Source organism: Falco peregrinus, chromosome 1 (assembly GCF_023634155.1).
Source record: "Falco peregrinus isolate bFalPer1 chromosome 1, bFalPer1.pri, whole genome shotgun sequence".
In the NCBI taxonomy this organism is placed as follows: domain Eukaryota; kingdom Metazoa; phylum Chordata; class Aves; order Falconiformes; family Falconidae; genus Falco; species Falco peregrinus.
Window position 1 is genome coordinate 97376973 of NC_073721.1, and position 71485 is coordinate 97448457.

Below are 71485 nucleotides of genomic sequence, written 5' to 3' on the forward strand. Positions count from 1 at the left end.
ACTCCCGCTCTGCCTGGGATTTTCAATAAAGCTTGAGCTAAATAGCATTGAAACTGAGTCAGCCACGGGTGTCTGATTCCCCTAAATACATGTAAAAACGTGTCGTCTGCTCTTTTTCTGGCTCTGTAATCCAGGAAGCTGAGGATGCAGGGCAGACACATCTAAAACAGCTTTGTGGGAGGTTGTGCAGGTTTGAGACAGTGATGCAGGACATGTTTCATCCATCCCAAGCTGCTCAAGCCCTGTGCTGTCCTGGATAATTGAGAACTGACTCCAGATCTAGTTATTCTGGATGCCTCGACTTGAAAAATTAGAGGATAAGATTTCCAGCTGAAGGAAAGGAAAGTCACTGTGATGGGAATTGCATTTGTTACTCCTGGAGTCCCTGCCCTGTGGCAATTAGCTGATTTGAAGATGTTTTACCCCCTGATAGTTTTAGAGACACCAGTTGCTTACGAAAGCAACCTAGGGAGACATGCAGGAGGCACAAGGAAGAGTGAATGCCCTTTGCCAGCTCTGCAACTGCAAACAGAAGCAAAATTGACTCTGGGAACCAGGCAGATCTTTTTGTCATGGCCAGGGCTGGTGGTGGGCTCTCTCCCTCCCTTGTATAGCGCTGGGGCCCTGCATATCCAGTTTGTCACATTGAAATCACTACGTGATGTGTAACTGTAATCTCGGTTTATATATGTGCTTGAATGACTTAATGTGTTCCAGAAAGCTGATGATTTACTGCAGTGGCCTTTACAGACCTATGAAGACAACCAGATAGGAGACAGCACAGGGTGAAGTTCCCTTTCAGATAACAAATGACTTTATAAGGAAAAGCAGATAATTTTATGAAAAAATACAGTTTAGGAGAGATGGAAACTGCAAGAATCTCTTTGATAGATCTGATACCCTTCATATAACCATCTTTTCCAATATACATGGAAATGTCTGATTGCAATGGGGCAGCTTGTTCAAACTCTGGGTGGACACAGGAGCCTTGACCAGCACCACCGGGGTAGCGTCTGCAGGAATCGCTGGGGATCCCTCAGTTTCTACCCTTCACTTTGCAGCACTGAACCCTGAACAGAGAAAACAAGTGACCAAAAGCCAGCTTTTTCAGAAGACTATCTACTATCTATAGAACGGGAGGTTAGAAGCAAAGAAAGTACATGTACTTCTGTATCTAGGGCAGGGGATGAGAGGAGATAAAAAAAAAAAAAAAAAAAAAATTAAAAAAGTTAAAAATGGAATTTTAGAAATGCCAGAGTATTTATTTTAAAGACTTCCTAAATGAATGTTTTTACCTTATATTTTGAACTGGGGGTTTGTGGTTTAGAAAAGGATATAAGGTTAAAAAGTCAAACAGAAAGGTTGAGTAACCCAAAGGCAAGCAAAACGTTTCATTTCAGTGGGAACTTCGTATTTGGGGTTAACCCAGAATTTTTTCCAGCTTCTGCTTGGGTTTTTTTTGCCAGCCTCCTCCTCCTCCCTCTGTCCCCACTTCACTGTTGCTCAGTCCAAGCTCCTTTTTCCCTCAGATCAGTCCAAACTGCTTTTCCCCTCAGATATTTTGATTCAGCCACATGACCCAGACAGTCATTATTTACTCCACATCAGTGGTCTCCTCATTTCCAGCTGTCTTTTCCACTGGCCCATACTCCCAGAAATGCCGCTTACAGCAAACATTGTGTCTCCACCCTCGGTCCACCCATCTGGGAGGTTTTCAGCCCCACCAGAGCTGCTGGGACATATTTCTTCAGCACATCTCTCTTGCCCCAAGCCATGCCACTAGAAATCCCTGTCAAAGAAGTCATCAAAGAGAGAAATTCTCTCTGTCTTGGTTCTCACAAGCATAGGTTTGCGGTGAATCTTCTCTTCCCTTTCCCAGTCCTCAGACCCTGTGCTGGAGGTGTCCCAGAACAGATCCTTCATCTGCGGCTCCCTGCAGAACCACAGGTCAACCTTCCTGCTCCTGCCTGGAGAGCGTTCGGCCCCGTCATGCTGCCTGGAGAGTCTTCCACCCCACGTATTCCCTTGAGGAGAGGAAAAAAAGAAAAAAAAGTCATAATTTTGCAGAGCTGCATGCCCAGTCCCCTAGAGTTTGGCTGGAAATGGCTATGGGCAGCTGGAGGCGTGCAAAGAAGATCCTGAGAGATCCCTCTAAGACTAGACTCATGCCCGGGGCTGGGCAGGGTAAGGTATAATATAAAGGTTTAATATACTCAGGATTATATTTGGTGAAATTATAGTCTGGCAAGAGGCAATATTGTTTTATCCCCAAGCAGAAGAGAGCTGAGGTGAAGAAACACAAGGGAATAGGAGCAGCCAAGTCTGTTCCCCTTTCTCCTGGTGAAAGTTCACTGCCAGACAAGTTTTTCACCGATTTAAGCGTTTTTACCCTCAGTGATACATTTCCAGCCTCTGCCGAAGGTTGTCACGTGCAAGCAACGCAGAACAGGGCTTGTGCCTCGGGGATGTCAGCACAAAGTGGCAGCTGAGATTTGCTTTGATTTCCCCTTCATTAGGGACAGTGAGGTCACCTTACGTGCCTTAGCACCTTCAACCCCCCCGGCTGCTCCCCCAGCCTGCATCAACCAGCGCAAGCACGAAGGATGGTAGGTCAGCACTCCAGATTCACGCTACCCCTGTTCCTGCTGCTCGCCTGTCCTCAGGGCCGGCGGGGGAAGGAAAAGCCCCTGCTCAGTGTTTGCTGGCATCACCGTCGCGCTGACCATGCCATGCTCCCTCCTGTGATGGACCACGTGCCCAAGAGAGCCTGAGATCTGTCACTGTTAAATGAATTGTACCTGATGCGTTTTCACATCAGATGTTGAAGTAACACGGAGCCATGGCTGGAAATCATCTAACCGGGAGCATCTCACCTTAATTACATATCACCCAGAGGGATGCAAATCTGCAATGGAAATTGCCTGGCCCTGGGCTGTGTGAAATGGTTTCCAAATAAAACTAAACCTGAAACGTGAGTAACCTCAGTGACTGTGAACATTTACCCCATGGTCATTTAAGAATGGCAGATGTCCAGAGGCTACATCATGCATGTGAATGCAACACATCGGTGGACCACGCAATGCTGAAGCCAGGAGCAAATCTCTGGCAGCTGTTGCTCGAGCAGTCCATTCTCCACTTTTTTCCCTCTGCTGAACCCAGTTCCAGCTTCCCAATGTGCCCAAGGGTCTGCCAGAGAAGATTTACTGCAAGGTGTTGAACATTTTTTTTTGCGGTGTTGTGTGGGTACCCTCTTTCAGTCCTTCATGCATGTCAAAGGGGAGAGGCAAGGCTGACTGTTCTGCCAAAAAACAGTCTCAAAAGATCCCTGAAAATACCCAGCGATCTGTAATCATCCAGGTTTCCTTTTTGCTGCAAGGGATACATCACACATTTTTTCAGAGCAGAAAATTTTGGTATGTGACCAGCCTGGTGCAGTAGAAGAGATCTTCTGAAGCCTGCCCTGCTGGACCCCAGCTGAAGAGGTGAGCTGGCTGTTTGCACCCTGTGCACCACGTCTGCCAGGGAACAGCACAGTTGCGTACCCATGGGTGCCTGCAGCTGCCCCAGTTCAGCCCTGCACTCCCTCCAGGAAGGGACCAGCTCTGTGCCCGCATGGGCCAGCGTGGGGCTGGGCTTGGCTTCAGCTCCCCAGCTGAGGATGGATGCGTGTTGTGGTGGAGACTGTGCCAGAGTAACTCATGTCTTGTGCTTGAAGGAAAGCTGTCAGGGCACATTTTAATCAGAGACTGCCAATGCTGCCAGAGTCACCACTGTGATGTTGTCACAGCCTGTGTCCACCTGAGCACACCCCAGGCTCAGGCAGGAGGTGTCCCATGCTGGGGCAGAGGGCAGGGGGCAAAACCTGGTAAAAGGGTTGGTCTTCAGGCAGTCATTTTCCTTTTTCTTTTTCTCCTTCATCCCTTTGGCCATTACGTTGGTGGAGCTTCAGAGGTTCCCCCCAGCCTGTGTATGCTCACCTTTGCAGCATCCTGTATGTTCACCACCTGGGACAGTTTTGCCTGATGGACTCCCTGACTCTCCACGGACGTGGGACCCCAGGGACACCCTCTGTCCTCATGCTTAGTTTGCTGTGTAGGGGACATGTGGGACAAGCTAAGACTTTCCTGTCAGTGAGAACTTGCTGCCGCAGGGGCCTGGCCCTAAGGACTTTGGTTTTACGCCCCTATGGCCAGTCCATGGCGCTTAACTCGCATCTGCTTGGGTCCGTTTGGGTGCTGTCAGAGAACCAGACCAGAGACCTGCATCCTGTTCTGAGGCATCCCAACGCTTTGTCTTATGAACACATCTCTCCGCCTTCCCCCCACCAGTCTTTTGAACTTGCACTGTGCCACTGCAGGAGATGGAGCAGTGCAAGCAGCTTCCATGGGGAAACTTCTCTGATGACATTTAAGAGACTAGCGAGTTCTACATTGCCTTGGAAATTTATTCTACTTACCACGATCGTCTCCGTGAAAACACTGATTGTGCTCAGCAGGGACGAGGTCTTGGCTTTCGGTGCTGTTGCCTCTCTGGAAAGTGTCAAGAACTTTCTTTGGGCTGAATTCCTTGATTTTTTGTTTATTGATTTTTGCCTCCCTGTGATTTCGCTTCAGCTCTGCCTGGGTTTGCAAATGAGTCGTCAACACAAGCACCAGAGGAGCAAACACATTTTAACAGCTCAATGCAGCATATCATTAGGGGGTTAGCGTTGAAAATAATTACACAGCTGAGTAGTTGAACCCAAGCAAATAGTATTTGCCAAACTGGGTATGTGATAGAGCATGAGCCGGCCAGAGATTTTTGGTTTCTCCATGAGCCGCAGCTAAGTGAGGGCAAAATGTTGGAAAATCCACAAATATACAGGGGCCCTGGGGAAGCTCCCCACCTCTCCTCTGCCTGAGCCATAGGAATGTTTCGTTTGACCTTCCCAGCAAGAGGCTTCAAGCATCCCAGTCCGTGGGAGAGGCACTGGGGATGGGCAGACCCCCATACGAGTGTATACCCAGCCTCTCCCCAAATCCATCTCAGCATTACCTCTCGGCGCTTGCGGGTCAAGTCCAGCATCTGCAGCTTGTGCAAGTGCTGACGTCTGCCAGGGAGGTGTCTCGGGCTTTGCCCCCTCTTCTCCAGAGCCTACGAGGTATTAAAAAATGTAAATAAATACACCTGCAGGTGTTGAAAGAGAACGGAACAGCCGCCAGCTTGCAAACCCACACCCAGCCCCTCAGGGCCTCCCCAGATAAAGGCAGCCAGCATCTCCCTGTGCAGCCAACTTGCAGAAATTTATCACAGATTTCCACTGTGCTTGCAGTTTATCTCACAGCTCTGGGGCATGATGGAAAAAAAAAATCGTCATTAAAACAATGTACACATGCTTCTTCCCCCCAAGGTGTTACTACTTTGAGCCGGCTGTCCAAGAAAATTTCATCATCCAAAGGAAGGAAACACTTTTGCACGTTTGGGACTGCCAGCAGTGGTTACAGCACACAGCGCTTGCGGTCTTCTCCCTGCCAGCTGCAAGTGACGGGTTCGAGTTGCTCAGGTTTAAAGAGTGGTCCTCAAACCTTTAGCCTCAAAAATATTTAAGGTCCTGGCTCAGCAGGTCCTCATTCAGGCAACTGTCACGCTGGAGATTCAGAAGCTTTCCCCTTGTTTCCTTTCACCCACACACCAGTGTTTCAGCAAGTTCCCAGGCTCAGCCAGGGACAGTAGTGCAGCCAGTGCAAACCAGAACTCCTTGGGATGCCCAAACTGTGAGGGAAAGGAGCCTGCAGCCAGCAATGACTCACACACAGGGCTTGACCTGTGTGCTTACCTTCATTCTGGGGACTGGAGACACTTCTTGCTGACTCCAGGGCTTTGCAGGAGCAATTGCTTGCACAGGACCAGCAGGTTCAAGCCTCTGCAAGTCCAATATTTATAATATTCAGCGTTGGTTGTTCCATACAATCATAAAAACTGATATGAAACTACCTTGACGTTTTTCCAGCTCCAATTCTGGCCCAGCTGCTTAGAATAGAGGGAAGAGATTGACATCTCTAGTGGATGCTCAGCGAGATGAACACTTTGGTCCTTCAGGAGAAGACAAAACTGGGGGGATCTCCTGCATTACAGTCAAAGCAGCAAAAACCCAGTTTGACACTAGTTTCATGCCTGTAGGTATTTCTCTTTGAGTCTCAACAGTGCCCAAGACCAGGGTGAAGACATACCCCAGCTGGGATTGCTTCATGTCAAAGCTGAAGCATGGACACATATCATAATTTAATAGAAAGTCTCCTAGCAGGTCATCCAAGGGTAGATCCCAGTTACTTGAGACCCAGAGCACCGTCCCCAGTGTCTAACCAATCTCTTTTACATTAACCTAAGACCTTTCCCTGCAGAACTGTGCGTGGTACAAAGTGCCTTTCCTGGAGGCTAATGGAAGTGGGCAGAGACTTGCTTTACAGACTGCTCTGAGCATGGATTGTTATCTTAAGGAGCTAAGTTACCTCCTTAGATGATGCCAAACTACTAGATGATACTGGGTCATTTCATGGCTTGATATTGCTGGTGTCCCCTTCTAGGGTGGCAGCTCAGTACGGCTTCCGTAAAAATTAAAGGGAGCATCAAGGACTTCATCGGTAAGACCTGACTTACACTTTATGAGGGACATCATTAACTCCTTGAATATGAACTAGTGTCCAATAAATGGTGACATGTCTCTGCGTGCACTGAACTGCTGCCAAAGCCTGAGCTATAATTTTGAAGCATCCTCTAAATCAGTGCAAAAATGCAGGAGAAAAGAAGTCAGCAGCATCATGTAAAGGGGGAATTTCCCGTTAGCCAACACCAAGTTCACCTGTCTCTCAGCATCAAAAAAACCCCCCCACAAAACTGAATATGAAACTTAAAAAAATGGCACTAGATGGCAGCATGTGACACCACAAACTGTGGTCCGGGCTGTGCATCACTCCCGAGGTGCCATCAAGGCAGCCAGCGGCAGGTCACTGAAGGCACAGAAACTCCCACATCTATCTGCCCATCTCGCTGTGCCTGGCAGGGAAGCCAGTTTTTAGGCTTTCGGATAAAGTTCTGTCACAGGCTGGAAAACTGACTCTTTTCTTTCATCTCTGTGAACCTCACAGGATTTTTCTCTGCAAATACGCTCTGACCGAAATCCTCTAAAAGTCCTTGAGAAGGACACGTCATCCTGCTCTGCTGTCTTTGAAAATATTCCCATAGGAAAAAAGCCTTTTGCTGGAGCTGTTTACAGTCCCTAACAGCAACGGCAGAAGTATGGGGTAGGATTAACAGTGTCTTCATCCTGCAGTGAGTATTATCAGTGTTTAAATAATACATTAATACAGCCATAATGGAATTAAGATCAATGACAAAAAATTACGTGCAGTTAGGAGATTTCTAAAGGTGGCTGTGATTCCACGTGACAGTTCACATGGCGTAGCTGGGCTCCTTCCAGGTGCTGCCGCCTCATCCTCCCACCAAATCCAGGGACATGTTATTCAATAGTTGGTGGCCACCCATGCTCTCTGAAGCGACCAGTCATGGCCAGAGCCACAGCCCTAAGTGGAGCGGGTTTAACTGACCCTGTCTGGTGGCAATTCTGTCCTTTATTATAGTAAAAAGACCTTAATCACCGCAAGGAAGGCTTGAGCAAAGCACCCCAGCTTCAGCAGGTGTGCTGTTGGGCAACATATGGAGCGGGTTTGTCACCAAATTTTGGGAGAGCGGAGATGTTCTCAGGGAGAAACAGGAGTGTCTCAAAGCAGTGCAGGGAGGCAAGATGTTTGCCTAAGGATTTTAATTGCAAGGGGTAATAGAGGTGGCTGGGAAGGAGGATTACCAGTGTGGGCAGCTCTTTGCTGCTGTAACGCACAGCAGTGCCGGGGCTGCTCGAAGCTGCAGGACCCACGGGAGTGCTACAGAGGCACACAGCCAGGTGGGACACGTACATCTCTTCCAGAGATTAAACAGCCAGGAACTGTGTTTGGCCCCATTTATCCCCCAACCCCGAGGACTCCCTCCAGCTGCCTAGTTAGGCTGCTGATACGTCCCATTACAGCTGGGCTCTTTTAGAGTGGTCTCAGCAGCAGGTACAACATTGGTCTTTAATTTCTAATTGAAAGTCCTGCCTACATGAGAGCAGGGGTGGGGGTGTGTGGTTATTTCCAGCAGCTGAGTGGTTTCCCAAGTAAAACACCCTGCTGCACCTGTGCTTGGAGGGGTTTGGACAAGTGGTTCTTTTTCCCTGCCTGATTTTATCCCTCTGAGACCTCTTTGCTCTCAGTTTTGAAGCCCCTGGACCTGGGTCAAGCAGCAGGGAAGAAACACAGCTAAAAGCCTCAAGCAGGAGTTCTGAAAGAGAAAGTTCTGAGGAGTAAAGTGGAAGAGCTGTAGCTCTGGGGCAATCCAGAGCAGGGCTGAACCTGGTGTTTACAATGACCTTCTGTGGGCACATAGGGAAGAGGGGAGAACTGAGTCTGAGTCAAACTCTGGCAGCTTTGCATCCTCAGTGATGAGCAGGTAAGAGATTGAATGTTGGAAGGTGTGCTGGCGGGTATGGGAGGGTGTGGAGAAGCAATGAAAAGTCAGGTGGAGCACAGAAAGCAGTGTGATTCTCGGACTTTGGGTTTTAAATAACCGGATTTATGGCAAGAGTTGTATGATCCTGGTAATACAGCTCCAGCTTGGCCCTGCGAGCACATGGTGGGGGGTCTCCAAGGCCTGAGCCCCACCCCAGTTTTGTATTGTATGTAAGCATCAGTGCAGAAAAATAACAGCACAGAAAACGCATGTGGAGGGCTTCTTGTCACTGTTGTTTTTTAGTTTTCTTTTAATGAAATAGCAACTTTAGTCTTTGTGCAGCATGGTATGTTAGCTGTGTCTCCTTTCCTCCTCTGCAGTAAATTATATGGATATAAATATATCTCTAGAGTGCTAGTTATGTTATGGTGACTCCTGGGGGGGAAAGCCCAATTGCCAGGTCAGGCAGAGTCATGGGTTTCAGGGCTGGGAGGGGAAGGGATCTGGGAAGTGTAAAAAGGGGAAAGGAAGGAATTCAAGGAGGAATGAACAAATTTTTTGGGGGGGATTTTTTTTTATGCCTCTAGATATACAGGGGTGTGTATGCATATGTATATACCATGCTGTTGAGAGGAGAAGGTAAAGGTATGTGTGGGTACATAGCGTGCATAGCAAATATGGAATCCTAAAATATTTGCTCTGTATTTTCACCGACCACATTGCAAAGTGCGTCTGTCTGCTGGTACCAGACACTGGTGGGATATTTGGCCTGAAGAGGCAAACCCAGCCCCACATGATGCAAGTTGGACCCCTTCTGCCAAGGGCTTAGTCTTGGCCACATCAGCCGCATGGGAGCACTAAAATTTGGCTGGGGCATGTGTCTGCACTGGGTGCCTCCATAGCATGTGAGGGCTGGCCAGCGAGGAGTCGGGCAGGTGGGCAAAGTCCAGGGCCTGGCTGCACTGGCCCCTCTTTGGCTGTTTTAGAAGATGTAGCCTTTGTCTTGTGCTAATGAACCAAAAATAACTTCTCTGTGGTCAGTATATCTGCTCTGGCCCAGATAACAAACTTGGGTGGTGATAAAGCTCATCTAGGGAGGATCATCTAAAGGCAGGACCTCCTGCTTGCGTTACTGTATGGTATTTGTTTTCCCCTCTGTGGTGCTGTGACTTGTGCCCATGTCCCCGAGAAAGCCCACGTCAACAGGTCGATAAGAGCAACTCATAGGGAGCTTTTCAAACTCGCCTTACTTGAGGTCTTCGAGGTGGGTGCTGCTTAATGATGCTGGCTTCTCCCTTTTCTGGCACGGTGTTGAAAGAAAGGGGCCCTTAAAGATGAAAGAAAAAGTGGATGAAGTAACTATTGGGTGATCATCAGCTGCTAGGCTGTACTCAGCAATGTTTTTCTGCTCTATTTTTTAGTTGACATGTCCTACTAAAGTGTCTCTTGGCGTACTCCAGGAACATGTGGTATAAAAATTATTCTATTAGCTGCAGAAATAAAGTGAGGATGTACGTGTGCCTGAGGCATCTAAAAAATGTCTGCTACATACCTTTCCTACTTCCCTCTACAACCTCTCATTCATCTTGTATGTGACAATAACCATCCTCTGCAACTCCTGTGGCCTCCTCAACTCCCTGGGTCCCACGTGCGACCAAGGGTCCTTTTCTCTTGCCACAACCTGTGACCGTCAGCTGGCCAAGAAACCTCTGAGCTTTGCCCCTTTCTCACTGCCTGCCCTTTTGAAGCAGGGAACAGGCAGCAGTTTGAGTCTTTTCTTTGCTGCTCAGTGCCTGAGACTTTATAACTGTTACTTCTTAGTTCCACCAAAAAAATATCTCTGATGCTTTTACCAACCACAGCAGAACTGGGATGCAGCCAGCCAGTGCGCTCAGAATTTAGTGGGTTACAGTCGGACAAGTGGTACAATCACAGAACCTCATCTTTGGAAATCAGCCTGAAATAAGGTGCTACACCCCCAGCACTCGCCTGTTAGTTATTAAAGCAGTGCTTTTGCTGAGGCCTGAATGTGACCTGAGCTCAGGTCTGTCCTGCACTGATGCTCTCAGCTGGTTGCCTTTCCCTCCCACCCCTTGCGCAAATAAATACTTGCATGCGCAGTAAGTATTTGGCTTACAAAAGAGTTTTTCTATTCCATCTGCTCTCCAAAAAAACTGTCCTGGGTCATTGAAATGCCATTTTATATGGTGGAGTCAAGTGAGTTGTTGCTGAGCAGCTTCTGTTCCTGTGTGGTGGGAGCCCCAAGGTGGCCACAGGGGAGGAGACTTGGGGATAAGGTGCAGGAATTACATTATAGCTGATGCTAAATGTAATAGTTATATTAAAAAGAATAATTTGGAGGTGACCTTATGGGGACTTCAGTGGTCCCTTTAAATGAGCCCGATGGAAGATTGCCAAGGCAGGGCACTTGGACAAGACAGAGGAGGTGAAGGAGCATGTTGGGGTATGGGAAGAGATGGTGACTCCATCAGATAAATGTTTGCTGGGCTCTGCAGAGCACCAGCAATGATTAACCACTGAGCAAAGCTGCGGCTGCTCCACACATGCAGGAATGTGTCCCTGAAGTGAAAATTTCCAGTGCAGGAGGCTTCTCCATAGACAATCTTCAGCTGCTGAGGAACATGTACTGAAACAGCAGCTTGTAATAGCAAGAGGAGGGTGATTAAATTATTGCTTCTCAATCTGCAGAAAAAATTGGTGCATAGGGAATTTCTAATGGGGAAGAACAATGTAAGGAGGTGGCTTGTGGTGCTGGGAACATGGCACAGGCAAGGGGCTGGGACTCGGGAGAAGGTTGTTCTGGTGAGAGGTATGGCTTTGGGGAATTTCTCCCTTGTGAGATTTGATGGTTTGTTTTGTGTGTGTTTGGTTTGGCGTTTTTTGTTTGTTTGTTTTAAATTATTTCCACTCATTCTATCCATGCTTATGTCTTGTATGAGACTTGCCCTTATCCTCTGTAGATACAGAACTGGGGGCCAAGTACTTGCTGTCCCCGAACCTGCTTGTTCCTGGTGCAGGGATGGTCCCTGGCACACCTGCATGATGCCAGCAATAGAGACCATCGCCTCACTGTACCGTGCTGCCAGTGCCAAGCCCGAGCTGAAGGCGTTCTCATGGCTTTTATTTTTCACCCTTGCACTCCAGTAGCAGCAGATTCTCCCCACTGGAGGAAGTGGGATTTAACACAAGTCAGGATGAACCATCATAAACCAAACAAAACTTATTCTCTTGGAGGCTTTGCTTATTTAGACAGCAGCTCAAGCTAATACGTCGCTCAAGTACTCTTGAGCATACTCTTTTTATTTCTGAAAATGAAAAGTAATAGAAAATGACATTTATTGAGGAATTTTAAAACTTTTTATAAAAATATATGGTTCTTTACAAGCACTTGTTAAATGCCCAGTGATGGTAGTTTTCCAGAACAGGAATATTTGGTCGTACTTGCTGTCATGAAGTACTTGAAGCCCTGCTGTACAGCCAGACCTGATCTGTATTCTCTCCAAGACCTCCAGCTCTGGGAACGTCACTCTATTGTGCCAGAGGTATATTTGCTTTCACCGTTTACCTGATGCCTCTTGGTGAATGACCCTGAAGGAAATATCTACCCCCCGGTGAAGCAGCACTGCTTAATGCTGCTCAGTGTGTGTCAGAAATCCGTTTTGGAAATGGAAAAGCAGGGAGGAGGGTGCTAGGGCTGCTGATCCTGCGTCCTCTGCGCTGCCCTTTCTCAAACCACTCCGGCGTTCGTGGGCATTTCTCCCTACGCCCAGCTAACATGGCTGGGGAGGCCGTTCGTCACCATCCCACTCGTTGTACAGAGCTACACATCCACTTTCAGATGGGTCCAAACCTCCTTCCTCACCTCCAGGAAGGGCTTGGGTATGGATGGAATTTAAACCCTGCTCTGAAAGGCTGCAGGAGAGGCTGCACGGCGCCACTTGTAGAAAAACACACACAGCTATATAGTGTCTGCCTTCCTCTGCCTCTTGGCTTATGAAATTAGCCCTGTGCAAGACATGGCTATGATTTTTTTTGATGCTGAGTTTTACCCTGCTGAGCACATTACCCAGAATCGAATTCTAATTAAGCTAATGATTTTATATACCCAGCAGCTGCAGGTGAGCAGGATGCATATATGGCCAAGAGTTATGGGGCTGCTGTGCAAGGGCTTGCTCAGACTCAGGCTGGGGTCATTGCGTGCCAGGACGATGCTGGGGAGTGGGGCCATGCCCAGAGGGATGACTGATGGAGTAAGGATCCTGAAATCTGGTGACCCAGATGCTTTCTGAAACAGGTCTGGGGGAATGAGTTTTCCCAAAGCTAAAATGTCCTGGAAATGGCAAAAAGCTGCTGATGCAGAATGGCATGTGCACGCCCCTGCACCCAGCCCATGCTGCAGCAAGCAAACCAACAGCCCCAGCTGAGCCCCCTTGGTTCTCTGCCCTGCGCTTTGCAATATTTCAGTGATGACCTCCTTACCTGTAGAAGCTCTCCCATACCAGGTTTCCCGGAGAGGTGGAAGTTCCTGGTGAAAGGTGGGTTTTCCCCACTTTGCTGCAGCTGGCGGGTGCAGGCTGGGCTGTCCCAGCACACCAGGGAGCTGGTACGGGGTGGCAAGAGCAGGCATGTCCTCCCCAGCACCCATTGGTGCCACCTTGGTCACCTTGGGGTGCGCCTTGGAAGAGCTCAGGCCCATTCTGCAGGGTGGTGGCTTTGAAAGGAGAAGGAAAATCCGCTCACACACTGTCCTCCCTGAACATGGAGGGACCTTTGTGAGCAGCTTTGGAGCCGGAGGAGCTCCCTGCCAAGGCTGGGGCTGGCTCCAGTGGACATGCTCACACGTCCTTCCCAGGTCGGTTAAACATTGACCCATCCCTGGCCATTCCCCCGCAGGGACGAGAGGAAGCTGCTGCTAACAGAGAAGTGGAAAGCAGCTCAAGGAGCCAGCACCAAGCTCCAGGGAAGCTGTGTTTTTTCACCTGCAAGTGGTTTTCAACCAGGAGCACCACCTTAGCTGACTGTTGGGTGAGCTGCAGGTATTTCTACAAGCAGCTCTCTTGCTAAATCTTCAGGGTTTGGAAGGGAAATTCGATCCTTGAAGAACAAGAAGGGTCAAACTGTCTCCCACCCCCCCATGGGAGAAGCGGTCTAGGGACAGGGGCTGGCCAGGGAGCATCACCCACCCTTGCTCCTGCCAGAAAAAATGCAGCTTCAGCACAAACCCACCTGAAAATCCAGGCCAAAGTGAGTCATATTTTCAAATGAAAATACAAAATCAACACCCTGCTTTTCTCCTGAGTTTCTCAGTGCTTAATGTCTATTTTTCCTTCCCCCTCCCCTGCTGAGAACAGGTAATTCCTGTTAAGCAGCTTGTGAAAACTGTGAATTAAATGCAATGATGGATGTGTCGGAGCAGTGGAAAACCTACGTGGATGTTAAAGCTAGTGTCTGTTGTGCTGTATTTGGGTGTTTCACCTTGGGTGCAATGCTGTGGCCTTGGCCCTGCCAAAGTCCTCGGAGGGTTCCCCTGCTCCACATGCCACCGAAGCCCCCCTCTTGGCCAGGTTTCTTTCCAAGCCATATGGGTTTTGCCACCTGCCACGCAGGATGGCACCACAGCCTGTTGCACAGTGATTTAGGGAAGGGAATTGCAAAGGGACGGATATACCTGGGGTTGATACTGCTCCAAGCACTTAATCTCTGAGCGAAGAGATGCTCCTTGCAGTTAAAGGTGATGCAGTTCCTTCTGGCTGGATCATGAGTGCCAGGTCCCACCCCCCTTGCTGCAGTACAGCTCTGTGCCTCAAGGATGTTAGCCTGACAGCACTGCACAACACCTTAATGCTGCATCAGTTAATGACCGGTATCACCCAGCAAATCCCTAAACAGGCACACGCTGCAACACGGGGAGTTCCACCTGAATGTGAGGAAAAACGTCTTTACCGTGAGGGTGCCGGAGCGCTGGGCCGGGCCGCCCAGAGAGGCGGTGGGGTCTCCTTCTCTGGAGACATCCAAACCTGCCTGGGCTGTGCAGCCCGCTCTAGGAGCCCTGCTCTAGGAGACCAGGCTGGGGTCCTGTGATTTTCCCATGGAGGGGCAGAGTTTTTTACTCACCTGCACATGGAGCAAAGGTGAACCAGGGGGAGGATTCAGCACAGGGCACCAGTCTCACATCCAACTGCAAGAGCAGATTGCCTCTGCCTTAAAACTACTCCTTAAAATGAGTTTTAAATTACAAAAGACACAGGCACAGGAGGAGATGGAAGCTGGGTGGCATGGATTTTTGCCAAAATAACACCTGGACTTTATGCAAATCTTCAGTGAAATTGTAACAATGAAATAATCCAGCACTGTTTCACTGGCTGGAATGCGTACTGTTGTGGCTAATAGATCCCATTATTATGCATCTGTAACGCTAAGAAATATGGCTTGTTCCTCTCTCTGCTGCTTGTCGCTTGCATTAACAAGGGATGTTCATCTTATCCCAGCCAAGGCTGAGGATACCGGTGGTGCTGATGTAACGCTGCCTGCAGTGCCTGGTCGCGGAGCCCTGTGGCGCGGGTGCGTGCAGGCAGCGATGCTCAAGGCAGGTTATCACAGCACGTTTTGCTTTTCTTCCAGACAGCCAGGCCCTGGCGTGAAGGAGAGTCTGATAGTGCAGCTGCCAGATCGAAACCGGCGTTTTCCATGGGGTGGAAATGAGACAGCGCAACTGAAATGAAACCTTCACGTTGCTGGGGATGATAGAAGGGCTCGTCAAAGATGCCCACAGTGGCAACAGCAGCCACATCTGATTGGTCACTTGACAGCAGTGATTATCGGTTTACATTCCTCTAATGGATAACGCATCACACAAAACAGCCTCTGTTTATTGTCTGATTTCTTGCGTTTAATACATTTTCTCTAGCTGAAAGGCTGAGCTGCACTCTAAGGAAAACAATTACCTTCCTCACTTAATAAGGATGATAAACTGGGGGTTGGGCAGCAGATGAATGACAGGACTTTAAGGAATTGGTGAGTGAGATGCACATCCCTGGAGAGCTCATAAAAGCTGGGCTGCAGGAAAAACCATGGGCTCAGTACTGGGGTCACTTTGCAGACAGCACCAAGCTGGGAGCGGGAGTGTTGATCTGCCAGAGGGCAGGAGGCTCTGCAGAGGGGTCTGGGCAGGCTGGGTCAATGGGGCAAGGCCGGCGGTGTGAGGTTCAACCAGGCTCAGTGCTGGGTCCTGCCCATGGGTCACAGCAACCTCACGCAATGCTACGGGCTTGGGAAGGAGCAGCTGGGAGCTGCCTGGTGGAGAAGGACCTAGGGGTGCTGGTCGACAGCCGGCTGGACATGAGCCAACAGTGTGCCCAGGTGGCCAAGGAAGCCAGCAGCATCCTGGCTAGTGTCTGAAACAGTGTGGCCAGCAGGACTAGGACAGTGATGGCCCCCCTCTGCGCGGCAGTGGTGAGGCTGCACCTTGAATAGCACGTTCAGTTTTGGGCCCCTCACTTCAAGAGGGATGCAGAGGTGCTCGAGCGTGTCCAGAGAAGGGCAATGGGGCTGGGGAAGGGTCCGGAGCACAGCTCTGACGAGGAGCCCCTGAGGGAACAGGGGGGGTTCAGCCCAGACAAAAGGAGGCTGAGGGGAGACCTTGCCGCTCTCTCCAGCTGCCTGACAGGAGGGTGTAGGCAGGTGGGGGTCGGTCTCTGCTGCCAGAGGACAAGAGGAAACGGCCTCAAGTTGTGCCAGGGGAGGTGTAGATTGGGGATCAGGAATAACTTCTTCACTGAAAGGGTGGTGAAGCACTGGAACAGGCTGCCCTGGGAGGTGGCGGAATCACCATCCCTGGAGGTGTTTTTGAAATGTGTAGATGTGGTGCTTGGGGACAGGGTTTAGTGGTGGGCTTGGTGGTGCTGGGTTAACGGTTGGACTTGATCTCAAAGGTGTTTTCCAACATGAATGATTCCATGAAAGCATCTGGGTACAATGCAACCAAGGGATTAGATACCTGCTTGCCCCTGGGGATCAGGGGCACTCATGGCTGCTGTGGTGGTCACTGCCTGGAGCTAGTGGTGGGGTCGGGTTGCAGGAGCAAATCCCCTGACCACCCACAGCAGGGTCTGGGGGGAGCGTGGTGGTGGCAGAGAGGGGAAAGCCTTCCGCAGCCCTGGTTCAACCCTCAGCTTTGTGCACTGTGCAGGCAGCAGCGTGGGGGATGCTCGCCCCTAGCAGAAAGCCTGGGTTGGGTTAGGCGATGTCTGCTAAGCCTGATGTGAGGCAGAAAGTGGCTGCTGGGCTCGGCTCTTCTCCCTGGAGAAATGCAAGGCTGATCGCTAGTCTCTGGAGATGGGACGTGCACAGGGCCTGCTTGTAGAGAGTGACAGGCTGGCAGAGTAACACACTGTGCCCCTGGCCATGGAGTGTCTCGAGTAGGGGAAAACTGACTCAGACACAGGGATTTCACGTGATCCCTGTGTACTACTCCATGAGGTTCCTTGAAGGATCCAGTTCTGGGCCTGAAGATGCTGCCATGAGGCCGCTTGCCAAAATATACTCATCAATGCATACTAAAAGGAAACGTTTGTTTTTCCCATGTGTTCAGTTTGGCAGGAGCTAGTTTCAGTAAAACACATCTCTCAAAACTATCTAGTACTGTAAATGAACATATCAACTCCAGAATCGGCTTGGGGTGGTGCGCAAGCTGTCATGTACTATGTGTTTTTAGCTATATTGTCCCATCAGTATCTCCTGTTGGATATAATCCATTTCCTTAGACTCTTTTTAATGTTTAGCTCCTTTTGAAAGCAGCGTAAGAGTAGCTGGGCCCATATTCTCAAATGCTGGAAGAGATTTTTAAAAGATCACGTATGTGTGTCTGTGTGTGTAGCTAAACCTTAGGCCTCCGGTTTTAGTGTGAAGGGGATGGTTGGTTGGATTGGCTTCCACAGCCCTAATTCTGCAGCAGTGTGATGAAGGACTCTGACTTTGGTGGGTTTGGTTTGGTGGTTTTGGGTTTTTATAATATACACAGGTATTTTGTCAGCTCTGCTGGTCACAAGGAACAGTTTAGACATGACTGTTAAAAGATAACCATCGAATCAGCGGGAGTCAAACAAAAAGGTGCTTTTGTTACTATTCACATGCATTGCTTTGCAGCAGTATTAAGCCCTAATGGCTGTGGGGACAGGCTGGCTGCCTGCCACCCTCCAGCCTTGTCACTGCCACCTCTGCTCCTGGAGCCAGTGTTGTCCGAGGGCACTTCTCCAGACCACGGGGCTCACACGGGACCCCACACGCAGCAGGGCAGCATGAGGGGCTCGCCAGGACACGCCAGCCAGGATGTCCTCCAGGAGAGGTGAGCCTGCAGCCAGCCCCGACTACAAACGGCAGCTTTGTGCTGGGTGGGCTCTTGCTATCATACAACTTGCATTATTAATAACAAACCCTTTCTCTTTTTTTTTTTTCTTTTTGTTTCCTGGCAAAAAAACCCAAAAAACCCACCCTACTAGCTGCTAATCAAACTCACAACAGTGGCCAGACCAGTAGAGCACAGAAATCTCCAATACTTTCCAGGTTTTTTTGTTTTGTGGTTTGTTTTTTTTTTCAGGGAATAATAGAAACAAGTGCTTGTCTGCATATCAAGTGCTCTCAAATAAAAGTAATCTTGCATGGTTGATCCTAGGAACACTACAAGAAAACAGCCAGCCTGAATTATGCAGTGCCAGGCTTAGGGAAGAAACTGGGTAGGCTGGCTGGTTTGTTTTGGCTTTTGAAAGGCTTTTCTACGGTGGAGGTTAAGAAAAATATTTGTTTGGCCCGAAGTTCTAGAAAATAGGAACTGATGTTTCCCAGGGATGCTGGCAATTCGGGGTGTTCAGTCTCTCATGAGATGCTTGTTGTTCAGCTGGGAGTGCAGCGGCTCAGGGGCCAGGGCCGAGAAGAGATAAGTAAGGCTGGTTTTGGCTTTACTAAAGGCACCCAGAACCCAGCGCCACCTCTTGAAAGTTGGTGTTGGCAAGAGGCAGAGCTCAGCGTGGCTCTGGGAGGATGTGGAGCTAGTACTGGAGCCTGGCGCATTTGAGGGGCAAAACTATGGGTATTCAAGTTCATGAGATGTTTGCAGCTACATGGTCACAGGCTGGAGCAGACCACGGGTGTCATGAGCAGGACTGGCTTTTAGCAAAGGCTCAGACAAGATGTGAAGCCAGCTAAGGGTGTAGCAGCAGTCCCGGAGTCAAGGGTATGATCAGCATCAGCTCAACTGCTCAGTTTGGGTGACGAGGGCAGGTAGAGATCCTACAAATCTGCAGACTAGTTCAAACTGTTTTAATTAGCAACAGCTCACGTAAATACGCTTTTCTCCTATGTTCAGCAATGGACTTCTCTCTTCCAACCAGACTGGGAGGCACGGTGTCTCAGCAGTGCCACTGCCCCCCGTGATGTCCTGGGTGTCGTGTGAGTTAGCATGTCAGTACTGAGCCATGGATTTCCACTGGCTGCAGGCACAACATTCAGTAGAGACAAGCTTGCAGTGCCGTGTCTCTGGGCTAACAGCACTGTACCATGTCCAGCTTGTGTGTGAAACAGCTTTTATTGTATATTTCACAATAACATAACTTAATGAAAAATTAATGTTTTGCACATTACGAATATTTATTTTGATGGTAATTCCTAGTCCCAAAGGGGAACATCAGCCTCTTCCAGAAATGAATTATCAAATATGTTAGGAGAGGTTTAAATGGCTTTCCAAAACTACTACCTCACGGAAAGGTCACTTTATTGAAAGTAGGTCAACATGTTCAATTTTGAGATTCAGCTGGAAATATCCGGGATTTGTATCCTTGAGAATGGGCTCTACTTTTGCCAGCAAAAGGAGATAAATGATGTAGACTTGATCCCTATTATAAACCCACCCGTTCAGTAAGACAAAAGCTTACGTGTTTTTTATTACAAAACATTTTATTGTAGTTATGTACAGCCGTTCCTTGATAAGTGTATAAATGTAAACATTTATTATAGATGTACTTCTCTTATGTTACAGTTCATCTCCATTCCAGAGTAAATGTCATTTCTAAGCATACAGATAGTGAGGAAATTTAAGCTATATTCACAGAATATACATCCGCGTGCAGTTAAAAGTCCACCAGCCCTAAGCTAGTGGTATAGACACTGTCCCATTAGCTCTGCTTCTGCTTCTCGTGTGTATGCTGGAGTCTGTGATGTCGTCGGCATGATCCTCACTTTTCTTCTCTTTCAAGCTGTTGATGAACCTCAGGGTTATTTCATCCCATTCCTCAGGGAGCAGCATGAGCAGAAACCCAATGCAAATGATGATGGTGGCTCCCAATCTCACTACGCTGAAGATCATTTTGTGCTTCAACAGATCCACAGCTGTGAAGAAGGAACAGCAATGTCATCAAAACTGCAGCAGGATGAACTACAGCATCAGACCAGCCTGGCACATCTCTGTAACCTGCATGTCGCACTCTGGCTGTGATACCGGCCACGTTGCTCTCAATCCTGTAAGTGACCAGCTCCTTTAGTTTAGAGAACAGCTGTGACCCCTGACAGTGTAGTACTCAAAGCGCCAAGTCTCCTCCATGCCTCACCACCTTCATGCAGGCTCTGAGGAAGCCCTGTAAGGCTGGTCTAAAGCCTCAAGGTTTCCTTTTCTCCTCTGAGGGAAGGTACGTTATGGTAACTCCTATCCAACTGCACGTTGCATCAGCATAACATTTCCTTGGGCTGCACAGACCACTGATGGGGAGACAGCAGCATGCAGGTCAGAAAGCTGGAATCAGTGCCTCCAGGCCCAGCCTCCGAACTCCACAACCAGCAACAACAGCGCATCTGAGCCCTTCAGCAGTTTCTTACAGGTAATGACTGTTTCACAGCTCTGACCTGCATTCCCCTAAAAAAAGGTGTTTCTTTGAAAATATGCTCAAATATCTGGAGTGGCGAGGCTAAGAGAGTGGAGGAGGAGACTGGAAGAGCAGAGGTTATTCAGCAAGGTAAGACTCTGGAGAAAACTTCCTTGCTGCTGTGTGGCAAGTCACCAGCGCAGGTGCTGAACCACAGCAGCACACCGACACTGGTGTGTTTCAGCAGCAACCAGCAGCTTTGAGCGGCTGGTTGGGGATCAGCCTGCCCTCTCCTCTGCATGGTATGGACACATTCCATTGCTCCCAGAGAAAGGAGGCAAGACAAATATCAAAGGCTTTCACCAACTGAAACACCCACCATCACCAGATGCATCTATGGAAGCCAAAGGAGATTGATCTGCTTTTGAAATACGTGACAACAGCTTTTGACTATTCAGACAATACACTGCTCCTGCTGTCTGCATGCCTGTGTGCTTATTTTCCCACCAATGACCACGGTACTTGTACCTGCATTTCCAGGGACGCTGAGCACTGTGCCGATGGAGATCAGAATGGGGTATGTAAGCACAACGCCAACGTTAACCAGAATATTGAAGGCTAGGGAAAAACAGAGAAAATAATACATGATTATGGGGAAAAACACTAGTGAGACTTTTTCTTTTTCCTCTACCTTGACCCTACAAGTATGATATATGCTCAGTATGCACACCACAATGATGTAGTTGTCACAAAGTGACTGATTTCTGTTTTTTTTATATAGAAGTAGAAGCTCTGCATGGGGGAAGAGGGAGGGCTGTACATCCTTTCACAAACTCTAATGCTGAGCTCATGACGCTCGTATTTCAAAGGTTTTTGCACGCTTTAATCAGATACCAACAACCTAGTTTTGCTGCCGTAAGTCATCATTTCTCCTCCTGCCAGAAGGATGGTGATTCCCAGCTTCCTCTCTCACCAGAGACTGTGTTGGTTTTGTCTTAATAGGACATTTCACAGGCGAAAGGCTGCCACCCCTCTAGCGGGACCATACACCAAAGGTGTTATCAGCAGGAGCTCATAATCTAAAGGACGCTCAATACAATTAGCTGATGAAGTTACCTGTGAACTAAGCAGACTGGAGTGAGACCATGGTCTTGCTGCCACGCTGAAGGCAAAATGAAAGCTGACAGAAGTACAAATGTTCAACACCTTTATGATTTGGTATTATTTTACATGACAGCATTCCCAGGCAGCTTGAATTTCCTCGAGGGATCAAAAGCAAACCGCAAAAACTTCCCCTTCATACCGTTCCCCAGGGGGCTCTTGCAGCCAGGGGCTGGTGCTGTGTGCTTGTGACAGGACCCCAGGTTCCCCTGATCACCCACCACCTGGTCCTGCTGGTAAGTTCCCTACGTATAAGGAGCAAGTCTGTCTGCTCTGCAAGGCTGTTCCTGCAGGGATGGGATTATACACTTAGGGATAATTCATCACCCAGTGATCTGCCTATATTTTGACCCTTAGGGCCTTGCAGAGCAGCTGCAATTCTGCTTAAAGTGGTTTCAAGGTGCTCACAGCACCTCTGCTGTCAGCTCAACCATGTCTCAGGATGGCTGTGCAGATGGGCTATGTGCTGGGCAATGACATCCTCTTTGTTTCCATTTAATATACTTGTAGTGGAGACAAAAACATCTTCAATTACAAAATAATAGAGACTTTACTACAGGAAAGGATGTTGTTACACCTAGAAATCAAAATACCCCTGGGCTGAATCCAACAGATTGCTTGGCTAGATAGCAATTGTGGCTCTGAAAGAGGGAGCGCTGTGGCAGGGCAGAGGGGAGGTGAAGAGCACAGGCAGTGAAACGCCACCAGCCTTTGCAGCCAACGCAAAAGCTGTGCGAGTTCTGCCCAGAGCCCTGCAGCACCCACAGGAAGGTGCCCCAGCGCTGTGGGTCCCTGTGCCAGTGCGCACCCCCCCCACAGAGCGTGCCAGGAACCCACTGAGTACATGCAGCCTTTTGAAATCAGACCTCCAGCAATTAAGCTGTGAGACCGAGACAGGGGAGTATCAATGAAACTACAGTAGGAAGGTAAAGATGAAAAGCGGACAATTAGTACGACTGCTTCATGTTTATTTTCTGCTATTAGTAATAGTATTATGGCTTCTTATGAAAAGTATTAATAAAACTTCTCAAGGAGTACCTGTTTGCACAGGGATCAGATTTGATCAGTGAGAGCTCTGCTGCTTAAGGGGGTGGGGGAAAATTGTACCTGAGGCTAATTTTGTACTGGGGGTGAGGGGTGGGGGGGATGGAGAAGAAGCTAGGAAAATGAGTAGATTTTTTATCACATACCTAACCAGAGGCCGGCTACTCCACACAGGTAACCCCATGGCACGGCAGAGAAGGGGGACCAGTACTCCACTTTTGTAAAATACAGTATGATAGGGGTAACAGAGATGAAAATTAAATTGAAGAAGCCCAAGGTAGAAACAAAATGAGCTGCTTCCCCAAAGTTTGCACTTCCAAGAAACATTTTGAACAAAACCTGCAAAGGAGAGGAGAGAGAAGGGTTTTAGACTTCATGCCTGTCATGGGATGCAACGTTCTCCTGCACAGTCTCCACTCCCCTGAGGACAGTGGGACACAGGACAGCCCTGACCAGCACAGCATGGCACTACTCGGCTCTTTCCGACAGATGAGTTTTGCAAGGGGATCTTTGGTCCAATTTTTGCCCTTTCCTGCATTTTAGCAGAGGGGGATGCCATGCTATTACTGTGGGGACGGTTGAGTCTTATAACAAAGCTTAAAACAAGGAGCCAATGTAACTAAGAACCCAAGGACAACACCACTCATGCAACAAAGTTACAGGATTTTTGCCCTGCTTGGCACTGTCAGAATTTGTGAGAGGACCCTGGTGACTTCCACAGCATGAACCTGCCCGTGAGAGGAAAGCCTAGCCTGGAGGGACTCGCTTCAAATTCACAGGCAGCACAAGCCTCATGGAGAATTTGTCCTACATGGGCCTAAATTCATGCATTTTGAGTGACTCGGTCACAACAAATTTATAAGCGAGACAAGCAAAGTTTAAAGCAGGCAGGCAGCTCCTTATCCCACTACAACCAACTCCAAACTTCTGCTCCTCTTTACACACACTTCGCCCTCCCCAGGCTGACAATACATACACATTTAGCCCAGCCTATTTCTAACCCAGACAGGTCCCTGCTTTCTTTGCCCCTCCCCTTCAAGAGCAGCCACTACTTTCAAGCAGGGGGCAAAGCCCTATGTGTCTTTAATGCATTGCCTGCACCAGGCACACACAGGGGCTCCAAGCCCAGCACGAGCGCAGAATATGCAAGAGAGCTGCAGTGCAGAGCAGGGATGAGCCGTGCATCCCCGCTCAGGGAAGGCAGCACTACATTCAGGCTCTCCTCCCTGCTGCACGTGGCAAGTCCCTTCGAAATAGTGTCAATAAACTGCGGTGGCAGGAAATGATTAAAACATGATCCTAAACTCCTTGCAGCATAGTAATGGAGATCTCATTAAAGGCTCATAAAGCAAAGTCATTCTGACTATTTGGCAGCTAACAACTAATTACCCTCATAGTAGATTTCCTGACATCGTGACATTGCCTGGTCACAGTATGAATGATGCAGGAGGGATGAATAAAACAAAACATTTTTTTTACAGTGATTCACCTTGTACTCATGCATTTTTAACCACCATGTTACAGAATATAAGAATACTAATAAACAGTTATGACCTACCTTATACAATGCAGATGTAGAGGCTGATCCAACAGCATATGCTACCCCGATAATTGAATCACCCTGGAAACCATCTGCATATGCCATCATTACGATTCCTGTGATTGCCATTATTGCTGCAACTATCTGCACAGACAAAGCAAAGCAATGTAACGCTCAGTGCAATTCCATTACACAGAAAGAGATTATCACTGCATGGGGTTTTAATGAGTATCACTAGCTCCTTTCTCTGACTTGAGGCTTTCTTGCTTTCCCTTAAATAGGGAAAATTATGTACGGCTGGGAGAGATGTAAAACATAATGAAAGTGTATGCACTGCTAGCGATATGGATCTAAAGCATTGCAAATTCTCCTGGGACCTACTGAGAGAGCATCCATCACTGAGTATTTTATAAACTGAATATCCACGTTGGAGATACGACTCCAAGATCAAGACGTTTTAAGACATTATGCTCTACTATAAAACGTAAGAAATATTTAGCAACGCCACCAATTTGACTTGAAATGCAAACATTTAGAAGGCCAACCTTCCCAGACATCAGTCCAGGAGAATGACCCCTGTATTGCTGAATACCAATGTACCACTGGCAGCTTTTCCAAGTCTGCTCCAGCTGTGCATGGTACTTCCTAACAGCACTGCCAGCTTTCTTGGACAGACATGACCAAATTTCTTTACGAAGCCTTTACTTTTGTGCTTAGGTTTTTGACCTCATTTGAAAGCCCAGGTAGCGGTTCTAAGGAGCTTCAAAGAAAAATAACAGAAATAATAACTCCGTATCTGAAATCCTGGGTCTTGACTCCAGGGACCTCAAGGAAGTGGTAGGGATTCTAACATATTTTATTCTTTGAAAACCTCCCTCTTCCTAATTGCCCTCAGCAGGTAAGTACAGAATCTGAATTTCAAAGACACTGAATGCCTAGCTTCCACGGACTGCAGTGGAAAATGTGCTTCCTTGAACCTGTAGAAAATCACAGCCCTATTTCTCAAAGATAGGGGGTTTTCCAGAGATTTTTTAAAAATCAGTATTGCGTTAAACATTTTATCATTATAAAAAGGCAGTTCATGTACTAGACCCGGGTGTAGAGCAGAAGACGCACAAATGCAGTTACCCAAAGCTGGCTGTTACAGAATCAGCAGCAACATTTAAGGTTCAGACCCTGTTTTCTCTTCCCAGATAGCCATTAAATCACACAACTCCCCAGCGGTTAGGCAAGGCAGGCCCCCCCGTTCATACAATGCAGTTCACCTCGACAGCACTAACCTCTGCAATCACGGCCACACTGACTGGCTCCCAAACTCCACTGCTGAGCCAGGCAGGGCATTTTGCCTTCTTGCTCCTGCGGCTCTGGTACAACTCCTGAGCCAACACCAACGTGAGACGGACACTTGTTTAATGAGGTTTTCCAGGAAGCTTCATTTACTACTAGACAAGCTTCTCACGCTTCACATGACCCACTTTAAAGTCATATTGATCAAACCACGTGTCCTTTTGCAGAAAAGCCCCACTTTCAGATCTCACACAGCTTTACTGACAGCCCCAGAAAACCCACTACTGCTCATACGAAGCAGATGTGAGCTAGACTGAGGCTATAAGCACAAAAATCCCACACAAGAATTTCAACAGAGCCAGTGAGGAGAGCAAAACCATTTCAAGGGACACACAGGATGGGGACACATGCCTGACCCAGGAAAAGGTGACTATACATGGGAGACAACAGGGAACCAGGAATCAACTCCCAGGGTAAAGCCAATCTCTCAGACTACAGGTCAAAATGTTAGTGCTCCTAAATCCCACCTAGGCCAACACCTTCACTGGGGAACTGATCTCCTGGTTGCAACTTGAAGTGTTTTCCCTCTCACCATTAGCCCTATTTAACCAGTAACTGAGGCACACAGGCACTCCCCTCTCATTGGCACCGCAGTGTCCAAGGCAGTCACAAACCACAGTGCATGTCTATATCCCACCTCACTTCTATTTGAAACACCCAAGCTCCAACATACAGTTCAACAAAGCTGCCTAGCTGTCACCTAAACCCAAAGATACCATTGATACCTCCAAATTCACTATGAAATGGCACTTGAAAACTTATTGACAAGGACTGGAGTCACGTATGTACTCGCAGTCTCCAGGTGTAATGTGCTGATTCGATGAGATCTGGAAGGACTTTAGTAAGAGGGCACCAGATGGCTTCCCTCCTTCCCTTCCCAGAATAACACATCCCAGCAGTCAGGCCATACTGGAGGAGGGCTCGAGTCCCTTCACCTGGAGGAGGGACACTGATCCAAGACTGCCGTCTCTGGACTTAGAGCTCTCACCAGCAAGCTGCTGAGGAGGGCAGGGGAGAATGCTGCATTTTCCAGTGCCTAAACAGGAATGTGGCCTTCAGTCCTTAAAGGAGCTGGGGTGCTGGAAGACATCACCCCGGGCTGCTCACCCTGCTGAAACTCAGGGCACATCTGGCACAGGACACACATACCATCACCCGAGATGCAGCAAGGCTTATTTTGATCCCTGACCTTACACCTACCCAAGGACCTATGAGTAAAACAAAGTTAAATTCTCTTAAAAGAATGTTTCGGTCCCATTAGGCAGGCACAGTTCCTACAGAACTTCTCTCTCCTACCTTCGGTTTAGTGAGCAGGTTGTTAGTAACATAATTGTGCAATACTGCTGTTCTCCTTACAGCTTATGCCAAGACACAACTACCACAAAAGTCCCAGCTTTGAAGCAACAGAGAATTAAACCCAGGACCTCTCAGCCATCAGCATGGCCCCTCCTGTGAGTTTCCAGAAGCCCCCCTTTGCCCTGCTACATTGCAAAGATGAAGCCAGGCTTCATCTCAGGCTGCACTACGCATCTTGCCTTGCACACAGATTCACGTGCAGCATTTCAGCTGTCAGCTGGAATGTTTCAGCTGAAATATTTCAAGCAACGTCTCCCACAAGGCAAAACAGAAAAGTCCAATGTATTTATCCCCTCCTTCTAAGGGAAAGGATTGAGATTTAACTCTTCATGCACACATCGCTCAGAACCAGCAAGTGAGTCCTTTCCTTGTATTAGTGAAAATGAGTAGGTCCACCATCCCCAATAGGTTCTTCCTATCCGGAAAAACATCTTCCCAGTCTGACTACACCAAATTTAGAGCCAGTTTCCTAAATTAATCCAATTATTCAGAAAGCCAAGCACTTTTTTTCCCTGAAACAACTAAAATGATAGGCACACATGGAGCACCATCTCATGAGACGTTAGATAAATCTGACACTAGAAAACAGCAAGAACATTATTTAAGTTTCACATTCAAGGCTCTTCCTGCAAATTATATACCACTGCATTAGCACAGTTAACCTCTGCCTAGCGATTGTCATGCGTTTTCTTTAGAAACTTGAGAGCACATCCTGCAGGCTTCTGTAAGCTGACAAGAAGCAGCAAGGTCACAGCAAAGCAAAACTCGTTGTAGCTGACAGCTTCTTAAACAAGGCTTTTAATTAATGTAATAGGGTAGGAGCCTCCTTGGTAAGGAATAAAATTAGCCTGCCACCTTTTTTTCTCCCCCCACCCCACCCCGAAGAGAGCAAGGCCAACCATCATTTTACCCAGGAACATTTTTTTCCCATGTGGAGCACAGCAGAAGATGAGTTGCTATAGTAAAGAAACCTCCCTCCATGCTAGTCAACCTTTTCTTGGGGGAAAAAGTGTCCCCAAACCGCTCCATACCTACCTAGTAAGTATTAATTCAACTTCCCAGATGAAACACAACCAAGGGCTCAAACATGCAAGCATTCAAGCACATGGCTAAATCTAAGCAACACAAGCCAACAAAACTACCCAAATATGCCACTTTTTTAAAACATTTGTGCTTGCTCTGAGCCAAAGCTGTCTGGACTTCCAGAAGCCTCAGTGTAACATGGATACATTATTAAGCTGGGAGACACTAGATGTGTTCAAGCGAAAATGATTACGGTGCAGGCAGGGATTGTGCCGTTTCCTTGTGCTGGGCAGTAGGTACTTCAAGGTACCCAAGGTCTACCTGCACTGCTCCTATAGGTAAAGAGCTATACAGCCATATACGTCCTTCTCATCTGAATACTCTTTCTCCAGCTAGTGTTCTTCTCTCTTGGGTTGGGTGAAAGCTTCTTCCCACACTACAGCATTGCCGCTGACGGCACGTGGCTCTCACTGCAGAACACACACTCTGGGTCGCTCAAATACAGCCAGGGCAGCTGAACCCTTGTGTGCAGCCCCCAGCAGTCCTTCTGCAGCTAGCCAACTCTTCCATGGGCAAGAATATGCCATACCATAAGGTGGCCATCAAGACAGGTTTGTCTTTAGACAGCCCGTCTGAAAATGCAGCCCTGCAGCCTGGCTGGCAGCTGCATTTCAGGGTGTGCAGGAGCAGTGCATGGGCAGGCAGCCAGGGGACCCCAGAGCCCTCAGGCAGCTGGCCATGTGGCTCCCATGCACCGGTCCCACACACGCATGGGCTCTGCGGGCAGCTCACAGGCTGCCTGCAGCAACACAGGGAGCTGGTGATGCTGGGAATCCGCTGCAGAGCCACTGAGCCTTGATGACTGCTGGTTCTCAAGCCCAAGCAGATGAAAGCTGTCTTGGATATACAGGTGCTGGCTGCATCCCCACCTCCGATGCACCACAGACATGCCCAATGGCTCTGAAGCTGAGCTCCTTTGAAAAACTGGCCGTGCTCCTGGGTGCTGAGTACTTTTCCAAAAACACTGGCTCACAGTATATGATTAAGCCCTTATTTCTTTTTGTCTCCTTACTGTCTAAATATCGTAATTACACTTGCTCTCTGAGAGGCTGGGGGGTGAAAGCAGTAGAGGCATTCAAAGCACAAAAGAAGGGCTGGGTCCGTGCTGCTTTGTTGTATTTCAGTTCTCAAACACTCTCCTGCATGGTCATTAACATCATTAAGTGTTATTCTGGCAGGAGGGCTGGTGGAAAATGCTGTTAATTACCTTCCCAGCAATGTGCATCCAGAATCTGCCAGTTAGCAGCAAAACAGTTTCTTTTACGTGCAGAATTTGCTGCTCACTTTTTCTGCCAGGTTTTTCTTATGCAAACCTCATGGTGTTTACAGCATTAATATTAATGCATATTTATAGTAACCTTTTTTTTAGTTAGTGAAAAATAATAACTGAAAATAGCTTTAGTGTTTTTCATCTAGGTTTCTTTAAGGGAGTAGGTTAGGAAAATGCAAGAGCTATGCCTGCTCTTCAGAAAGATGTTGCTTTGAGACAAAAATTAGCTTAAAGCGTACAAAATTTCCTATTTTTTCAGCTGGAACCTGATAATCGAGGGGCAGAGAACCTACCGTTCCTGTTAATTTCTGTAGAGAACTGAGGATTTCAGACCCTGCTTATTCTTTAAGTCATCAGCAGGCTGAGGGTAGGTCACATTCACCTGGTGCTTCTGTATTTTAAGTTGTATATGAAATAGAGACACAGGTGTCTGCCTTTAGCGCTGCAAGTCAAAACATCTGTGTCCTTACCTTCAAGGGCATGTGGCTGAGGTCTGTGAAACACGGGTACACCTCCTCAACATTGCCTAGCCTGGACAGACCCTCCACTGAGCCCATCCAACAAAACCCTCCTAGCCGATGGCTACCCAAGAGCTTAGTCGTGTGACAGCACATGTGTCTTGAGGTGCTCAGGCCCCATGTCATTACTAACTTCCCAGCCAGCCCTGTCGCACCAGGAAATTAGAAGAACTGGTTTACTTTAAACAATTTCCTCTTCCATTCCCAAACCCCAAGCACAGCACTCTGTTCAGTGTGCTGGTGGCAGCTCCAAGAGCTAGATCAGACAGATGCCTGTAAAACAAGGATGCCTTTTCCTTTCATTCCTGAACTCTTCTATGACGCTATTAATAAATAAAAAAGCTGCTGTGCTCATTTTTTTAAAAAACAAACTCACTCAGATGAGTTCCATGGAAAGCGTGATGGATCAGGACAGTCAAATCCAATTGCTGGCATCACACCTGCCCCCAGCCACTCCCTAATGAAGTTCAAGGCTCTTGATAGTTCCATCAGGATGGTACCCAACACAACCACTGGGCCTTGAGCCACCTCAATGGGGGAATCCGCATCAGCAGAAATGGCAGAAAGCCTAGCTACTCCTTAGCTAAGGTATAAAGTGAACAGTTTAAATTACTGCATATTAGGAGATTGGTGTATGTAAAATTACAAGAAACACACTTGCTTTCCCCTAGTTCCAGACGCACATCATTTCGCTTGAGTTCTTTTTTCTCTTTTTCCAAGGTCCATATTACTTGCCAGTGAGTCCTGTAACGCTTCAGCACAAAATACACCTTCATGCAAAACAGCTGCTGTTCCTTTTAAACCAAATTTAGCACACGTATGTGTGTGTGTGTAAAAAGTAACAGGGTGGCACAAGAAAAATACACTGCATGTTGAAAACAGCTATCTACCCAAACAAGGAATAAAATTGCTTTGGTTAGAACCTAAGCATTCATCACTAAGTTTAAAATAACATTAACTGACTGTACTTCAGCACTGTAACCCAAGACAGAGTAGATTTATATGAACTGAAAGTCCTCCTATTCTAATTTATCAAATTACACTTAGCTGTAATAGCTTCTTGAAATTCCCACATCAAATTATCTCTGGAGTCTGAGATCTCTAACTGATATTCAGGCTTAGGTTTGCATCATAAAATTAAATGAGAAATGGTTTCATGGTGTGTATGTATGTACATACACACCCACCCCATAATGTGGCAGTACTATGGCAGCACAACAGCTTGTGGATTTAAAGGCAATTATGAAAAGAAGAGAGAATTGAAAATCAGGCATGTCATTACCCTTGCTCCCATGAACCTGTCTTTCAGCACAATCCAAGAAAGCAAGAAGACAAAAGCTTTGTTACAACAGAATAGGGCAGAGACGTCTGTGGCTGTCAGCTTCTTTAAAGCCAGTAAATACAGGTAGTTAGTTAAAGTCCACAGAATAGAAAAGGGAGCAGTCCTTTTAAGAAAGAGTTTCAGCGTCAGACCATCTTCACCAAAAATCCGACTGCATTCCCTAAGAAAAGAAGAGAGTTTAAAACTCAGCTAGGATTTTCCTTAGCGCGTACTCCAACACAACATTCATTAGACTTTTATCACATTCAATTAAGTGCTTTTCCTAACTCCTCCATGCACCCATAAGAATCAATTGTTTAAATCACACAGACAAAATAACGTACAATCTTCCTAAAACAGCAATTTCACAAATAGAAAAGAAGTAACTTACCTGGAATAATCACACTCCTACGCAACAATAATCCCAGGGACTCGCACACAGAAATGAAGGTTAATCTGTAATGCACTGACAGTTCTCAGACTCTGCCTTCGAGGCCATGAACTGAGGGATTATAACCGCAATTTCTTCTCTTGAAAGATTTCTGTAGCTTGACAATTTTTTCTTGCTTTGCTCCAAAACCTGTTTTTATTCTTATTGAAATATATTCTCACATATGGCCAAGAAAGCTTTAAGAATTGCCTAAAGACAGTGAAAAATACTGCCAGACACATCACTATGGTGGGAAAGTCAGCCACCAGCCAGTGGGACCGAGCCAGTCAAACGAGAGTGTGAGAAAGGGAAGGGATGGTATTTAACAGCTTTATTTTATTATGCAGTGAAAAGTTGTGTTTGTTTAGACATTTCCTTGTGGTTTAAATTGCAAGCAAAATCTCCAGATTCCCAGGCGCTGTGTCACATACAACTGAAGTGAGCTGTTCACTTCTTAGGGTTTCACGAAAGGGAAGGGTCAGCTCAGAAGACACTGCTTTCGGGGACAGCACTGCTGTGCAAAGTGGTCCCTGCACAGGCTAAGGGGAGACCAACTACTCAAGCACGCAGCTTGATTAAAGCCACATCACTGCACCCCTCCTGAAACACCTCTACCTTTCCCAAATTGGGAAGGATGTTTTTTTAGCAACTCCACTGTCTTCATTCTTGGTTAAAGGTATTCCTCAAGATACTCCCAGTACGCTTCATTTCTTGACGTGGCAGGCTGTCCGACATGTCTATTTAAAACATGAGAGGGCCCACAAGTGAATGCTTCATACAACTGAAACACCAACAGAGCAAACCACGGTACCGTTAATCTGCAACACATCCTTAGGAAGCGACATTAAGGGACTAATCTAAATGCCACGAGGCCTCAGGGCCCCAAAGTATTCACAGCTGTTTATGGCTGTGTTTGGAAGATTGCTAAAACATTAATTATGTAGAACTAATTAGTAACTTCAAAGATTGCAATGCAACGTGAAGTCAAAAACACTTGTTATTTTGGGGGTGGTGGCGCCAGTGTAATAATTATCTTGATTTGGCTTTGCCTTTAAGGACAGATTTGTTTTCAGGACTCCTAAACCATTTTTAGTAATTCTGGGGAATTCTGCTGTTAAAAATATTGCAGTTTTTTACTATTAAGATTGGAAACCATCGCTCTCATTTTGAGGAAAGTAGAATAATAACATCTTCGCAATACTTGAGATTGGCTATGTCTTAACCTAAATGATTCTGTGACTCTACTTAATAACCACTCATTTCATACTGCCACTACAACGACCTGGCGTTACAAAGCAGTCATTTTGGGGAATAATAAACTCCTTTCTCAAACTCTGTGCCAGGGTGTCCAACAAGTCAACACTCAGGCAGGCGGATCTGCTAATTATCTCCCTCACTCCAGTTGAGCTCAGTGTTCTCAGAAGCCAGCTTGTCCTCCAAAGATCAGAACAGAAACACTACACCTTGAAACAGAACAGCTAGTGGTGAGTATCATTTATCTGAGATGCAAAGCAAACTCAATGAAGCAAATGAGTTAATGCTTAAGTTTGACTGTAGGCTTTTGTATCGCTGATTTCAACAGGAGCTAAAGATGAGTTTCCTTGTGTGAGGATGGACTCACAGACTTGAATGCTCGCTGAATGCAGATAGAGCAGCTTATGTTTAAAGGATGTTTTTCTCCCCTTGAGACTTGGGTGGATGCAGAGGGTGATTCTGAGCTCAACTACATCTCACTTCAAGACAGGTGGCCTCTGACCTGGACATGCCATGGCTGTGTCACCATTACATGACGTCAGAACCAGGACGCCCCATCTCCTGGCAAGAACAGATCTGTAACATGAACTACAGACCTGTATGGAGCCTGCTCTCTCCAACCCAGCAGGAACTCTGCCATCAGTTCTGATGCATGATTGGATTGTTACACAGTTGTAAATCCAACCTGTCTCAGAAGCTGTCAGGATCTGTCTTAGAGGAAACAAGCTTGTGCTATGTTAAAACAAGAAAGGTGCGTGGGCTGCTTACAGTAATGCAGGGCACAGTTAAGTGCCCCAGGGCTACGCTGACAGCGTACAAAGGCAACAGCCAAGCCATCCAAGTACATCATTCCAGTGGAGTCTGCCAGGCAGCAGGAAAAGCTCTTCTACAAATATGCCATGGGAAATTATACCCCAGTCATCCATCGTGGGACCCCACTGCCAGGGAGATGCTGGGAATAAGCCCACTGTTTCTGCTCCTCCATTCATGGGGAGGGCTTCCAAAGCCAAAAAGGACGAGGAAGATGCCAGAATGGGTCAGGTTTTGTTGTCCTGCAGATCCCTGGCATGTCTGCACACAGACAAACTCAGAGCAGAGTGAGGAGGATGGAGTCCAAAGTCCCCTGACTATGAGCCTTTGGAAGGAGGAAGACTCAGTGATGCAGCCGTCATTCTGGGTTGGACTCTGTGGGCTGGTTGACTATTTGGGAGAGGCAGCTGTGGCAACCCTGCAGACGTCACTTATCTCTGAGTTCCTGGATGCAGTGGGAGGTTCACAGGTAGGAGAAGAAATCTGGAAATGTTTCACAGGCCCCAAGCTGCTTAAGCAGATGGAAGAGCCTCCATCACACACAGCAGTGTACAATGACCATGCAACCAGAGGCCAGCGGTTCCTCCCTTCTCAATTAAAAAAATACAGCAAAGACTCGTAACAGGGTCATGCCGAGTGAGACAGAGACTTGATGAATTTACCTCCATGCCTAGGAGAACTCCATGAATAATGCTCAGTGAATGAGGAGATAGGGAGAATACTTTATCTTCCCAGTCAAGGCTACAGTAGATTGCCTTGGGCTTTGTGAGGGCTGGATGCTCAGTGGTTAACTCAGCCTCTTTGGCGTGCAACTAAAATTAAACTTGCAGGAATCATCAGATATGACAGTGATTAAACTCTGGGCTCAGGAGAGAGGGCTCCATGGATCCCTCCCCATACAGATAATAATGTGTAGGCTGTTGACTTAAAGACAGAGATGTCTAAGGGCAGCTGACCCTGAAACTATGACACAAACTATTTCCAAATGCACAAGAAGTCTATTTAAAACCTGCCCTCTAACATAAATAGCTCTTTTTATTTGCAGGTAGCCATCAGCTCTGGGCAGTGTGCCATGCTCTCAGGAATTACAGCACCTCAGGCAGTCATGTAGCTTTGCCTCTGGCACCCACTAAATAGCTTGCATTGCCTCTTAGTTATTCTAATGCCAGCCTCTGCAGAAGAATGAGTTTATTCACCCCTGACGCACAGCAGACTCTGGACTGTAATGCAGCAGCTGGTTTTAAAACAGCTTAAAGAAAAAAAACAGAGCTAACAGATGCTAGCTGAGGTAACGTGAATATGGCAAATGTAATTACATCACCTGGATTAAAACTTGGCACGGACACCAATGCCATGACGGTAGCAAGAAGCACCACAGGACCTTCTGTGAGCGCAAGTTGTTACTATGTCATTTGGTCCTTCTATCTAAATGATGGCATTTGCTGTGATAAAATATCTTCAGCTCCATTTCAGGAGACAGACACCAAACAGAGTAATGGTGGAACTGGTGAACTGTTTTCCAGGACTGACCAAGTCTGAACATTATGAAAGAGCCTGGCCAGCTGTATTTGTCGACGCAAGAGCTGGAGCAAAGGCAAGGGAATTGTGTGTAAACCTCTCACAAAAGCAGTGTCTGGCTCTGGGGGCAGCACTGCAGGAATGCTGTCTCCCAACAGGAATGGTCCAAGAGAAGCTGCCCTGGTTTTGTGCTGATGGTCTTCCTCCCTACTGTTAAGCCATACAGGGTTGAGCATCTTCAAGCAATAGAGATCCTCATCTCTCCTCTGAAAAGCACTTTGCAGTGAAGATCTAGATTTGCAGCGCGATTCTGTAAGCGGCTGAGAAAGCTGGACTGAGCTACTGCTGCAACATAGTTGGAGATATTTGTAGGTGACAAGCTTGCAGATGACAGCAAATGCCAGCTACTTACTTATGCCTGTCTTTACTCCAAGCGATGTTCACATCTTGTTATTGCTCTTGCTAGAAAACTAACTCTTCCCAACATGTTCATATTTATTAAACCTGCATCTACCAACACCCTTCCTAGCCAGTGCCTCAAGGTTGCATAGCGCCGGGTAGGGCTAGCCTCAGCTGTTGCATTGTGGATCTATTCTGGCAGAATTTGCCACAGTATTTGCCCTTGAGCAGCCAAGATGGCAGATGGCAAGGCAAAATTTATTAACATTGAAAATACCATTCACCTATTCCAAATCATAACTCTATTAGGATCCTGTGTCCAGTCTGTGGAGTATCTTCTGCTGTGGGAGAACCGGCAGGGTTAGATTTCCTATTCCTGAGCTTACTAAGCTTCAGATCATTTTATCCACCACTAATGCAAAGCGTTTCAAGCTCTTTATGTAAGACATACCTTTTATCTACAATACTGAGGGGATACCAAGAGCTGTGTCTTCTGCCCCAAGACAACCAAGATACTTTACTGAAATGCTGCAGGGTGGTAATAACCATGAATTAGCTTCTAAGACCACAAAATTTAATCTCCAAGGTAAAATGCAAAAGGTAAGAAATACACAATTTACAATCTCAAAGTTTACAAACCTTTCAGAAAGCCAGTCTAAAGCTAAAGATTGAGAATTCCACCCTTCTGAGTGGGATTTATAAAAGTAACAGTGGCCCTATTCAGCTTTGCCAGCCTCGGGCAGCACTTTGCAAGTCACTCGCATGATCACTGATCTCTGCCAAGATATCACAGACACTGTTTGTCCTGATCCACTGGGAATATCTGCTGGACAAAAAGCCGTATGTCTTTAAAGCTCCTAGTGAGTAACTACATCCTCCCGAAACACAAAGACAAATCACCCCTGGACTCTGAGACAGGCCTGGAATCGCTGCAGAATGGGATTTATTAACAAGAATTAGCTAGCTCACAGAAATAAGATCAGCAAATGAAGCAACAAGAAATCTTACAAAGTGTAATAAAAAGCCTTGTAACAGGAACAATATCAAGAAACCACACAGTTACACAAACAATTGACCTAGCTTTGAAAATAACCCTGTTCTGGAGTAGGAGGCTGGGATAAATGACCTCCGAAGATCCCTTCTGAACTAAATCTGTCTATAAATCTCTGAATTTAAAAACTACAAATGATGCTTTTCAACTCTTTAAGTCATGGGAAAATCAAGGGCTCATCCTGAAGAGATGTTCATTCCCATACCCAAACTGGAAGAGTGACTTGCCAAGTCATAACACTGCGCAGACCAAGCAGTTGGTCCCTATGATAAAGTCAGTATCGGCCAGCAGTTACCTCCTCCTTGGGATGTGAGTTCATGACGTACCTAGAATAGGAAATACTCTGGGAAGATGCCCATCAGCTCTAACACCTGTCTGCTGTTTCCACACGTTCACAAACCTACTTCACATCTCCGTGTGTGCAGAACTTCCTCTGGGCATGTAAGCATGTGTCCTGAACTTTAAAATCTGAACTCCTAACAGCCTGGGAAATGCATCAATTATTTAAGCATACTTGTATTATGTATTGCCACAAATGCCCAGAATTTTGCTCTGATGGATATATAAGCAACCAGCGAACGGCAGAGGATCCACCCGCAGGGATATTTATTCTCACCTTCTTCCTTACCTGTTGTGCATTTGTTATTACTTTACCCCATGCCCAGAAGCCAAGCTGACACTGTTAATGTTCTCACAAACACTCCGGCAACAATCTGAATGAAGGCATCATTAATGTACAAAGCACTAGGGTTTTCAGAGAAGCAGTTAATTAAGTGCAACTGTTCAATTTCAGTCACGCTGATTTGACAGAGATGATTATTTAGGGCCAAATTACATCCCAGAAAGCAGCCAAGGGAAGAATATGGCCCTGCTATGCTCCAGCTTGACAGTCACAAATTGAATTCCCTGTGTGCTCAATGACAACTGTGCTGAATCCTCTGTCAACGGGAACAAGGTACGGGCCACACGCTGGTTAATACCTTGCAGAACAATTCTGCTGAAGTCAGTAAGATTGTTTTCAAAGCAAGTCTGCACTGGAGTAACAGAATTGGGTCCCAGCTCAAAATTATGCTGTGAATTTCTTCCCTTCATGGGCAAGGTGTGTTACCTCTTCACAAGCTGAATTTAGATCCATCTTTTAAAGCCGCTTCTACATCACTGTCCCATCAGTAGAATAATGGAAGTGGGGGAGGAACTGAGGAATGAATTGTCCCAGAGTGTGGTGGTACTTCCAAGCCCTGAGCACACTTTAGATGCAGCTTGCTTAAGAACTGGCTAGAGTGAAGCTAAGCCAGCTTGGTCCTGCTGCAGCACTGGTGGCTGGATCAGGTGATCTCTTTGGGTCCCCCTCTAACCTTGTATTTCTATGATTTCACAGTAGCTACTGAAGAGGGATTTATAAATTTCTACCTCTGCAGACTAATGTTACAGTTAGTACTGTGGGCTCCTTTACACTTGAGGTTGAGAGTTCAATTATAACACGCAGCCATGTGGTGTAAGAAAAGACTGGAGTTAGAGGGATGTCTTCCCCTGGCTCTCACAATTCAGAGGAAGAGGTGGTTCCACATGGAGCCTGACAGAAAATGGAACAAAGCCTTCACATCAGTCCCTGAGGATGACAGCCACTCAGCAATGCCAACTTACCCCCCTCGGAGCTACAGGAGGAGGAAAACCAAGAGTCCACCACCTGCTCCAATTCCTGCCCCACACAAAAGAGAGCAGAGAAGGCTGCTAGGATGCTCTTCCTCCATGCTGTGATCCAGTGGGAAGCAAGGGCAGTTTTCATCCTGCTATACTTGCTGAGCATAGAGAGCAAGCTATGGTTTTCCACATGAGAACCATCTCCTCAGCTTTGAGCATTTCTTCCCAACTATGAATCACTGTGGATCCACTTCATACTACTGGTCTATCATAAATGGGCCTGAACAGATTAATTAACAGTCTGACCCAGACAAGAACACAAAATATCAAGGTATTAGATAATATAGCAAGATTATAAGCAAATTACTGACCTATTAACTCAGGGAAAAAAACACTCTAACAATCAATTACCCATTTTTTCAAGCATATATCACTCATCTGTTAGCCTTCTGTAAGCTATTTATGAATGAGATTTTCTGCAGCATGGCCTTTATTCTGCCTTCTCACACCAAGGGTCAAATGGAGAAGAGCAGTGACCTCAGTCCACAGAAATCAGGTTGTTTAAAGGGATATCGCCACAATAAAGCCCACCTGAATTTTTTGATTGGAGACTGCTTTTCCTGCGCAGTTGCAAGGTGCCCAGAATAATAAATGGGAAAAGCCATAATGTTCCAGTTTGTTGAGAACCAAGTCATGAAAAAAGGACAGTCAAAGGTCTCATACGTGATTTTGACAAACTGCGTGGTCCCAACCCAGGAGGAAGAGACGGACAAAATGATCAGAAATCTCCAGATAAGCTTGAGAAATGTGGATGTGCAAGACTGGCATCGTGTCTGTCCTTCAGCTTCTTGGCTGCTGCTCTCTGTGTGCATTTGTGTTCCTTCCTCTCCTGGAAAAAAAAAAAAAAAAGTAGAAAAAGAGAAGAGTTGCACACATAATGAATGCATTCAAAACAATTCTTGGCAAAGTCTCCCCTTCTGATCCAGACACAAACCATCCCTTGCCTTCTCCCTATAATTCCTCTATGTCCCACAAACACTGAAATCCTGCACAGAAATACTTCAGTAATACTTTCTCTGTCACTTCAAGGGGATAGGAAAAAAATCACAGTACTGATGCCTGAGGTAAAAAAGTTACAGTTAAGCTGTTGCCACTGTTCCCTTTATCAGCCCTTTTTGCCTTCTGTCAGCCAAACCTCTAGAATAGAGCTACATCCCTTGGAACCAATGACATTATAAAGTCAATTACTGTGCATGTGTACAACGTAAAAGCTGTCTGAGCCAGGAAGAAGTTCTTATTAGTCAAGATTTTAACTCAACAATCACTTTTTTATTTGCAAGCTGGGAGGGGAAAAAGAAACAGTTTGGTGGTTTTATATACCCAAGCAGAGAAAGGCTCTTTTCAGTCAAGTTAGTGTACTTACATTTTTGAAGTTAAAAAAGGTAACTGGACGAAACTGAAGATTGGCATGCCTAGAATAAACCTCTACACATAAACAAGGAGGAATCAGAAAGCTGTCATTTCCCATCTTAGTACAGTACTTTTGAGATTTATTAGCAGATTGCTGGAGATTTCCTAGCAGAAGAGAATATAATCTTCCTGACTAGTGACTTGCTCTTCCAGACACATCTTCCAGAGGTGTAACCCATTAAACCTATCTTGATTTCACAGATCCCAGCTGAAAACAACAGACTGAACTGTGCTGGAAACTGAGGAGCACTGACACTGTTGCCCCATAAGCTCAGGTGGCAGCTCCAAAATTTGCCTCATTCAGCCCCAACCATTTACTTCATTAGACCATATTACATCAGTTTGATAGAAGAAACAGGAGTTCCTTCTAAAAATCATGACCTGCAGCTATTCTTAACTATTACTATCAATTATCAGTCGTGTCAACACATGATGTGATGTATGTAAGAAACAATACAAATTGTTGATGTCAAGAGGAGCTATAGATGATCCACTGCAGTGAGAGCATACACTGTTCAACTTAAATGTGAAAAAGGTACCCGTTCAGACTCAGGTTTACTTTCTTTTTATATTACTCTTTCTGCTACAGCCGTAACAAAATGTCAAACCAAGGTTCCAAGTTATTACGTTAGACTGACATTGCATCTAAAGAACCACAATTCATCGTAGCAGGGAGCGCATTTGCAATCAAGAGTTTTCCTAACCAATATATGGAGCTTTTTATGATTGTATGATGTGTTTTGTTCCTAAAAATAGTCAGTATTCAGTGGCTCCATTGTTTAGTGGTGAATCAAGAATTTAAATAAAATTACAGGTTTATTAAAAACATCCAGAGGATAATCAGACACAGGCCTGAAAAAGCAAGCATTATTTTAGCATTCTCTTTGGCTGCTGAGAGAAAAATAGATATTTTTATGATACTAATAATGACTGACATCTTCTATTAAAAGGTAAATTACCATTTATTTGCAAGTTAGATGGCTTAATTACGTAACATCCAATTGCAGGTTTTCCTGCTAAGCAAAACTACCATGCAATTAGCCCTTCTTCAGCTAACAGTTAAAATAATCATAAGATAACAGAAGACTAAAGCACCTTTATCCATGCTTTCTATTTTTCAATTACCAAATAACTATGTAATTGCCGTTACTATGCATGACACTACCACTAGCGTTTGACTTGGACTTCACAGTCCCAGGTTTGAATGTTAGGGAAAGGCACAGAAATAAACACTTGTTGCAAGTCCTGCCTTGGACTTAGAAGACTTTTGTTAAGTTTTAGCCCGATTAAGTATACAGTGGGGAGTTCTTGGAAGTGCTTAATGGGCAGGACTCATCCCACGTAATGTAGTTAGTAAGTAATTGTGTATTCAGACTAAACATGTTGTCTACGGCTCCTTCATATTTAATGATAATGGACATGCATGGTGAGAAGGTAGCTGATTTCATTCTCATATATATCTAAGCCCACTGCAGGTGCTTAGCTCTCCCTAGACTAGATATTTACATTTATCTAAGCGAAATTAAGATGGATCCCCGGCCAAAGTGCCATAGTAGCTTGACAGCTGCTTTCCAAATCCTTGGGCTATGCCACCTAAATCTTGGCCAAATAATCAAAAGGACAAGGTAAGAAATACCTTTAAGAATAATGACAGGGCTTGAACTCAAAGACACATGGCAAGCAGGCACACAATTCATACTAAATAGGTTTAAGGACTTCCAAGTCATGAAGCTGGGGCTCGAGTAAGCTAGAAAGTAGCACTTGTGTTCAGATACAAAATTATATGCTAATGAGGAGAAAACAAATTGATCAGCCAAAGTGCTTGGTGGATAGCATTTTACAATTAGCAAGGTAGTAGAAATCCTTTGTGTGTGCATTTAGTTCAGTCTGAAATAAACCAACAGACTCACCCTGTCAAGAGCACAGAAGCAATCTCAGAACTCAACAAGGATGAAATGACAGGGAAAGAATGCAGATGACACTGCAGGTGACACACAGAGATGACACTGGTCAATGGCAAACTGTGTTGAAAGGCAGCTAGCAGTAGCACCCCTGCACAGTCCTGTCTATAACACAATTCTTGCTTGTGATGTCTCTGTGACAAGATGGTAACAGAAAAGCCTTTTGCTTTCATTTTTCAGAAGAATGAGATGTGGAAAACCAAAACCTACAGCTTTTCTTCTGAACTCTTGACTATTTGGCAACTACATCCTAGAAAATAATACCCTTTATATTTGTTTACCTACCTGTCAGGTCAGTCCTGCTTAGACCACACTGATGAGAAAGGGAAGATCAGGATAAAAGGGAAATTAATAAATGTGAAATAAATGTTTCGAAGAGTATGACGACAAGGCACTACTCTCTTCTCAAGTGACCTGAAGTCCTTTCTTAGAGAAGACTGATTCTGATTTTGGGTGTACCCTAGTGCTAACATGCACACAGTTATTTCAGCCTAACAGCTGCAAAAATGAGAACAGATCAGGTTTCTGGTATTTTAGATATGATCTTTACTGCAAGATGCTGTATCATCCAGTCTTTGCAGCAATAATCACCTCCAATATTTTTTCTGAGGTTTTCCATCAAAAGAGTACTCCTGGGGTACGAGATCCCTCCATTTTCCAGCACAAGAAGAAAACGGCTGACTCTTGCTGCCATCGGTGGTGAAGTGACAAGAGGAAGGTTCATCTCCCACAATTCCAGTGCGCAAGGGAGATCCAGCCTGTTCTTCCTCCCCTTTTTGCTCACAGTATCTACACAGTCTTCCAAAGAACTTGGACAGTTAAATTACTTCAGTCGTTTAACATCTCTCTCCTCCTCAAAAGACTCAAAGGCCTGTGGCTGGATACTGCAACTGCGCCCATCCCATCCCAGCTGGTGATGGATGGACATCATGGTGAAGAAGTCAGTGTGTTCACCCTACCTACAGGTGCATTTGATCTAAACTCCTGCAGTGAAGTGGGTGACACATTCCTGATGGAAGCCCTGAGGTGCAGCTGATCGATGATCTGAACTGCGATGGTCTTCCCTAGATATCTTTCCACCTGTTGCTCCTTCCCTTCTTCTTCACCACACTGTTCATGGTCTGAGCTGAGATTTTGTCAATGTCTTTGAGAAGGAACACGGCTCTTAAGGGTCCTGGTCTCTGGCCAGGCTGAAGCTGAGGAAACATAACCACTTTGTAAAAACTAACTTGTGTGCTTATGTTAATTATTTTGTCAAGATGTTCTGTGCCTACTGGCCTTACAATTTCTCAGATATCTAACACATTACATGTACCTACTCAGGCCCAGGCCTTTTCCTCCCATCCTTGCTTCCTTCCCGTCTAACCCCAGTTTGCACACAGGTACAGGAAGGACTTTCATGCGTCTTTGCTGTTCACAGCACCGTAAACCAACGTCAACATGCTCGGATTCTGCACCATCTTTCAAAAGACAGACGAAAGAGGCCTTTTGCAGGCATGCTGTGACGCCAGGAATGTGGCTGTTATGCCTACCTGATCTGCTCTGCCTCTCGACTCTGCTGTGCCGACAGATTCCCGAAGGACTTCGATTCTGCAGCTCAAGAATGGGAGCAGCAGAATCTTCAGCAACAGATAGAGGGGAGAGCTGCCTAGTCATGCCTCTGTGTCTGCTGGGGCAGTTGCCTCCTGGCTTGCATTGGATGACAGATGATCGTGAGGCACCTGAGAAGAAAGAGTTTGCATCAGTTTGGCTGTAAACCCCCTGGAGGAAAGTGGGGCTTTCAAATACGCTGTCAGTGAAATGCATACAAACGATTCAGCCGGAGAAAGGAAGCACACTGCAAAAATCAAGGTTTCAGCTCTGGTCAGAATAAAGGAAATAAGTAAATAAATACTTAACTCTCTCCCCCCTTACAGATAAAAAGGTGCTGTATGAAAACCAGTCTTTCCCCTGAAGAAAAAGAGAGCCCTATGCTGCAGTATATTCTTAGCCCCACGGCTCCATCCATAGGGTCTGAACAGTCAAAGGAATTTGTACTCACGTGGGCCCCTTCCTGAGCACTGACACTGAGTCAGGCAAAAGGAGAGGTCACGTTTCTCCCTTCGGGTGGAAAGGAGGGCTGAGGAACCACTGCCTCCCAGGGTCAGTGCTGAGAGCCTCTCCAGAGGAGAGCTTCCTCTTTCCATCCTGCAGAATGATCCTTGATGCTTTTTTATGGAATGAAGCCATGGTGACTGACAGGTCTTTTGGATGAAGACTTTTGCTAAACTATTGAAGATGCCGGTTTTGAGCCTTTACATGCACCAAATCAGAATCTCCACATCTTCAGAGAAGTTGCTTTTTCTTCTTCTGCTAGGTGCAGACAACACCGAGATGCTGCATTTCGCGTGGAGGCTGCATGGAGGCACAAGGCAGCAGAGAAGACCCAGAAATACCAGTGGTACCAGATGAAAAATTTTCCAGTGAGTGGGACACCACATTTTATGAGTAAGAGCTTGAAGGACTGGATTAAGAACCAGCAAACAACAAAAAAGCATGCAGTGCTGGAATCTGGCAGTGTGCTTGGTGATCTTGCCTGTACCAACTTACTGAAGGTGTGTGTATAAGAGGTCAACACATGAGCAGTACAAGACAGTCCTCTCCTTAGTCAGAAAGTCAAGATGACAGGTCATTTTGCTCGATATAAATGTGTGGTCATGGTCAGCTGAGATCACCCACTGCTTGTCTTGCAGCTGCTATTTAGGCTGGTGACCATCTTACCTAAACACATACAGCCAGAGCAGCCTCTGACCTTGCCATGACTTGGGGAGGATTTAATATGATAATTACTTCTATTGCTCATTGAAAAGAATACAAAAATGGACACAAACCCCATGTGTAAGGTGTCAAATTTGCAACAAATATAGCAGACATCTCAGAGGGCAACATTCTTCATTGCAACATGAGCCATTTGAGGACACTGAGTGCAAATAACTACATGCCAAACAACAACATAAAAATATATTCTAAAGCAAGGACCGTATTCAAGATTCAAAAGACTGCATAAACCAAGTCAACACTCTTTTGCCAGAGGAAAAGGGTTCATATAACCTTTAATGAACTTAAAGCTATGTTTGATTCACCAGGTCTAACTACAAAGGTCACAAAGGAAGAGATGTACAGAATATGGTATTACACAGAAAAATCCTCTCTCAGCCTATTTAGAATCTCCAAAGTTAGTTTTTATCCACCAAGTAAACAGGTGAATGAACCAGCAGCTAACCTGCTGGAGATGATCTTTCTCAAAGATGTTCTTGCCTTTCTCCTCTCTCCAGTATGCGGGAACTCTGACATCAGGGGGACAACCCAGGCTGGGTTCCACTTTGCCATGTCGTCCCATCTTGCCATGTAGTCCTATCCAGTCAGTGCAGTATACAACCCACAGGCCCTGAGAGTAGACCCACAGAAGTAGACTTTGAAAAATTAAGACCTATTTGATGTCTAAGCACTGTATTGGCTCTCTGCATCTTTTGGTGAGCATTACTCTCCAAGGAGCTTTTTAGAGCCTACTGGATACTTTCAGACCTTTATAAAGCCTTTCACCTTCGTACATTTGGTTTTTAATAGAGAAATAAATGATCTAACAGCCACACAACTCCCCCCGTGACTTTGTTCCACTTGTTTCATAACTACATTTTACTTCTCCCACTTGTCAAACAAGGATAACATTACATATTTCATAAGACCTCATAAACATTTTGCAAGTCACTCTGAGGTTGAAAAGTACATCAGAAATGGCAGCCCTTGGCCATTCACCACTCCAGAAGCACCATAACACTTTTAACAGACATCTGAAAGTTAGTTCCAGGCTCCACAAGGTTAAGACAATCAGTATTTTTTGGGCTAAATATTCAAAAAGGCACCTAGAATTTTTCAGGTCCCTAAATTACAGTTTTATTTTTAGAAAGCGTTTGTTGACTGCCTGTCCTCAGAGAAGCAGCCACAAAGGTGCCTCAACCCAAATCACTGCTCACTTTGATATGCATAATTTAAAAAGATTTCATGAAGTTGAAAGACACATGCTACATCTCAATTCAGAAACAATTCAGAACAAGATCAAGATTCACATTATCCTCAGAAGAAGTCTAGCAGATGATCCGCAACCAAAATTGCAAGGAAACTTATTTTTTCTCACATGCAAAAAGAGCTCAGTTATTTATATCTGGTACAACAAAGCAGCATCAATCTTTTCCTGTACATTGAGAAACCCAGCAGTTGAGACCAAAACTGCAATTCAAGAGATTGCATTTAATCGAAAGTCACTGCTTGACTTAGTGAAATCTTCTACCCTTGTACTTCAAAGCAATCAGATAGCACAGCAATTTACCAATATTTCATTGTAACAGCTAGAAAGCCTGGGCCATCTAACGCTACTGAATCTGAACATTTTTTAAGGATATACTTTGACAGGGAAGACAAATAGATGTATGCTGGGCTAACATAGCCAAACCTGGACCAGAAGCAATGAAACCTTGCACATGTGCAATGCTACCCCCCACATGAGAGGAAGGGAAGGCAGAACTCGAGTAACTCCAGTTCTTAGTCTCACACAGAAATTATCAGCTATCAAGCAGGGATCCACTAATAACCTCCAAATTTAGAGGGATCAAGAGCAGCATTTTCCACTGAACTTCTGTATACCTTCATAAATCCCACACATTTATGGAGACCTCACGATCTTAGGCAATGAAACCACGTCCTCTCCAGAAAGGACGACAGCAGGCTGTCAGCCACAACTGGCCACATGCAAATGGAAAACCAACCGTGTACTAAAAAGGTACCATAACACGCCTCCTCCAGAGCAAAGGAGGTGTGACACTGCTTGGGTTGGATTCACTTGATTTATTGTAGACATCAGCCTTAGGATGAGAAAAGTAGTGCCCTGGGACTATCTCCATCCCCCTATGACTACACAGGGAATAACAGAATCATAGAATGATTTGGGTTGGAAGGGACCTTTAAAAACCATCCAGTCCAACCCCTCCTGCAATGAGCAGGGACATCTTCGACTAGATCAGGTTGCTCAGAGCCCCATCCAACCTGACATTAGATAACCATCCTGAGTAGAGATGTTTACACTGGGTGGGACTTTTTACCTGACTACTTTACCTGACCTTCTTTTAACCTCACTATTCGATGCAAGAAGATGCACGGGTATCTGTAACTCACAGTGTACAGAAGCCTCATCCAGTTTCTGTAGGCTGACACAGCCAACGTTCATGCTTTTAGCAGAGGTGAATCACAGGCTGAGAATGAATCTACATTTTGGACATCATTTGATATTTTAAGGGAATGCTACTGAAAGAGATTGGGGAAAAACTAACAAATAGGGAAAACCTTGCCAGACTGACAGATCTTGCTGCTAGAAGTGTTCCTTTATTACTCGGAGGTTACAATCAAGTGTTAGAGCAACACTCAGCCTATGGGATTGACAAAGGAGAACTAGAAAGGAACACACATGATTGTATCAAGTATGTCTTAATGAGTCAAATCCATCTGGATGACTTTTCATTATTCAATAAAACCAAATTCCTGCTATTTCCCATTTTTTAAAGGATATTTTTAGTTTATTAATCTATTTCAGCAAATCTTTCTCCTTGCCCTGCAAATGTGGATTCTTTATAGCGTAAGTAGTAAGGCCATTTCTCTGCAAATGGAGACCAAAGGAAAACCAGCAAGGGGAACCCATGGCTTTTCCACATGCTTCTAACAAAGTGTGCCCTTGTAATGAATAATTATTATATACTTATCCCAGCATACTTCAATTTAGCAAGGTAATTATGCTTGTGACTAACCTAAACCACATGATTAATATCACTGAAGTCCATGCCTTTTCATGTACTTGAACACCATTCTGAGGCCTGGCTGCAGGAGGAGGTGACCGGTGTGCACTGCTGCTGTGTCCGTTCAAACCAAGAAGCAGCAGCACAAGCCTTGTCCTGACAACCATTTTCATCATCCATCTGTAAACTATGTGCAGCTCCTTTGCCCCTTCACTTCACCCACTGAAAGATGTGATACATGACTTGTGGCTTTTAGTTCATATACAAATTTCCACATGCAGCTTGCACAGTGAGAAAATACGTCCTCACTTTGGCTAGAAAAAACATTTCATTATTTTGCAAGGGGCTTGGAGAGATTACGCTTTGAGGTTCAAAAGCAATTACTTTCAAATTATCTTGATGTATATGACATATTCAGCATGTGACAGCAGTGCTTGGAATACAAAAAAAGCCCCATACCATTTCATTTGGGACAACTTTTCTGCTCTCAAAGTTGTTACTAAAAACAGATCAAACGGACTGCCAGTAAAATATTCAGTACAACATAAAAATGCAGCCCTGGAAATAACTTTTATGGCCAGATCATCACAGGATTGATTTTTTTCTTTTCTTTTTTAACCAACTGCCCTGATGGAAATTTATAACTCTCAAACAGGTAACCGAATTCCCTTCTGAAAGCCATCTGTGCATTCACGACACTGAATTACTGACCCAAAATGTTGGTTTATTTAGAGACAGCAACATCTGGCTTGCTGGTATGCACCAAAATACATACTCTTTTTTTTCTTTTTTTTTTTTTAAATTACATAGCTAAATCAATGACTAAATAGGTGATGTAAATTAGCTGTACAGTTTCTTTGTACTGTGTTCCCAAAGCTCTGCAGAGCAGTGGTCACCTGTGGCTACCACTGTAGGCAGGAGAGAGACCAGCTTTGCCAAAAAAGTTAGGCAAGGCATCTACAATCTACCTTTTACTCATTCAGTATTAAATTATGCTTATTTTACAGTGTCCTCAAAATCTCAGCTCCTAATATGTCAATGTTTTTGCATTGTCAAAATGATCCCTTCATACCACTGCTGTGGAAACAATTGCTGGGTTTTGACAGATGGATGGAGGTAGAAGCCAGTCTGGTGTTATGTGGAAAGTACGTCAGTTGAATGTTCCTGCTAAATTGGGCTCCAGTGAAAGAATTGACAACCTTGCCTTTGAACTACGACGTTACCTGTTAAGAGTGAGCATCTGCGGTGATGACGGACTCGCTCACAGATCACAAGCCTATTGTTTCCAGCAGCCTGTACACACAACACTGATAGCAGTCAGTTCATGTTCGTGAGGGCTGGAGACTTTTGCAATGAAATTCTGGTCTTAATGCTGCACAGTAAGAAGATGATGTGAATTTTGTGTCCAGAGGAATACTGGATGTACATGGCCCTACAGGCAAGGGGACCGAGTTGCACTGTTATTGGTAGAGGTGAAGAGCTTATTTTGTCCATTTTACAACAATAAAACCTCATTAGGCTGGATTAGCCATGGCTTTAATTGGATTGCTTGCTACTGCTAGCACGCAACTGGGGGCAGGGCTATTCAACACCATCAGTCCAATGGTGAGTTAGGCCCATAGTTCATTTTATTTCAGCCAAAGGGACTGCCTGTGAAGTAAAATCCTCCCCTTCATTACACTGGTGTAAGCCCACAGCAACTCAGCACAACCAGTCCAGCTTACACTGCACATACACTGACATACCTGAAGGTAACAGCTGACCTGGGAAGTTAAAATTGAAGGGCAAACTCTCCTCAACTTTTTAAAATAAGTTCAGAACTAGCAGTTTAACTCAGGAAATGAAGCCATAATTGCATTTAATAAAACCAAGCAAACCAGCAATAGGGAGGGTATCTTTGCAGACAGCACGATACACAGGTTGTTTGAGGAGTAAGCATCTCTTGTTCGGTGAAGACAAATCACTTCACCATGTATCAGACATTTAGAGATGACGTTCTTCATTTAAACACATCCTTCCGAGACACTGCAACGGTCTCTGTGTATTGGTTATGCACATATGTCCATTCAGATTAATGCCTTGTTCATTCACTCTTTGTTTGTTCTAGAAGTTTAATGTTTGAAGGAGACGAGAAGGTTACAACAATTTTTTTTGCCCTAGTGGAAAAAAGATTTTCAGATTTTAATGAAAAACAAATGACTCAGTGATGGTATACAGCAGTTCTCTTGTACTATGATTAACTATTGTCAAGAGCAGAAAGCAAAAAGGCAGATATTTTTGTTGTAGTTTAACGGTGACATCCATCAGCAATTTTTGCCAATTATCCCTTCAGTGTCTGTACACAGGCGTTCACTTCAAATCAGCAGACAGCAACTTCACTTACAATTAGAAATCTCAACAACTTCCATGTGCCCTCCTACCCTTCCAATAAAGTGAACAAAGAGGCAGCAGAGGGAGCAAATAACTTACATTTCACAGCCTGTAACTAACTTAGTGCCTGATCAAGGGATGTGTCACTGTACTGCCTTGCACCTAATTAGCCTTCCAGATGAGCAGTTCCAGCCTAATTGTCAGGGGAGGAAATCCAAGTTGGTAAAAAAAAAATCCCTCCTGGACACACCAGTCATGTCTTATGCTTAGGTACCAAATCTGACCCACGCAGCTTCCCAGCTCCCACTCCTCTGGCTACTGCCAATGCACTGCCTCCAGACTGGAACAGACACTGCGATGGCAGTGCCACCATCCCTCCCTCTTACACCATCCAACATCTGGGGAACCACCTTCACAGCCCACATCACACATGGGGAGAATGAAAGCTCTGACCACAGTGACCATTAAGTGCCTGAAAAATGGATGGCTCTGTCTTACACAGAGACAAATGACAGAGATACACCTTGACCATCCCTGACAGGTATCTGACTCTGCCTTAGAGGGATGACGACACAGATAACTTCCTGAAGTCACCTTCCAGCTCTGCATCTCTTTGGCTTTATGATGGTAACAGTGTTGAGACCTGTAACCTGTAACTCCTGATTTAAGATCCAGACTGCTGAACAATAAGGCCATGGACCTTGATTCCACTTACAATTAAGATCTGGAAAAGAAGTACAACACTCTAAGCAACAAGAAAACCTGACAACAACTGGACAGACTGAGAATGCACCATTAAATCAAAGAGAAAAGATGTGCCCAGCTCTGCCAATTACAATACCATAAGTCAGTTTTGAGCAAAAGAAATATAAAGAGCTAACAAGAAATTGAGTGCATCTACATCTAACACTATAAGAACTGACAACTTAAGGAATTCAGAATTAAATTACAACAACTGGAATCAGGCAGGACCATCCGTATATGGCCCATGCCAGTTGTGAAAACAACCTGGGATTCCACTTGGTCTTGGCACCTGCAGCATGTATTTGCTCCCAGCTTCTTTGGTTGCCACACAGAAGTTTTTTGACTGCACTGCCAATATAGAAATACATCATGTTACTGTCCCAGTGCCTGATATGATCTGCTAGATGAAATCTGCAACCAGAGCATTAGTGGCATTTATATAAACTTTAAGGTATGTGAAAGGCCCTAGCAAGACAAAGCGTAGTATTTTTACACACTGTCTGTGCTTGAAATGAAAAGACAGAAAGATCTGTACAGAAAATACATGCAAATGCACCATACTATTGTTAGAAGTAGTAGTGGTAACAATACTGAGATTTAACACCCATATATTGAAGAGTCAAGGAGCTGGTGTTTATGCTTAATACAGCCAAGACATACCGGTAGATATAGATATGATTATTCACCTTTTGCAGATAATAAAGTATGAAATAGTTGCTAAATAAGTTGCACAAAGGCATCTACTCATGCCATGGTTGATTCTCATCTCCCCGGATCCCCATAGCTGGCTGCCGATCCCTGAGACTGGGGTTCCCATATTAGTGGCCATATGTTTGATACCTTGGCTTCTGCATGCAAACCTGATAAACACTTTCAGCTCTGTAAAATGCATCTTTCTGCAAACTACATGTTTTTCTTAAGAACATGCTCCGAGATGGATGTGTTCCAGGTAAACCAGCAAATGTGATGTGCATGATCTGCATCCAGTGCTGTGTCCTAAAACCTCTGACTGGGGCTGCAGCACAAAATGAATCCAGGCTGCAACATCAGTTATGTTCAACATAACTGCGATCATTAAAAACCAAAACAAAAGACCTTTGCAGAAAGCATATAAAGGCTTTGCTGGCTGTAAGCAATCTGCAGAATAACTTTTCAGGAGCCCTGATGCATGAGTCTACTGGTCAGCTATCTCTGGAGGAGTTCTCAACTTCTTACTGAAGTAAATGGCTCCCTCTTTGTATTGCTCCAGATTGAGACTCTTCCTCAAAACACATAAAGACAATTATTAAAAAAAAACAAATCTCTGTTCAAGTCTTTGTTCCACTTGTTCATCTATCTACATTTTACTGAAAGTATAGTTAAAAGCATGGAAATAATTTTTCCCAGGCTTTTTTTCCCCCCTTACTCACTTAAAGCCAAGACGACTTTTTTTCCCCATTCTGGTTGTACCAGGGGAGGTTTAGATTGGATTATTAGGAAAAATTTCTTCACTGAAAGGGTTGTCAAGCATTGAAACAGGCTGCCCAAGGAAGCGGTTAAGCCATCATCCCCGGAGGTATTTAAAAGAGATGTTGATGTGGCGCTTGGGGACATGGCTCAGTGGTGGGCTTGGCAGTGCTGGGTTCATGTTTGGACTCAGTCTTAAAGGTCTCTTCTAACCTAAGTGATTCTATGTTTCTACGAAATTTATCACTCACTCTGGTTAAGCACTGACAAGGAATTCTCTGGATTTGACACCAAAAATAATACACCAGCACCAGTGTGGGGGTGTCAGAACAGATCTTGGAAAAAAATGTTTGAGAACATCAGCAGTGGAACAGGCAGCTGGAGTATGCATTTTGAAACACACTAGCTACACATATTTTAAAATTACTGAGCACAACATAGCATGATTAGAGTTTGAAGGAATGTATAAGAAAGTGCTGCAAAGAATGATTTTTGTAAGCTGAAATAAAAATTTCTACAGCTTCTACACAGAATGAGCTACACAAAAAGATCTAAAACATCCATTTGGAGTGGAATATTTTGGACTGAATTCTGCTGTCAGAAAACATTGCTGGCATCTCCATTTGCCTTGAAAAATGAACACTGCGTCAAAATCTCATACTTAGCTGTGATGACTCTGGAGTTAGAAAAACATTGAAATCCAGTAAGGGTATGAACATCTCCTTCAGCACAGAACTTTTCCCATGTGAAGATCCTCTGTTTATTGCTCCTTCCTTACCCATCTGGAGACTGTATCCAGAACGAAGCCTGGGCAGGGCACGACCATACACACAAATATTCTCTCATTCTACTACCTGTGCAACTCACAAAGAAGTCATGTGAAAGATTGTAAGACCCCTCCGTACCTTCTCGCTAAGTGCTGCCGGGGAAAGCCAAGCCAAGCTGCCCGGGTGCCGCAGAGGAAGAAGAGGGCAGCACAGAGGCATCCAGAAGTATGGTTGCACCCTGCTGTCCAGCCGAGCGAAGCCCATGCCAGCAACCAACTCCAGATCACGGGGACTGCTCCAATTTCTGATGTATTTCCTGGGAGGACCAACGCATTTCAGCGAGCGTTGGCTCAGCCTCCAAGGAGGACAGCAGGGGTACTTCCACAACAGACTACTCTGTGGGGAGGAGGGAGCTGCACTGTCAGATGTTTTTATTCCAGTGAAGCCAACACGTAGCTGTCTGAGGGAACAATCCCCAGGGACCTACAACTCTTTGTCCCCTTGCTGCAGCTCCAGAGCAGGGACTTTAAGCTTTTGCTTACATATACTGTGAGACCACCTACATAACAACTTCTGAATGAGTCCCTTGAACACGTTTAAAAAGTTATCCTTTGCTGCAACAGATCTATGTGACTTTCTTTCCCCAGATATACCTGACCTTACACCAGCCCAAGCCAATCGCAGGATTCATTGGCCTGGGATCATATCAGCTTGTCACCACTGACTGAGCAACAGATAAATACAAATCATTTGATTCAAAGCTGTACAACATCCAGTTAAAGAAAACCTCCGTTAAAAACTCTGCAATAAATTCTACCAGATGTACCTCCAGTAGTTTCACAATTTATACACTTTATTCCGAAAGAAAAGGTGATGAATCTATAAAAAAATCCTTTGAAAATTAGATCTTGTAATTGCAAAAATTTAGTGACATTTCCAAAAATAAACATACATTCTGAGTTAAACTCATTTTTACTTTCACTGCAGTAAATCAAAAGTAGTTTCAATATAAGCCATGAAGCTGCTTTGACATAGTTCTTGTGAAAGCAGTTTAGACCCAGGATGCTCCAGAAATCACTCATGCATCTCATTATTAAATAATTATGATATAGCTTTTACTTTCCAGAAACATTGCAATAAATCCAGGGTGGTTCATGAGTCTCCTAAAATGCAAGCGTAAAGGCAGTCAGCACACTGACACACAACTCAGTATCAAATTGCTTGTATTTATCTCCTACACAAACTATTGCCTCTCCTGTTTGATGGGTGCCTCCAGAGAGTGATTCATTCCAGCAGCCTTAGAGATCAATCTTAGGAGATGAATCACCTCTCAGAAGTGTCCAGCTCTCCTGCTCACTTAGGAAGCTAAGACAACTTTCTTAATTCTTACTGGCACTTACATTTAGGTGCACCTGGATGAGTCCAAATCCGACTCTCAGGCCCAGTCCATGGCAGCACTGCAGTACATGCATTAAGCACATGCTTCAATTTCCTTGCCTGACTCAAAGCCTAATTAAAAACATTTGAGGAAGGGTGGGTTAAAAGAATGTTTTACAGGTAAGCCGCTGGGGCAAAAAGTAAGTATTTATCACTGCATTGCGGCATTTTGTAACCCCAGGAGATACTTCTGTTTTCTTCAGTGCCCTTGGGGCAATAGCTGGGTCTTACCCCTGCCTTTCCATGATGGCACGATTGGGGTAAGTCTCCTCCACGCAGTGTCTGTACAACCCACCTGGCTTAGGCACTTGCACACATGCTAGTGCAGATGCTGTGCTGGGAAATGAGGGCTGGCCAGACTAAGCTGAAGACATGTCCTCAAAAGTATTTGGTGGCTGTGGTCTTAGCTTGATACACACCTCACATCCTCCAGAACCACTCAGCCCGTGTGCTAACCCTTCTCGGCAGCTGTCTCTGCTCCACTTCTTTCCACATGAGCAGCACTTTCTGACCAGTGATCTGCAAATATCTGGGTGCCTCTTTACTACTGAAGGAGCCTTCTTGCCTGCATTTCATTCCAGTCCAGGAGTCAGCAGTTTCTGTGGTTCTACCAGAAGGTATCAAGGAAGCCACAAACCTCAATTGCTTCAAAACTGCCAACACTGCTCACCTTCTCTTCCCTTAGCACACAGGTCCACAACCCAAGTTGCTGCGGCATCTCTTCCAAGTGCCCTCCCGATGCCTGGGAAGGACAGGGGGGACAGGCACAGTGCTCCTGAGAAGCTGGCTGCCCTACCCCATTAGGATTCTTTGGGAATCCCTGCTAAAATCTTTGCTGATCTGTAAAACTAGCTGCATACACTCACTTTTAATATATGGGTCTGATATTAGTTCAGCTTGGCCAGCTTCATCCCTAGCAAGAACCTTTCCATTTTCAGCCTGTTGGATATGACAAGTGCTGTCATGTAGTCACTTCCAGTCTATTGCCTTTTTTTCCTACAACAACTGGATTTTCCCTCCCTGAGGAAACAGGTAGTGCAGTACTTGACAGTGCTGCTGCAGCCTGGCACAGTGAGAAAGTTAAGACTGGACTGAACAGAGGCACCTGACAGCAGCTGGGACCAGTTAAGTTGGTGTCAACTACAGTTTGTGAGATGTCTTAGACCCTACAGGGTAGGGATAGTGTTTAATCCTCTGCATTCACTGCCTGGCGTGACACGAGCCCGGTCTGTGCTGGGAGCTCTCAGGAAATAAAGAACAGCAAATCTCCCCATTTAACCAGCACAGAAAGCCAGCTCACCCAGCTGTAATGCTGCTCCTTTAAAAGCAGGTGACTGTATGAATTACAGGATCACACACGCTAAAATCTGGTGCTGTGCAACAACAGTGGACTGACATAAATAGCAGGTCTGTTAGCTCCTTCAGCTTTCTTTAAGGCATTTTTGTCTCAAGACAGAAACACCAGGTAACCAAGCCTGCAGAATTCTCAGTATCACACACGTACTCCCAAGGAAAATGACACAAACTATTGCCTGCTCTATCAAAATCCAGCCCCATTTGTAATTTAAGCCAGCCTGACCAAGGTAAATTGAAGAACTGGAAGTCATGCTCTGCTGACAATCACTGGACCGCATCTCTTGCTTTGTTTTATTCTGGATGTAGCGCTGAATTTAACTCACAAAAAGGAATCACATTTTCATTGCTGGTCGGCATAACAAAGCTCAAACCAGAGACAGCACACACCTTGCAATTTTACGGCTCAAGTGTTCATAACAATGTACCACACCTGGTGGGAAAAGAGTTCATTTCTGGCAGAACAAGCAACTTCAGAAAGTATCACTCAGCTCTTTAAAGCAACTGACACTGAAAACAATAAACTTGCAAAAGTGCAGTTAAAGCCTGAGTTATCAGCAGACATTTAAAACAAAAAATTGAACCTGAATATTAGGAATATTTTTAAAAAAGCTTTCCTTTTGACTTTGGATTTATACTGCCTAAATACCCATTGTATATTTTAAGCATTTCTATCAGAGCCTCCCATCTGCATCACAGCTATTAGCGCAGTCATATCTCATGCTGGACAACATCAGCACATTTGCAGTTGACACAGAAGTGTGATGTGAAGTTGGTGTACACTTTTAAAGGAATGAGGCTGTCACGTCTGATCAAGAGCATACAACAGATTTCACAATTTCTGTCTTGTGAGTTTTGTATTAAGGAACTGCTTTGGAGCTGACGCTTCTGAAAATAAGGGGGGGGGGAGCAGTTCAAGGGAACAATTGCTATCTCAAGCTGAGGGACAGCAAGCACAAAAAAGTTGGTGGCTCTGTCTTTAAAGCAAGAGAGATAAATCTAGAGCACAATATTAAACTACTACAGAAAAATCAGTAACATTACATGGTCCCAACTTCACATAATTTTAAAAGCCAGAATTGAAGTACAACTACTTTATCAGTTGTTCACATCTCACCGTTTGTTTTTTTCATCAGAAATCATTCACACAGAAGTTGAACACAAGCAATAGAAATTTAACTGCATTTATCTCAGATGATGTTAAAGTGCTAAAAATGCTACCCGAGCATTAGCTACTTTAAAAATACACATACACAAACACACACATTCACATTACTTCGCATGGAACGGAGCAGGAGGAGCATGCAAAATAAATTCCTGCCTATGGTTCAATATATAGGAAAAAAAACATTTACCGTCTGGCACAGGCGAATTTAATTCAGAAACATTATAAGACTGTAATGGTGCCACTCTTGCCGAATGTTTCTTCATCCTTTGAAAATGCTCTCCTGCTCAGATGTTCACTTTGTCTTTAGTCTGCATCGCTTTTGGCCCCGTGTACTATAGTAAACACTCGGCTATGTTGTTCTGGAGATGCTGCAGTAGGCTATGAGTACTGATTTGCTGTTTCCCTGGGAAACCATTTGCAACACATCCAAACAATGCTTGACCTCTGCTGACACTTTTCTTTCATTCAATTGTTAAGTGCAGCAGATAGAATATAAATATATTAGCTATTGCGCTTTGTAAACTTGAAAGCGTGGCAGCCCCTTTGCATGAAAGGAAGAATTTCACATCAAATATCTGTGCTGTGTTAGCAAAGCAGACCGGAGATTTCTCAGACAACTGCAAGGGAATTATGCAATGCAATTTTCTGGTTCCTTACACTGTGACAATATATGGATGAATACAGAAATTATTCTAAATGAACTTTGAATAATGTAACTCCTATAGAGCCGCTAAATCAGGAATGCCTCGGGCAAAAGAGCCGGTAACATCCAGCTCTGTATCTGATAACGAAGCAATGGTATTGCAGGAGTGTCTTCCTCTTCTCTCTTAATGCCCTACAAAAATGGCCACAACCAGGAGATATATAAGTCACGGCTGGTCTACATTTCTTCCTCGCTTCCCTTGGGGCAGCTAGGACATTTTTGTCCCTCTTTCCCTGACATCATCTCTCTCTTCCTCTCTTCTACTCCCTTAAATAATAATAATTAGTAGTACTATTAGAAGTTGTTCACTTGGAGCAATGAGAAAGTTTCACTGAGAGTGAAAATCCCATCCACTTGTGTAACCCGGCACTATGCTGGACCTTTCTTTGCCAGGAGGTGGTTACTGACACCTCTTAAGAGCCCCAGCTTCAGAGCTCTTCACCAAGAGAAAACTTACCAAGTCTTATACAAGAATTTGTAGGTAGAAAGTTTTACCAATGACTTTCAAGGTATCTGCTATAGGAACTATAGGAAATAAAAAGGAAAAGGACAGAAAGGCATCTTAGCTCTACTGGAATCTTCTAGCAAAGCTGTTGAATTTTTAAGGGCCACAAGTATATAGCTTTCATCTACAGTCTTTGTGCCTTTGATAGGAACCGAGAGTAGGGATTCCTGGCCTGGGGCTTGGTCCTCCATCCCCTACTATACCATCAAACAGGGAGAAGTTGTCGGCTGTAAGGAAGGCCATAAAGTGATTTGAAAAGGATCAGGAACCACTGACCTAGAACGTCATGTTCTGGGCTTCCTAAAGCAGCCTGCTGGGATCTCACGTGTTTTACACAGGAGCAAGTACCGTGCCTGGGGTATGTGTACAAGGACTGTTCTCTTCACTCACCCGTAAGAAGCCAGGACAAATGGAGGAGCAGAGGGGAGGGAGCAGAGTCCTGGCTGGACTATTCTTCAGATGCAGCCACAGAAGAGCCTGGCACATGCGGAGAACCGACCTATGGAATCCTAATGGATGAGGCAGCCTGTACCCAGAGGGGAAGGAGATGAATCTTAGATCTTTGGGGCAATCAAGCCAGCAGCGTAGGACATTCTCTTGATCTTGCCCTCCACATCCCTTTTAATGCTGCTCTCTTATTCCAGAGTGGCCTGCACTCTGTATTATTAGGGTGTGGTGGCACAGTAAGGAAGAGACAGTGGTTTACCCTACGGAAAGGAAGGAGAAAGTACTCATCACCTCCCCGCTCAAGGCCATCCTGCCCCAGTGTCAAGCAGCTGGGACACACTATGGAAGTAGTCCAGGAAAGAGAAATGGCTACAGCTGCCTAGTTTTCCACCCAGCATGTTCTCTCCTGGAAGGCTTTGGAGCTCTCCTTTAGGATCTTCATTATACCCCCTGTGACTGATAAGGCTCTCCACCATGACAGTCTTTTCCAGAGCATCATACTGCACTGCATAAAGCTAACCACTGCTTATATGCATGGAGAGGATTTCTAGCACTGCGTAACAACACTTCCAAATAAAATTATCTTCCCAATTTGCAGAAGGAATTTTATTCTCCCTCCAAAGTGCTGAAAGTCAGTGGACTTTGTGATAGAGTAATCACTGGTGAAGTAATTGCTGGCTCCACAATCACAAGGCTATCTATTAATACATGTCTAGTCCTTGAGTATTTATATAACATAAACAACATAATATAACAGAGAGATTGTTTTTAGAAAACCGTTTCTGCAAGTAAGAGCTTATAATGGAATCATTAACGAACCTTAACAATGGTGAGGATGAAATGCATGAGAAAATGTCAAGCAATTCGAAACGTTTCTTTCAGACAATTTCAACATTAACGCTGGAACGTGACTGCATCTAAAAGTTGTTGCATTTTTTTTTCCCAAGGAAAACCAGCCAGTGTTTTAACACTAACTCAGATGCCACATGCAAATCCACAAAGCACTCTCTCAAACACCTACCCAAAAAATCTCTGCTTTGTACAACAGTTACAAGAGATACAAAGCAGATCCAAAACCATTTTGAAAATATGTGTGATTGGTACCTATAACTCCTATCAAAGTTTGCGACTTGAAAAGCATCAGCTTCTCTGGCTACACAAGCAAAAGCTTCGGCCATCTGTTTCTGCCCTTACTATGAATAGCTGACTGCATTTCTGTATGAGATGCTATTCATATAAGTCCTCTGATCCTTCCTATGTACTCTCTAAGTGTGCTGAAGAAAAGAATAATGAGTAGAAGTGAGAAGCAAGCTCTGTCCCTCTCTCCTGAGGCAGATCAGGCACACATCCATCCACCAGTGGAATGTGACGTTCAAATTTACTAGGATGGCATGGTAGTTACTCCACAGACTGCAAGTCGACATGAAATCTGTGGTCTTGTACCATCTTACTTACCTCATATTTATGCAAGACGTCACAGTGGGGAAACATGGGGTTCCCCCACACACAATTCAAAAGTAAACTAGTTTCCAGGTACTTCTGAAAAAGATTTTAATATGTTGTTGCTTGCCTCAGGTTCTGCACTTTCAGTCTCCAATATGTTAAAATTTTCCTTATTTGCAAGGAGTGGAAATTGTGTGATACCCCGGAAATCTGGCTCATGATTTCCCTGACCGTGAGCCCCAGATCACCATCAACCACTGCCGAGCATGCCAGCTCAGCAGCCTACAGTTAACAAAACCCAATACAATCCAGTGCTCCACACAATCAATCTACATAGCTACATAACTAATCTATCTACATGTTGAATTATTTTATCTCAGGGAGTACCTATTTGTCAAGGAAACATGCAGTATGAATTAGAGCAGTGTAAATTATTTAGCATGTAACTATACAGTGTAAATGATAATGCAGGCTGCAGGCTTGCAACCTCCACATCTGTTCCTAGTTAAGGCAAACACTGTCAAGACACTAACCAAAGCTCTCAAGACAGTAGGAGTATCCACTCCTTTGTACCAGTTTTATTGTAAAAGATAATCATTGGATAAGGCATGTCTCGGGAGAGATTCCTCATCCCTGGTCAAGAGTCCCAGCAACTGGAGGCATCTGAACTGCACCCACATTGCTTCCTACCACCCTCCTTGTGCAGGCACAGCACACGCTGCCTGCAGCAGTCTCTGTCCCCTGGCTCAGTAAATATTCATCCAGACAAGAGCCCGGGGAAGCTGAAGCTGTGAGTTTGCTGACTCACTAACCAGACAGCAAACCAGTGCTAGAAGCACAGTCATAATTAGAGAGTGCTGAATCACAGCCACTAACAAGTACTCCACGCTTGCAGCAGAAAGGGGCTGATGCCGTCAAAACACACTGTTCTCTTGGCTTACAACATCTCTACTTGCAGTAGTTAGTCATACATGTTTAAGGGACATACTGCAAAAGTAAAGGCCATTTATTCTCCTTCACTGAAGTTCCAACCTACATCAAAAGCTGCAGCAGAACTTCAGGTAACCACAGGTTTACCTTAAGTGTGAGCCCCGCATGAATGAGTGCTTGCAGCAAACTGCACTCCAGCCACAGATGTACTCAGTTTCTGTTGACAGAACTGGCAAGAAATAGTAAAATCATTTGGAGGTTTACCTTGTGGTAAGATACAAAGAATAAGTGCCCATGAAGGACACTACACCATGTCGCGTTGCTAGTTGGTTATGGTGTCTATAGTCCTCATTAAAAAACAAACAGAGCTATGTCAGGTTCCATATGGGGAGCTTTTTCTTGCTTATAGGAAACGATTAACAATTAAAATTACAATATTAATATAAACGTCATTGGGATCGACAGAATATCTGATCCAGAGAAGATGACAAGTGTGCTGTGGCTCCAGGGAGACAGAATCATCTCAGATAAAGGACAACAGTTGCACAAGTACATGAAACATCGAATTTCCACGTTGAGAATGAGATTTACCTCACGTGACTTTGGACACCAAAGTCTGAACCAGCTACACCAAAATCTGTAAACTGTTCACTCCAGAAGACAACCCGCTTGGTCTCTTAGATGTCTACTGCAAACTGAGATAAGTAACTCCCTGAAGGCACCCACTTCCTCCCACTGACGAGGATGGCGGTGAGGTGACTTGCTCACACTTGATTACCTGGCTTTTAGACACCCTAGTTAGGACAAACGCTCCCAATGGGAAACACTCTGTGTGAATGCCTGATAAAGACATGAAAGGCCTTTCTTTGACTCTAATCAATTTTGGAACAGCATTCCAATCCAAAACTACAGTCTTCACTGGTTTTGAACACCACAAGATCTGTATGAAATCCACTTTGCGTATGTCCCTGCAGCTGACAGGTCAGTCCATTCCCCATCACCAGACTATAAGACTCTCATAACCATGACTTTCACTGGCTCTTCCAGGCCAAGCATGTGTTTTAAGACGACAAGCTAAAAGGCCATTATGAAGTTGGGTTTTTTTTAATACTGTTGGAATATAAATAAGATGCAAGATGCAGAAGAGACAAACAAACCGAGATCAAAACAGATGTATCCTACAAAATGGATTTTTATTTATAGCAGAGTCAAGGCTTTAATTTGAAACTTTACCTTGCTTCTAGCAAAATCAGAAGCATACAGCAAACGTCACTTAATTCAACCAACTCAATTCAAAACAACTTCCAAGGCTTGCACAAAAAAGAACCGTACGTCTCACTACTGTGCCCCGTCAAGCCATATGGATTTTAAAGAATCAAATCCTGAATTCTTTACTCTCTCTTAACCCCCACTGGCTTAAATGCTGTTGGATACCTCTACTCAGCCACCCAGAATATCAGCTCTGCTCTGCTCAGCATCACATTAACATTTACTAGGCAGGTTGCAGTCCTTCAGCCCCACTAGTGTGTGCTCACACATCACGTGGTGTGGACAAGACTGTGCACACCTTTTCTCTTTGTGCCATCTGCAGGAGTGACAACTGTCTCTGCACACATCCAGTGGCTACGTAACCAAACATGACTCCACCACAGAGATCACGGCAATTCCCTAAGTGTAAATTAACCACTGTCCACAAACCTGTACTCACATGATAAATGCCTGGTTCATACACCTGCAGAAGCAGGGATGCACAGGGCAGTGCAGTGCAGCCTCAACTCATGAGTATTTAAGTGTTTGGAGGGTCCCACTCACTTGTTCAAAGTAGTGGTATCCTCCATCGCCTTACTGATGTATGGCATAAAAATCACACGTCAGCCACAGTGAGTTCCTGCCTCTCTTCCTCCAGACCTTCTGTCCAAAGAGCCGGAGCCAAATGAGCAATCCTGCAATAGCATTCAGCCTGGGAGCCGCTGCTCCCAGTCATCACTTGGCCTGTAGTACAAACACTGCCTTAACCTTGAGTTCCCTAATATACAGGTATGATTTGTTTGAGAATATTCATACTAAAGGCACGCTAAAGACTCATACATTTTGTTCGCTGAGGCGAAACCTGAACTTTACCAAAATTCTCTGGTATTCTGCAAATACCAAGAAGCAGAGTACTCATTGCCTGCTAAAATCTCACCTAATAACTGCAAGAAATACCTACTAAATCTGAAGAGATTTTAATTCCCTTGAGATCGGCGTATAAACATCCAATCCCCTAGTTCGTGTTAACATGGATTGCTATTTTCAGTAATCAGCCCAGGAATTCACTCTTTAATACCTATTCTTTTTTTCTAATGAAAAAATACCATGTGATCTATTTTTAAGCTTCCCAAGCAGGCAACTTCCAGAAATAAGATTATCAGCACCAACTGAACATCTACTCAAAGATGATGATATGAAGATTTGCAGCAGTACGCAGCTATCGTCCAGGGCAAAAACGCTTCTCCCTGCTGCCACAAGCAAAGGCCTTTTCAGCCTGCCATGTCCCGCAAGACCTCAATGCACTGCTGCTAACCATTGGCAGCTTGACTCTGTGACCAGCTCCCGCACCACTGCAAAATCAGTTCAAAAAGACGCAGACCACTGACAGCCGGTTGTGTCTTGGCTAACAGAGGCCAGATCCTGGGTGTACCTGAAAACCTCCTAATAGTTTTGATGCTGCCAAGTAGGTAAGATGTAACACATCAGCACAGTATGTTGCATACTAACAAACCCAAAGTATCTGATGATTCCCGCCTCCCCAGTATCAGCGCACACTCCCTGAAGTACTCAAGTGATTTGAAAGTACTAACATCTTCTACTGCAGTGCTTTCAGAAAGCTTTTTGTTTGCTATGGGATTTTATAGACCTGACACCTAGTGCTTTCCTGGGAAGCACAAGGATTAAAATTTGAATTAGATTTTCCTTAATCATGCGACTTTTGAAACACAAACCACCCACCTGCAATGACCAGGAGATACACACTAACGTCTCCAGAGCTGGCAGTGCAGCTTCTTAAGTTTTTTATTTTGTTGTAATATGAAAATACCATATAGTGAGAAATACTAAACCTCAAATGCAATTAAAGATATAAGGAAAAAAAAAAAAAAGAACTATGGGCACAGAGACTTGTTCTTCAATTTTAATAGAAGACATTTGGTGTTTCATGGAAACAGCAAATTATCAGCCTAGATGCATCTTCAATATTTTGACATTATAAAAGAAACAAGACATGGACTTCAGGTTGACAAGAATATTAAAAGTTACCTCTAATATTAGAAACTCATTTATATTTACAGACAAATCAGAAGAATGAAAAAAAGCTGCTCAACAAAAAAACCAAAAAGGATTCAAGAATTCAAGAGGAATTTCAGCTGCAGAGTGCACATGATGCTACCAGCCTCAGAGTCTCTGTCAGGCTGAATGGATCCTGCTGTCCTAACCTGAATCTACAAGACCAAACATGTTTAGTGCTCCACCATCAATTTTAGTTTAGGGGCTTTACCAACAACCAGGTATGGCAAAGAGCAAGAACCTCATGAGGAACACACAGAAATCTCATCTGTAGCATGCACCGAAATTGTCTGAGAAACCAGAACTCACCAGACTCCCTCCAATACAGCCTACACGCTTGAGGTAGGAGGATCTGGTTCACTTGAGAGGCAGTACTGGCAAAATGGTAAGAGCTGTGAGATCATGCCATGAGCTTCTGAAAAACTAACCGGGTAGCTTTCTGCTACTCAGCATCTGGGCATCCCCCATCAAAAGTTACCTGAATTTCAAACTCCTTCCAAGTTTAATTGATTAGGAGAAAGGTTCCTACTTTAGCCTGGCCACTCTGAAACTCACTCACTGGCAGTAAAGCACAGCACAAACAGACAACTAACACATAGTCCACTCCACAACAAAAAACAAATCAGGTATCAATTTCAAGTATCAAATACAGACTTTCCAGACAGAATAATAAAATCAGATGCCCAACACTTATATTGTTTTTTTCCCCAAGGAAAACAGCTTAGATGTAATTGCATGTCAGATAATTATTTGCCTTCCCAATGCTTTATTAACAAAGCTGCCAGAAGTGAAATAAGCTGTCTCCCTTTTCTGGTTCTGCAATTACAAAGTGCCTCTTCTTTACCACAAGAGAGCATTTGAGTTGAGAAAATATCCATTCTGTATTTGTCATCGTGACTGTAGAGCATGTCAGTGAGACAGTAAATCACTTCTCATATTTGCTATCTTTTGGGTAGCCAGCAGTTCATTAGATGGCTTAAGGCTTTTTTCAATACCACAATTGGAACAGCATAGCAGGCTAGAAATCCAGGGCTGGCTAGTCCCAAAATGTAGCCACCCGCGTGTTCCTGTCTAGGCAGGTTCTGAGGTAGGGGTAGGAGCTTGCGCCATCCAACACTGCCACCCTTACCACCCCAGATGGCACCACAAAGTTCCCCGGATGAAAAATGCGACCAATTTTTAGGACAAATTACAGCATGAGATAATGTTTGTTGGCATGTTAGTGGTGCTGCATTACACTTCAGAGCCCCTCTAATTTTAAAGGCTGGGTACAGAATTCATGGAGCTTTTGAAGCAAGATCTGAAGCTTCAGTAAGTATCTGAAACAGGACTAAAACGATCAGAGGTCTAAAAAAAGCCCTGCAGTCTGTGTATGAAGATGGAAAGAACTGGGGTCAAACAACTTAAAGACAACAGAGGGGAGACACCACATCATCTTCACATGTGTACAAGGTTCCTGCACAAAAGAAAGGATTAATTATGCACAACTGTGTTGACAGGGCCAGGAGCAAGAGACTTCAAATGCATTAATGGAAAGTTCAGTGGGACAGCAGGCCAACTGTGTGACAAGGAGAACAGTGAAGCACTAAATGAGATGACTGCAGGTATACAATTGCCATTGCAGGAGTGCTTTCAGACCAGGCTGTCCGGCATGGATGAAGAAGAGTTGACTGCCTCAGAGCATGAGGATGGAGCAGGTCCACTTTCTACGATAAAATGATTGTGATAAATAATTTTACCTCTCAAAGAAGAAAACATGTCCAGAAGGTGCTAAACATACTCAGAAATACCAATTCTTCAATGTGACTACATTTGGGTACTTAAGCCCTCCTGAAAGTAAAGGCCTTGCATTTTGTGTAGCTTGTCCCATCAGTTCACTCCACCTATAGTCATCAAGCAACACTGTGCTAATCATAAAAATGTACTACTAACAAAAACTAGTTATTATTTGCTGAACTAATAATAAAAACTAGGGTGAATGAAACATACTGTGAGCTCAGAATGGGTGTCAGAAGTAGGATGCTCTGCAGAATTCCCAAATAAATGTCCTGTCACTGCAGCCAAAACACTCCAAGTGGTGTTTCCCAACCTGTATATCACAGGCAACTCAGGACCACTATTAAGGACAGGCATGACATGTTAGAAAAGCAAGCCTGCTGCCAGAAAGTACCACATATTATGTGGGCTTCTGTGCCTTCTTTGGCAGGAAGTTAGATCTCTGCAAGTCAAAATAGCTTGACACCTACTAACATAAGACACTGGATTTTAGAAGATTCCCAAGGCAGAAGTGAAGCTTTGTGAGAGACTCCTATAGCAGTGCATCATGGCTTCACAGAGAATGACCAAGAATAAGCCACTCTGTGTCCCGGCTTGCCTTCAGGAGCTGACGCTGAACATACAGCGTAGTAGCTTTTGAAGGAGAACAAAGTGACTAAGTCCTGATTCTGTGGGTGATTCTGGCTTAAGGCCCTACAGTAAGATTAATTTCCAGCAGCTCTGAGAGTTAACCATAAACCTACCAGCCTTTGGCTTCTGCTATTTTTATTTTAAAGCCTTTTTATTTTCCATTTTAAATGCTGATCTGATGCCAGGGTGGTGCTTTGCTTCTGCAAAATTCCAGCAACATTTATTTACTGATGATGAAATAACAGCCCAAGATCTCAGCTGCAAGACATCAGTGTTGTTCCACCACAGCTAGCCCTTGGAGTTAGCAGTGAAGTAACTGTGGCTGTAAAGACTCAGCACAAAATGTCTTCCAGCACCCGCAGAGCTCCTCTGAAATCGGCGATCTCTGCTGAATGTCAAAGTCCATCTGCACTCATCAGCAGGGGTACCACAGAGGACGGTGATGCTCACGTATAGCTAGTCCAGCAGAAGAGAGACCCCATGTGAGTTTAATCCACCCTCTTTTTTTCCCCAGAGTTTGGGTCCACATTTAGAAAAAACAAACAAATAAAAAAAACCCCAGATGACAAATTCAGGTAGTACTAGTCTGAAAAATAACCAGTGCTCAAGTTCAAAAGAACTGTTTTGAACAGTAGCAACTTTAGGAATTTTCTTGCAGAAATTCCCTACAAATTCTTTAGGGGAAAAAAAGTAAAATCCTCGCACTATAGAAATGAAAAATTTTGGTACTAAGAAATCTCCAACCTTTTGTGAGTACTTCTTGTCTAATCTTCATATAATCCTCTCTAAAACCTTTCGTATAAATCTCTGTTATGTGCAACATCTTATTAGCAAGACAATAAAGATAACACAAGAAAAGTCTACTGAGCAGCATTAGGGGGTTTAGGAAGGATTAAACAGTTGTGACACAATGAAAATGTCGAAGCTGTGTATTCACCATAATTAGTCTGGTTTCTAATACTCTCCCTGGGTCAGTTTCTCAAGTCCCTGGACTGTCCCATGGGGCTGTGCTTGGTGTGATGAGCAGTGGCAGGACCCAGCCTGGGCAGGACTGGGGACGATTTTCCAATGTAAGAAGAGGGACGCTGACACTGTTCTTGACATATATGAAAAGCTGAATGCACCTGCACCAAATGGTTATAAAAGTGAAACACGCTCTTCCTAGAGAGATTAGCTTTGCATTTCTTTAGGGTGATGATACCCTTTAGTAATGTGGTTATGGTTACCTGAAGGGTCTCTTTCCCAAAGAGGAACTGGCAGCCCCGTAGACAACAAAGCTCTTTCAGGGATACTTTGACAGCTCACCCTTCCCACGCATACCCCCATCATGGGCCAGAGAAGCAGACACACCACTACAGCAACATGTCCTGGGGCCCAGCCCCATGCAAACCTGCTTTACCTGGTGGAAATGGGAATTATTCTTATAAGTAGTCTCCTCAGGTCCTCGCTCCACTTACAGAACTGACTTGTGGTTCAAAGTGAAATTTCTCCAATCGTAGAATCATGGAATCATTTAGGTTGGAAGGGACCTTAAAGATCATCTAGCTCCAACCCCCTGCCATGGTTGCTCCAAGCCCCCTCCAACCTGGCCTTGAACACTTCCAGGGATGGGGCATCCACAGCTTCTCTGGGCAACATCTTCCAGAGCCTCATCACCCTCATAATGAAGAATTCCTTCCTAATATCTAATTTAAATCTACCTCTTCCAGTTTAAAGCCATTCCTCCTTGTCCTATCACTACATGCCCTTGTAAAAAGTCCCTCTCCAGCTTTCCTGTCAGCAGCCCCTTTAAGTACTGAAAGACTGCTGTAAGGTCTTCCCAAAGCCTTCTCTTCTCAACTCCAATTCTCTCTGCCTGTCTCCACAGCAGAGGGGCTCCAGCCCTCTGAGCATCTTCGTGGCCTCCTCTGGACTTGCCCCAACAGGTCGAGGTCCTTCTTACACTGGGGGCCCCAGGGCTGGACACAGCGCTGCAGGTGGGGTCTCACCAGAGCAGAGGGGGAGAACTCTGTCCCTCGACCTGCTGGCCACATCAAGGGTACCCCTGAGATCTCTGCCACCTTCCAGTTCCTAAGGAAGAAACACACCCCTGCTTCCACTAGCTCCCCAAGCAAGGATTTACAGAGACCAGTGGGGGGACCAGTGGGGGCCGGCAGCCACCCACAGACCTGATCTGCTCTTTAAAGACCAGTGCACTCTATCCTTTAAAAATCAGGCCTTAATCTGAAATAAATTCTTATTCAATACTTAAAATCAAGCCTATTTACTGCAACACAGCATGGTATTGATCTGGTGCTGGTTTAATTTGTCAAGAGGTAAATCACAGCCCACAGCAGGATCCTATTAAGTTATTGGAGGGTCCGTCTACTTGTTAGGGATCATGCTGTGCTATCAGCACTCAGTCCCTGAAACAATTAACCTGGCACCCAAGTATTCTCTTATGTCCCCTACTGGCATCTTCAAGCCCCTTTGCTTACAATAACTGTGTGGCAGCACGGCTCATGAATGGGTAGGGACGGGCAGGTCTGATCAGAGCAGGTCAAATGCACAGTCCTTGAGAGACTCAGCAGGGAGGAGCACAGCTTTCCACAGCCGATTGGATGCAGTAGCCCACTCACAGCCTCATTTCTACCACATCAACATTCATGTGAAACACCTGAGGAGAGGTTGTCCTACTTTCCCAAAATCTTTAAGCACCTGGAATCCATGTCCGTGAAAAGATAGGGGGGATTTGACCTCCACCCTCCCACCCCCGATCACTCTCTTGCAATGTTTTGCCCCAGCCATGCAACAAATCAGACTACAACAGCTGATTTCCAGCATTTTTGAACAGGCACCACATCCTGCCCAGTGCACCAACAGTAAGTGCTGTGCAGGGAACAGAGGGACCATGATTAATCCTGGCTCTTAAAACTTATACCATAAGGTTCCTGGTGCCATGTGGACCACACACAGCAAACACCAGCTACCGGCTGCCCTTAACACACAGCTGATGTGTTCAACCTCTTGGAAAGTGGGTGTATTCGCTGGCACTCGCAGGCGCTGTGGGCTCACCTCCCTGGCACATCCCACCAGCTCTCCTGGGCTCAGCCTCCACCACAGACAGCAGCTTGGACCACTGCGCACTGGCACTATAAAACAAGGTTGGCCCAGCAGGCCTGCAACTAAACCAATTAACTTTGGGGGATTAAAAATACCAAGAGTCCAAAATCAGGCAGCAGTGCATCAATGGGGAAATATGACCTTGAAAAGAAACCACCCTCCTTGGCAGGAGATTAAAAAGGCCACAGAATTGGGGTATGCCATAGGGTGCTTTGTGGCAAGCTTCCCAAGCTCAGGCTACGGATGAACAGAGCTGGATAAGAGGAAAGAAAGGAAAGAACAAAACCCCCACTGCTAGGTGTGGTGTGCTTATTTCAGGTGTATTGGATACTGGGGAAGGAGTCGCCTCTGAGATGCAGCAGTACAGTGCTGCTGGCTTCTCCATGGGAGTCTTTTTGCAGCAGGATGCCAGGATCTGGCAAGAAAGGTCTTTTGGGAGCACTGCTCCAGAAGTAACAGGAATGCAGCGTAATGGTACAGAGGCCCTGGCAGAGCACACAGACTCTTCTGCTTCTTACAGATGTGTCTTGATGGGAAGAAAACTTTGCATTAGTTTTTCAGGCACATAAAATGCCTGTAGGCCTCACTTTGCAACAGCTTAGTACAAATGCAGTTCCCTGGGAGAGCTCAGTCAGTAAGACCCTTTTTTCCTCTCTCCACCAAAACTTCAAGAGTCTGATGTAGAAAAAAACCAACAAAAGGAAAAACGGATTTTTATGTGTCATGCTCACCCCAAGCCTCTCCACCTCGCACCACTGTGGCTTACCCAGTGATTCAAATCTGCGTTTACTGGGCACGCAAACTGCTCTAATGATGCAAAGTATCTAGTGAACTTACCCTGGGGAAGCATACGTCCCCCTGTATCACTCGAGCTCCGTTACAAATGGAGCTAGCCTGACCTCTCCTGTACCGTGCTCTCATCTGCACAGCCCTCTTCCCTTGGGGATTGTCCCACAACCTGTATTTTGAACCACTTTTACTGGGCTATATACCATCCAGGATGGCTTGCCCTGCTCTGAGGAACCCTACTTCAGGTGAGCTTCTCCAGCTGTCATCTCCTGGGGTTTGTAATGGGAGAAAAACAGCATTACCCTAACTAATTACTTCAAAAGGAGGTTGCAGAGGTTTTCATTCCACTTGTTCTTTTATCTCTCTTTTCGATAAGTTCCCCTGCCCCCTGCTTTTTCCACTGTGGGATTCTGGGTGTTTAACACAAATCTTCTGAATGCCAAAAGCAATTTTAAAAAAGTGTAAAAGAAGAGAGGCAAGGACAGCCCACTTGAGACAGGGATTTTATGCACATTAGCAAGATGGTCTTTCAAATTATGTGAAATAGCTGTCTAGCTAAGTTTCAGCCTCATTTTCTTTGGCCTGTGAGTGTGTCTGTGCCATTGTGTCTATACATACAGGATATGTGTATAGCCATATATATATATACACACACATACATATACACACGTAGGCTCTGTGCTCTGTCACCGCAGCACTGAGAGCGGCTGGCATGCAAGGACACCAGCCAGCAGCCCAGGCCAGCCATCCCCTGCCACTGCTGGAGCAACACAACATCTCTCCCACAAGTGGCCGGGGCAGAGCGATGTACTGGCTCACACAACCACTCTGCCTGTCCTACAGCAAGGAACAGGCACAGAGTTCAAGCCCAGCCCATTCAAGCAGCAGTGCCAGTCAGCCCTGGGGCTTGGCTTACACTGTAGACAGCACTCAAGTGTTGCTGGCGCAAGCCCGCACAACTGAGATTTCCCTGCCTGGCTCAAGCACCCCCAGAGCTGTGGAGTAGTGCTAAGCTGGGCTCTGACATGGGCAAAAGGAAAGGTAGTTTTAACCTGGTCCCCAAACGTCCTCATGATGGTTTTGTTGGGGTAAGTGGGGAGCTGAAAAACAAGGCAGGAACAAATGACTAAGCGTGCACAGGCCAGGGATGAGGCTAGACCAGCCCTTT

The 71485-nt window shown here is 45.2% G+C and overlaps 2 protein-coding genes across 4 annotated transcripts; both read right to left on the bottom strand.

Moving 5' to 3' along the window:
* Positions 1–1241: 1241 nt before the first annotated feature.
* CCDC198 (coiled-coil domain containing 198) lies at positions 1242–13366 on the bottom strand. 2 transcript variants are annotated; one of them, XM_027794697.2, is made up of 6 exons: positions 13021–13366; positions 9771–9847; positions 5816–5902; positions 5035–5133; positions 4457–4529; positions 1242–2024 (listed from the first exon to the last, which is right to left on the bottom strand). In XM_027794697.2, the coding sequence occupies exons 1-6, from the start codon at positions 13235–13237 to the stop codon at positions 1780–1782; spliced, it is 798 nt and encodes a 265-aa protein (XP_027650498.1). In that variant the 5' UTR covers positions 13238–13366; the 3' UTR covers positions 1242–1779. The 2 variants fall into 2 exon arrangements, with proteins under 2 accessions (XP_027650498.1, XP_005243101.1); XM_005243044.3 differs by having other exon boundaries at positions 4457–4619.
* A 5966-nt stretch (positions 13367–19332) lies between these two features.
* On the bottom strand, positions 19333–43279 carry SLC35F4 (solute carrier family 35 member F4). Of its 2 annotated transcripts, XM_027785726.2 has the most exons (6): positions 43097–43279; positions 38725–39022; positions 30992–31211; positions 24154–24279; positions 22742–22934; positions 19927–21008 (listed from the first exon to the last, which is right to left on the bottom strand). In XM_027785726.2, exons 1-6 carry the CDS (start codon positions 43218–43220, stop codon positions 20845–20847), a joined length of 1125 nt encoding a protein of 374 aa, XP_027641527.2. In that variant the 5' UTR covers positions 43221–43279; the 3' UTR covers positions 19927–20844. The 2 variants fall into 2 exon arrangements, with proteins under 2 accessions (XP_055655753.1, XP_027641527.2); XM_055799778.1 differs by lacking the exons at positions 38725–39022; positions 43097–43279 and adding an exon at positions 19333–19920 and having other exon boundaries at positions 20919–21008; positions 30992–33106.
* Between the last annotated feature and the right edge of the window lie 28206 nt (positions 43280–71485).

Bases quoted from the DNA above. Each gene is read 5' to 3' on its own strand.
- CCDC198 (XM_005243044.3), bottom strand. From the start codon at position 13,237: ATGGGCCTGAGCTCTTCCAAGGCGCACCCCAAGGTGACCAAGGTGGCA. The intron at 5,903-9,770 runs GTAAGGCGAGTT...TTGGACTTGCAG, and splicing joins ACCCACCTCGAAGACCTCAA to AGGCTTGAACCTGCTGGTCC. The intron at 2,025-4,456 runs GTAAGTAGAATA...CCTCTCCTCAAG, and splicing joins TTTTCACGGAGACGATCGTG to GGAATACGTGGGGTGGAAGA.
- SLC35F4 (XM_027785726.2), bottom strand. From the start codon at position 43,220: ATGACTAGGCAGCTCTCCCCTCTATCTGTTGCTGAAGATTCTGCTGCT. The intron at 22,935-24,153 runs GTAGGTCATAAC...TCTCCTTTGCAG, and splicing joins CTACATCTGCATTGTATAAG to GTTTTGTTCAAAATGTTTCT. The intron at 21,009-22,741 runs GTATGTGATAAA...GTTTTTCCCTAG, and splicing joins AGTAGCCGGCCTCTGGTTAG to CCTTCAATATTCTGGTTAAC.